Raw genomic sequence first — 60948 nt, forward strand, 5'->3', positions numbered from 1 at the left:
AACGTAATGAAGTTGCTTATTAATTCTTTTTTCTCCTCTAGAGTATTTAGAAAAAATTGTTGAAACCAACTTCCCACACAACAGCAAACAAAATTTTTTCACTGAAAGTTTCTCTCTTTCAAAATAAAACTGGTAGAGCAGCTCTACCTTATCTGAAATAAAAAAAAACTGCTTAGCAGAGGGTGCTTTTCATGAAGCAGTGAAACAAGGAGTGCTCAGCTCTTTCTCTATCAAGTCCCATGGCTACAAACCAGCTGTGATCCATGAAGCAACACTGACTTGCAGTGAGGATTTAGTCCCAAAGGGCACAAGAAGGCCCACCCCAAGGACACCCAGCAGGATATGCAGGAACATACCCCAGGGTTAGTCAATAGTACTGCTCCCATTCCAGCCTCACCCTCTACCTCCACGCTTGACATGGATTTTGAGGAGTCCTTTTTGGGGAGGTGTAGTTGGGGGGTGGCAGGAGGAGGAATGAACAAGTATCATCCTGTTCTACCAGCACCTTCTGTTACTCAGATGTTCCCATCATCATCTAAGGAGCAGAAACCAAAATCCCAGCCTATACTTCGTGCTTGAATCACAAGCATCACTCAAATGATTAGACAGAGAGAACTGCATCAGGGAATATCAGGATGGATCAGCTTCTTGCAGAATTCATCTCTTATTTAATTCATGTTATTCAGAGCTTGACACATTTTTACTCCTAATAAAGTAGTACTGCTGACATGCCACGCTTCATGAAACTCTTCTTCCATAATTACATGGTTGTGATAAATACAACAGGGAAAGAAGACCAACTGATTTTGTATCAGTAATTTGAAATGTATTCATAAGCAGTGCTGTAAAAAATAGATTCTGCAAGTTCCAGGGACTAAGTACATCATCTATACATAACAGTTCTTCAGCTAATAGGCTATTTTTGGACTATGCTGGTCCAAGTTACAACAGGCATAAAAGCCAGAAAAGGACAATCTATACTGAGATATGATTGATTAGAAATCTGCTTGACTCTGTCAAGTCAGAGTAGAATGACAGACAGCACGTGTGCCAGCAAAGCCACACACCAGAAAGCCTACCTCAGGTACCCCCCCATAAATAACAGCAAATCTAATCCCCCATTTCCATGGGGACAAACATGCACCTTTCCTTTCCCACTTTTATCTGCTGGTTTTCTTTACCAGGGCCATTCACTACACAAGGTCTATCTTAGGACCCCAATTTTCTCTTGACTGATCATGAACCATGAAGAAAAAATCTTGGGTCCTAGCCACTGACCATTTTTAAGTGCACAGTTAAAAACAGCGCTGGGAAATCACCATGAAATGTGGTTACAGCTGAGAACATTTACCTCCCCATTGCACAGGGGCATCTATCAGTAACAGGCTGAGATTCTGGCTGGAATTCCAGGCTGATGCTGAGCTCACCAGAGCTGAGTTCAGTGTATGCTTATGGTATAATGGCATTGTTGCCAGAAGACACTTGCATAATTTTAACTGTTGCTATGGCCTGTACACAATTAGTAAGAGACCATGAATTATCTTGGATTGAATATGAGCCAGAAGAACACAAGTGGGCTTCCGTTACAGCTCAAGTAACTTATCAATTCAAGAAGTAAACATTGCATAATTTTATCTATGGCTGTCTGTTTTTAAATGCACGATGCCCAGCATATTATGCTTTTCCTTCTTAAACTAGAAGCTTTCCATCTTCATTCCCATCGTAGTTTCCTTTTAGAACCTACAGACCACTTTCTATACAATGTATTGTTATCTCCAATATTTCGTGTATACAGACAGAGAAGTACTTATGTATAGAATATTACCAACACAGCCCCTTTGGAGTGACAGTCATTTTCCTATCCAAGAGTCAAAAGCAGTAAAAATGACAAGCTGTTATTTTTAACTACAATGCTAACTCCAATTTCTCAGCAGCCTCTATTCTATCTGAGTTAAGCTGGCACAGATTGGATCTTGAAAATGCAGCTAACATGCGTTTGCCGTGGAGCACTAACAGTGCAACAAGCTCTTTGGGCCTCCTTTACTTGCTGAATGTTCCACTGCCGGAATAGAAGGTAGACAATACAGAACATCGCTTTTTATCAGCATGTCAGACATTGTGTCAAACAGCAAAAAAACCTGAGGAGACAGTGGTTTTTCTCAGTTTCACAGCTACATAACTTTCAGTTGGACATCCCCAAAAGGATTCTGAGTTACAGAAACAAAATTTGCACAGGAGCACACAGCAGTATTAGCTCTGGAAGGACCACATACTTCTAGGAAATAAGAACTGTATCTGCTATTAGTGCAATGATAACATTAATAAGATGCAAGCCTAAGAATCATGCTAGAGAAAAAAAATAAACCAAACAGCTAGTAAAAACAATTAAACCTTCAACATTTACATTGATCAAGAACTTTGAATACTAACAACTTGATCATATTGCCTCAAGCCTTCAAGTCTTTTAAATGTGAACTAAGCATGTTTTTTCTTCAAATAACATCTTTTGCTGAAAAGGGAAATTAACACAAACATCATAGCTTTGCTTCTCTAAAACTGATTAGTTATTTAGTAAAACAAATTAGTTATTGCTCTCATTTGCATTTTCAGACACTCCCAGAACCCAGATACTGCTTTGCTAAGATACAAAAGCACAGTTGAGAAGAAATGTTTCTATTTTAGGGTTCAAATTCTACTTAACAGCATAATACTGGCTACTTAATTACAGGAAAAACAACTTCCATGTAATTGTTACCTTGAAACATTCTAAGTCCTTAATACCACATAATAGCAGAAATAATTAAATGCAATTATGTCAGTGATTGTTGCTGATAGATACAAATCACACATTAATTGCAATCATGACCAATCCCAAGTACCTCACCCTGGACACCATGGCCAAGTTTGTAATTAAAAGAGAAAATCCAGTTGCAGAAAGGCATCCCAGAGGCTGGATAGAACAACTCGAGGTCCTAGGAATTACAGAATGGTTTGGGTTGAAGGGACCTTTAAAGATCATCTAATTCCAAGCCCCTGTCATGTGCAGGGACATCTTTCACCAGATCAGGCTGCCCCAAATCCCACCCAACATAGCCTTAAACACTTCCAGAGATGGGGTATTGACAGCTTCTCTAGGCAACATATCTCATCACCTTCATAATGACAAGTTCCTTCTCATATCCCACCTAAAACTATCCTCATCAGTTTAAAACCATTGTTCCTCCTCCCCATTCCCACAGCCAGACTCTCTTTCTGCTCTGGAAGCACTGATATAACTCCTCAAGGAAGAATTCAATTTTCTGTACAAACAGCTTTTCTGAAAACTAATAAATTTCCCAATTGTTATTAATACAGACAGTACAGAAAAGCTTGCATACACATCATAACTCCTTGGAAGAAAAAGCCCAACCAGCCAAATGGTGCTGTGAGACCTTGAGGAGTGACCTCGAGGCTGCTGCAATGCTGTGAGCAATTGTGCTACTCAGGCTGTTCAAATTAGGCTCTTCTTGCTGTGACAGCAGTTCCCAGTGCATGCCTGACTGAGCTTTCAGAAGGGACATATTTGTTGTTACAGCGTGGACCCTTTGGAAACAACCAGGACTTCCAAATCCAAAATGCATCATTTTTTCACTATTCTGCACATTGCTGCTGGTGCTTGAAACCAGAGTGCAGCTGTACCTGTAATTTCCTATTAACTGACCTACACTGGTTTTATAGTAACTGCGCAATAGTAAGAAACATTTCTGGACCATAAATCAAGGACCACAGCTCAGAAGTTGACCAATTCAAAACAGAGAGAAAATAAGGCATATTTTAGTATTTCTGTCTGGGATCAGACAACAATTTCTCACATATGATAATTTAATATACTCCACAGAAAGCTCTTCTCTCTTTATTTCCCCAAACTAACCAGTAATAAAACGCAGTACACCACACACAGGGCGTACATTCTGTGATGCAATCACCTAGATCTGTCATGTTCCTCAGGCTACTCTTCCAAACAAGAGCTAACACCTGCCTCCCCTTGTACCAATACAAGTAATATCTGTATACGGAACAGTGACCTCTGTCACTATGAACTGAATTATAGTTGGAGACTGAGGTCCCCCAAAACTGAACATGCTAGACACCTGTGACCGTAGAAAAAGAATATAACACTTCTGCACAATTATTTCGCCATTCAGAAACCTGTTTTGGACGAACACAGAAGTAACTAAGCTGATCAATAAAACTAGTCTAGTATCAGATCAGAGACTCAGACCTGTCATACAGAAAACCAGGAGATGTATTTTGGTTTTTAACTGATAGATTATTCTCTGCTAATAATCGTAAAGTGTACAATAAATTACTCATTAAAATGAGATCTTACATCTCAGATGTAATAACATCTCTACTCAATTTCTAAGCGCTAACATCACTGGGAATGCAAACACCCCAAACTCACCAAGTACCAGAAAAAAAAATTCCAACATTAAACTAACAGAGTAGAAAGAGTTTAGTTTTGTCCCAATGAGTCACCTTTAAGGTAATCTTGCCCTTTTTCTTACCCTTACACATGACCTCCCAAAACCACCCCACCCAATTCCCCAAACCCCAAGGAAAAAGTTGACAAATCTATGCAGTTCATCAAACAGATAAAATGCCTTCCTACAGTACAGCCACCTGTCTGAAGCACTGCATCACTAAAACCCATCACTTTCCCCATGATCATAAAATTTGGCTGCAATTAAGCTAAACATATGGCTTCCCCTATGGAATAAAACTCCCTTTTAGGACTGGGCTGTCTTAGCTCTGCCGATAGCAGGGGTGCAGCAGCAGTGCCGCCAAGCATCTCTAGAGTCTCATGCCCGTTTCCCCAGGATGTGGAACTCCCTGGGCAGCCCAGAGGCCGGCCCTCGGCACACGGCTTGCCCGGGGCTAGCAGCGTGCCCTCAGTTGGTGCCGGCAGCTCAGGCGGATGCAGGAATTCCCCAGGCTGCAGTTTCCGTGCCCTGGAGCCCCGGATAACACTTGCTGCTCCGTACAGACAGCCGAGTCTATTACAAGCCCCATTTGCTCACGCATAAGAAATTAAGCTGGTTTTTTTCTCAGCCTCACCGGCTCTGCTGTACCTTTGGAATCAGCCTTGCCTTGTCTCTGACAGCAAGCGGAAGACAGCACCCAGATAGTGACAGGGAAAGCCAAGCTTCATGCCACAATATTCCGACACTTAGTTTTAAAAGCAACTTGTGGTCCTAGCAGGGGTCACCACCATTTTAACAACGGACCCCATTCACAGGAGATAAACCCAAATCTGATAGCTCTCCATGGATAGGGAAATGTAGGAGTTGATTGTCATCCCTGCTTAATTTCCTATTTAATTCTGCATCTCTTTCCCGCAAAGCGATGGCTAAAAGTGGTACTTGCCAACGGCTTGGGACTCTCAGTGCCATTAGCACCTCCTTGGCCACTGTGGGGCTTGTGTAGAGGGGACATATTCGTACTTCCCAACAGCAGCAGCAGACAAGGAAATAAATCGTATTGCACAAACAGTACTTTCTGTTTGCATGGGGAGAAGATACAAAGTGGAGGTACATTATTCAGAAGAATCCCATGTTTAAGTGAAGTGGAGCTTCTTCTACTAGATGTGACTGCCCTGCTCATCAGAACAGCACTTTTTATAAACATCTTTGCACGACCACATCAAAGAACAACAAGTTCATGATGCTATTGGTAGTTACAGTTCAAGCCAAGAGCACACTAAACTTTTCAGCTTAACTATATTGAAATCTAAGATAATGTAATTTACTTCATAGCAAAGCAGGACAACAGTAAGGCTCTGTGCCACTAACTTGGCCAATACCAAAACTTGTAACAACGTGTTTGGATCTAACATCACCTTTTTATTACCAATACCTACATTCCCATCTTTAAAGCACATATTGAGAGCATTATTTCAGATAACTCCCAGAACTAGACCTGAAAAGGAAAGTACAGTTTAAGAATGAAATGCATGAGATATGAGAACATCCCCTAGGGCTTTTACTGCTGTGTAGTGGACAACACCCATGAAAGTCCAGTTCATGAGCAGTTAAGTTCAGGTTATAACTTGGAAACCACAGTTTGATTTGCTTCCCTCCAACAGCTCTAAATCCTGGAGAGAAGGCTAACTGAGCTCATCAGAGGTTTGCATTAAAACCAATGGTGTCCTAAAAGCATTAATACCTACAGAGAGAGCTTTAGAAGCCTTGCTGAGGCAAACAGATAAGGCTTCTCTCCTTTTTTTTCCTGGAGGGAGGAACAGAGCTTTCCCAATGGTCAAGATGACCATCAAATGTCAGAAGTTGTGAACACTAAGTGTCTTTGGTCAAATTGTCTGAACAGGCGAGAAAGTCCAGCATCTTTTTATTCTGAGCTATATTTTGGTAATTTTTAAATACGATTTTTTAACCATTGGGACAACTCATCACATCTAGCTATATGCCCAGGTCGGTATTTTTACTTCCAACTTACTATCCCCCCAAGCCTTGTTACTCTTTTAAGAGGAATGTGAGCATATTACAAAACTTTTTCCTGAACATCTGTAATACTTGAATTACAAGGAGACATGATCATAAAGACCTCATATAAGAAATCAACCTGCTGGGGAGAAATAAATATTTTCTTATTTTTAAACTAACCTGTCAAATAATTTGAAATTCAACAGTCATTCTGTGACAAAAGTCATTTTACTGATTATCCTTTAGTGGATTCAGAGTATTTGAGACTAGAGTACTGAAATCTGTATCTATAGAGGGAGAGAAAACCTTAATATCAACATTCTTAGAAGCTTCTCCATACCACAAAGTTAACAACAATATTTAATGCAAGGCCAGAGACACAGAGCTGTGAAAAATCTGACAGCATAGGCCTAAAGAAACTAAAATCTTCAAGATGATTTAACACCTTTCCCTCTGATGATTTGCTGCTAAAACTGTGTCTAGATCAAATGTGCTTGTCGTCTTGTGGGCACTGTACATCAGTCAACTAAAACCAGGTAGGCTGCCACTAAATATCCTGAAAGAAGGGGAACTCAGTGTAATAAGGAAAATAGATTAAAAAGTCTCAGTACATTATGATCCCAGTTTTGCTGTCATAAACTCTCTTCATAAACACGATTTCCCCATTGCATAGCTAACAAGTCACCACTACCAAAGCAGCCAGTGGTTTAAGTTGCTTGAATCTCACCATCATTTACTTCAGTTTGCACTGGAGCCCTCCTGGCAAGCTCAGAAACAACGAGAAACTAGCAATTTCAAGTACTTGATCTCTGTTTTAATTGTTCATCCTCCCAACTAAGTGTGCCTTTCCAACTGAACAAATTTTGAGGAAGCCGCTAAATATCTTATCTGTATTGACATTCATTTGGAAATCTTCAGGGCTGCTACTTTACAGCCGTTCCACAGAAAAAAAAATATTAGATCAGCTGAATGACTTCCCACTAATCATTTCCTAAGGTCAAAAAAAGAAACAAGAAACCCCCTTTTTTATCATGATACCTGGATGACATAGTGCTATATAGTCTCTCCTTTGCAGAAGAGATTAAATCACCATCAGTTTGGGATCTGTGCAAGTATGAAGCACCCTCTGTAAACAACGTGCAAATAAAGCTCTTGGACTACCCAAGTTTGTAACACGTAACAGAAATCTACTACATAAGAAGCAATATGAGAAAGAAATCGTGAAGCCAGGCACCTAAGGCAGCACTACCACAATACTCCTCAGACAATCACTGCCCTAAGAAAAACTAAACAACAGTCTTCATTACCTACAAACAGCCTGACTAAAGAGCCCATTCTGGGGGGTTTCTGATCAGAGCAACAATCATATCTATTATTTCGTATTATTTTGCATTATTAATACATATTATTTCCTATGTTCATAAACATACTCAAGGTTGTAGTCTTTATGTAATAACCTGCCCTGTGCCAGGCACAAACACCAAAACACCAGAGACTGCTCTGTAGAGCCATAGCTAAGGTAAACTCAAGTTTCTCAGAGGCCTGCTTAGGAGAAGTAGCGCTGGGAAAATGGCAAGTGGCCTTTTAATGGCTCATAGGACTGGTTAATGAGTGACATTAAAACACATCTGATGTTTGGAAAACATTTAGCAGTGCTATTTCCTTCTGTCTAGTAAGGAATGCAGTGTTCAACAACATAGTGCAGTCAGAGACTAGACAAATAGTACAAAATCCTTTCAACTAAACTAAAAATATCCCATTGAGCAGAAAAATATAAAATAGTATAACAGAGAGGGGATTTTAGATTTTGATTGCACATTGGATTATTCAACTCTTCAATTCTTCATAGGCCTAAAGACTGCATACAATTAACAGCAGCAAGAAGAAGAAAGAATTCTCACAAGTTAAGGAAAAGCTTGCAGACAGGAGTTCCTTGGATTCCCCTGACATCAGCCCTCTTCACCCAAAAGAATTTCACTTTTGTCTGATAAGCATAATTAGAAGTGTTTTTCCATAAGTATACCAGATAACTGGGTGACAGATTCACAGAAGTGAGCCAACTCCACCAGACATTCCCAGCCCTAGTACCATTTTAGCTATGGTAGTGGTTGGGTCACAATGTCCTACACTAATGCATCAATTTAGCAGAGCTATGGCAGAGTGTCAGAGCTGAAACCTTCAAAGCATAACTGATTTGGTCCTGTGATGCTCCTGTTCATGAATCATTAACATCACAGGCTGAGGTTGGAAGGGAACTCCTGAAGTTACACTCTGGAGTAGTAGTACGCCTTTGGAGGGTACTTGCTGCTGTCCCAGGCTTGCTCTCAGAACTGGCAGTGACTTAGTGGATGCCATGCCTCTCTGGCCAACCTCTGCTGGTGCTTCATCACCCTCATTGCAAAAAACGTTTCCTGATGTTTGGAGGAAAACTCACCTGTTATATTTTGTACCCAGTGGCTCTGGTTCTGGCATCAGGCAGCAAAGGTGGCCAAGTTCTGTCTTCTCTGTACCCTCCCTCCAGCTATTTATCCACTGATGGATAAATGCCTGATGCCTTCTCTTCTGAGCTGAAGAAGCACAGTGCTCCCAGCCATTCCCTGCAGACAGGATGATGCTTTTCCTTGAACACCTTCCTGGCCCTTGGCTTCACACTCTCCAATATCTCCACATGTGTCCTGTGGAGCCCACATTATCCAATGCATGGTCCCACCAGTGCTTAACACCTTGGAAAAACTGCTACAAGGTCAGGAATAGCTCTGCACAGGAAGTGGGTAAAACTAATTCAACTTCTCTTAAAGCATGCCAGTACACAGAAGATTCCCCGATACTAAAGATGACCATTGTCTGACTTAGCTTTAACATTTTCAACCACATTTGTGACACAAATTTTAACTTAGAAAAAAAAAATCTATCCTTTACATTCTAGCTCAACAGAGAAAGCCCAAGATGTAATATTTTAGTGTCGAGTTGGTTTTCAATAAAATAGTTCCAAAAACACCCTGGAATCTTAGCTTTGGCCACCTTATATTTTAAACAAATAAAGGTCATCTAGCACTGAAAACATGAAGTTACTACATATTTAGAATAATCTCCTAAATTTGAAAGCTGACCTCCAAAAGGTCTATTCCATAAAGTTGACACAGCCTTTGATTGTCTGGGGATCTGTTCATGTCACACACTGACAAGAATAACTATGCAATACACGGATGAAGATACAATCTCTACTTTCAGCATTTGTCTCCTCAGGAACTTTTCTGAGTGACACGACTCCTTCTCAATCCTACTGAGGAAGACATCTGAAATTACTCATTATCTTTTATGCCTCAACAATGGCTGGGAAAAGTTTAGGGCAGAAACAAGTGGGTTTATGTTAAATTCCAAGGCAGTAAATTGAGACAGTAAAAGATAAGTAATCTGAATGAGTCACAAAAATTTGGCAAAGGAAGAAATTTGAACTTTATTTCCTGAGTTATGACCTGGAGTCTTTTGAACTTAAGCTACAAGCTTCTTGATTTTACCATTTGTATTCCAAAGGCAACATACACAGGAAGACATGGAGTCAGCAATTTGAATTATGCATAATAACATAGCTTCTACCAGAAATACATTAATGCTTTCCTAAGCTATGATTGTAGAGCAGAAGCCTGAAGTGCTGCTGCCCTAAGTCCTCACAACACTTTGGCACACAGACAAATGGCTTCCAGAGCATACCTGTGAATGCAGAGGTCCAGCCACAGGCACACACAGATGGCCCTTGCCCTGGTGCTGCTGGAGCTGGGCTATGAATCAAGCAGAGATGCTTATCAGTGCACTGACATCCCCACACCTGTCTGGGGCAGAACCAGCCCAGCCACTGTGGCCACGCTGGCCCTCACTGCCAAGGCAATTGCCAGCCTATGACACAACCCAGCAGTTCTGCCCAAAAGGAGGCACCTCAAGCGTGAAGATGAACAGAACTAAGTTTAGCACGCTTCTGCTCCCATACCATAAATAAAGGAAACTGAAATATTCGTCCAGAACTTCCTTGTGATACAGTGAGTTTCCCTGGCAGACTGGCTGACAGTTACTGAAAAGCCAGAGCAATGTCTATGGTACCCAGTGCCTGATGTCCTGGAACATGGATTGTACAGGCAATCTGAACACCCACAATGGTTCACAGGATCTTGTTGCTGTAGTATTCCTTACACAGTGTCACATATCAGCCCTTGCCTTCCCCTGCAGAGTCCGAGAGATTTAAAACAATGGATTATGGCAGGAAGGTGGCCTCTCTGCCAAACCAGAGTTAAGCTCACATTTAACCCTCCCTAAAGTCCTTGTGGGATGTCACAAAAAAGTCACCATCAATTTTAGGATTCTGTGTTTAAATTCTCATCCTAATTTCACTCACCACAAGGTTTCAAAACAAAGGGAGAAAAAGACTGAACAATTGTGTCTAGATTATCTTCTTAAATATATGCATATACTGATTCTTATACATATAATAATTTGTAATTGACAGAGAACTTATAAACAAGTTAAAACAGAAGCAGTAGCAAGATAGGTTGATCTGGAAGAACAATAAACTAAGTAAAAAGCAAGTGGCACAGAGATACCTTATCTTACAATAAAAGAATATCTTTATTACTACAGAGAATAATAAAAAGAGGAATTGCATAGGAATGGAAAAACCCCATGGCTAATGCTTCACACATTTCACAGCATTCCCCTTAAGGAGAATAAGAACAGATGAAGATATTTTTCTCATTTACACCAGGATATTATCAACAACTCTAACTGGAGAGATTCTGAGAAAGAAGGAAAACCACAAAACTTGCTAAGCTTTTCCTTAAAAAGAAAAGCTTTGCTTTTTCTTTAGTACATCTAAAAACATGTGAGAGCATCACATACTAAAGACAATGAACACAGACCTATGGCTTACCTGAAGAATTACATGGTGGAACTCTCCTGCACTAATAAATTCATTGCTCCTTACAGTAATTTTAGGAACAGAACTCTACAAAGTGCATTCCCCAAAAACCAAACCAACTTAATCTGCCCCAAATCCCTTGGTTGAATCTAATAAAATTTCCAAGTTAATTTTTGTGTTCTCCTTAATTGCCATGAACTCATAAGGCAGTGCCTCAGACAGCTAATGGGATCTTTGGATCAAGATGTGCAGATACATGTCCCAAAAGCTGTGCCAGTCAAGGATTTCCACAATAAATCGAGATCGTAATTCCATAGCTGTGGTGATCTAAGAGAGGTCAGGCTCATAGGGACAGGTAGCCTTGTTAGGCAAACCCCTGGGCACACAGTCACAGAAAACTCAGTGAGAAAGGTCACCTTGGTGAACTCAACTGAACAGACTGAAAAACAGCAGAATAAGATGACTGAGAAGGCAAAAATTTCTTGCCTAATGTGAAACTTAGTAATAGGGCCACTTGTGAGATCTGCCCTGTATGTAAAAACAAGTATTCATGTCCCATCAGCATTACAATAAAACTACAGATGCAGATGTTCTGGAAGCCGGAAAATGAAACCCTCTGCATACAATGACACATGCAAGACACCATCTATCTGATGTGGCTTTTGGGTACAAAGCCTGAGACTGCTTCAGGAGCCCACAACTCAGAAATGTTACTTTACTTACCAATTAACTTCTCATGGCACAAACACTTCTTTCTTGGTGCTCGCATATGTTTTCAGCGCATTACATGGCAGATAGCCCCAAGCTATTTCTGGAAATTCACCCATTTTTGAATAGAAATGTATAGATATATTATATGACTGTGCTTTGAAATATCAATATACACACTTTTTATGTCAGTCTGAACAAAACCACCACTAAAACCACATTTGGGAAGCCCTTTGCCAATAAACCCACTGTTTCAAAAGCTACCAGCTCACACGATCAGATTAGTGGACAGTCAAGACTTGTTAGCCCAGCTGCATTACAGTGGAACAAAAATCAGGGCCATGTGTCACATCTTCCCTTCCAAAGAGAGATGAGCAGCATTACGGAAAGAAAATAATTTGACAGCCATTACACAGAACAGTCCAAGAAAGGACAAGAAAACCCCAATACACTGTTGTCATCATACTGCAAAAGTCCCATACCTTCTTGGTGATTTCTCATGGGCATCTCCTTGCAGCACTGACTCCTTCACTGCACAGCCAACAACTCCATCTCTCCCCTCACCCAGCTAAACCACTCTTTGGTAGCACTCGTCTTCTTATTGGACACAGCTGTGGCCTGTTAAGGGCAGGCCTGTTTCTAATCTTTGGTGATTAGTACAGCTACAACTCCTCAGGTGTGAGACTACCTTCTGCACTGTTCTTTTACATTCTATCCCTCCACAATACACAAATACAAGTATGATTGGGAAATACATTTATTCATCAACTACAATACCATGGCACAGATGCCAGTGAGATACTGAAAATTCCATCACACAGATGAAATTCAACTCAGACTAAAGAAATGAAAAAAAATTGATTGACTTGCAGAGAGACATAACCAAGGACAGCAGCAGTGATTGCTTCACCTTACTGGCATAAAAGGCCTTAAAATTACTTGTTTTATTTAGTCTTCAACCTGGTCAGAATCAGCAAATAGATTGAGTGTTAGCTAGAACAAGTAATTCCACCTTACAAAGCAAGTTTTTCTGGTATCTTGGGTGGTTTTTGGGGTTTTTTTCCTTTGTTTTGGGTTTTCTTTGTTTAATTGGTGGTGGGTTTTTAAGTTTGGTTGTATTTTTTTTTGGGTGGTGTTTGGGTTTGTGGGTTGTTTTTTTTTTTTGTTTCTGTTTTTATTATTTGGGATTGGGGTGTTTTCTGTTTAGAGTTTCTGTGTGTGTGTGGTATACCAAGAACAGAATACCAGTACAATACCAGTAGAGGTCCTTGGTTTTCAGGGCTTACCTGCACTGCTCCAGGCCCCAAATGTTCTCAGACTTGACCAAGTAAATATAACCTGTATACAACAGGAAGTCCCAAGCACGAACCGTAGCTTCCCATCTCATGCAGTTGGTATCTAAATCAATACCTTCTCACACATAACTTGATACTGCATCATTCCATGACCCTTTCATTAATGTAAACTGAGTCCCACCATATCTTCCAACTTTTAGCATGCATTTCTTTCCAGTTGTGTCACTATTTACAAAACACTTTATATCTACCAGGATATTGCAATCTTGGAATAGGAGCTGGTAACTTTTATTATGGCAAGCTTCACATGCTTCAATTTCACTTACCTCAGCAACGTTCTAGGTGTGAAGCATTTCCACAATTTGCTCGTTGTTCTTGCTGTTCCAGTCTGTAGACTTTCTCCTCCTGTGTTTCCTTCTGGACATATACTGTCACAATATGGAGTAAAACAGGATGTAATTTATGTTGCTAATGCCATGCATTAAGTGGTGGTACTGCTATGTACTGCAGACACAAAAAAATACTTCTGTTTCACCTTCATTATCAGTCTATAGTCATTCGCTTTATAGTCAAAAGCTGGTCCCTCTTGTTTATTAAGTGTATCTTTGAAGGTAAGCTGTCTGTTTAAAAACCATCTCAGCTCTGTTGTAACCAGGAGCTTCATAGGGAAGCATAACTCTGCCAAGCAGCTTTTTTTCTTTCATTTCTGATGGTTGATTTTACCACAAATCTCATATCAATTGGTTGAAAACTAAATGAAGTTTGGCTGAAAATATTTCTAGAATCAAAAACATTAAAGGCATTATTTTCATCTTGGTAGTTATGTGTCATTTTCATGGGCCAAAAACCACAAGACTTCAAATCCCTTTCTATTTAAAGATGCTCAAATGCAGATTTTGCTCTCCAAATGCTCAAACAAGCAGGTTGTACCACCCTACAGGACAAGTCTTTTATGATGGATCTGTCAAGATGCCACCCTTACATATTCACATACTTACTGGGCATCAATAAACACTTTTTCCTTGATACTTTTAAGGAAATTCAAAGATGCCTCTGCTGCTCTATATTGGGACACTAAAAAGGGGCAGGTAGTGTTAATCTGGGAGGCAATAATAAATTTTCTAAGAGAGATTTTCCCATTATTAGTCACAAAGTGTTTAATCCAGGCAAGACAGCAAGGTGTGACACCATCTGCCCATCACTGTGGTTGTCAATGGTAATGAAACTTAGTTGTTCATGAACATTTTTTCTGTTTTCTAGAATGAAATATTAATCAGTTTACAGTGCATGTATTTGTGTTTTGTTCAGTGACCAGAACAAATAAGTTACTGGCACAATGATGTCCATCCTGTTAAACCCAGGCTGTCATATGGACACAACACAGCAACTACTGCCAGCCCTGTCACCAACACATGCAACTAATTCCACAAATTCTTTGATGAGTTGTCCTGACTTCTCAATGGACCCTTCACAATGTTGTATTCACTGACTTCTCACTCAGATTCTCCATGATTTACCATTCCTTCAGTTCCTTAATTTCCAGCTCCTAGTCACTTGCATACCTGTATCCCATGGCGTTGCTTGCTCTGCAATAGGTGGCAAAAGCTGTCTCTGTCTCTCTGCGGCTGCCTTCCTTGTCCTTGTTTCACATCCTGCTTAAGTGTGCACTCCTTGTTCCTTGAATGCCATCCTTCTTGCTGTGGAGAGGGCAATATCCTCCTTACTACCTGGCTGTTTCCAAAATAGGCGTAAACCCCTGGGGGAAAACCCCCAAACAGTTGGCAGAACAGCAGCTCTCCTCCACCTACCCCCTGTACAGACTCATCTCTGCCTCTAGAGCAGACCACAGTGCAGTACCACCTGTTTCTCTAATACAGCAACCATCTTTTATACTTATCATTGATCACTTCTTGGAGATAAATCCATTTGACTTAAGCTCCCGTCAAAAAAGTTTTTAAAAAGGCACCATAAAGGTGGGGGAGATGCAGCCAAATTTTTCCAAAAGTGAACTAGGCTGGAAGACAATCTGGAGAGATGTGCTTGAGCTTTATTTTTAGCTAAGGGAAAACAAGAGACAGATTTACCCCGGAAAGAAGCAACATAACCTATTCCTTAAGGAACTTGTACCACTAGATGGTGCTTTCAAGAGAACCAAACAAATCAAGTCAAAGCAGCAGACAAGGTCAACACACCAGAATTGAGAGAAAAAAAGCACAGCAAATCAAACTAAACACATAGCCTTCATAGTGTTCTAGGCCAGGCTGTGGTTCTCTGGCAGAGAAAGGGAGCCTTAACACACCCTGCCATCACAACAGGGACATGATGGGCAGTGACATGGCAATAAGTATTCCAAGCTCCCAACTGCTTCCAGCAGAGGATACCAGGGCATGGAGAGAAGAAAATAGACTCAAGCAGCCTCCGGGCAAGCAGATGTCCTTTTCAGAAAAGAGATGAATTACACTCAAAGTGACCTGAAGCCATCTCACTTACCACCTGTCACAGTCCCTCCAAGCATAAGACTGGATCACTGGGCTCAGTGGTCTGGGAAAAAAAAGGAAAAAAGTTGGTGTTTGTCCTTATGGATAGGCATGAATTGACAACTTTTCTGGTTATTTCCACCATTCAGAAGCCTGTTAAACAAACCATAAGAAAAGCTTGGCAAATGCCTTGTTAATCATGTTTTAAAACACATGTAACATTGCTGTACAGATACACAGCTCAGCCAGCTGGAAGCTTCAAGATGTTTTGTTTTGCCTCATGCTCCAATCAGGTAATGAATAGAACATGGCACAGAACAAATATATACATTTTAATTTCAATCTTTGCACTGTTTTATTGTTTGTTTAAGCCAGCCCAACTGAGACTCCTTGCACTATACGCCCCTGGTTGCATTCCATTGGAAACAAAGGCATATTTGAGGGAAGTACCTCTCACAAAGAGGTATTGATGAACCAGAAATCAGAGTCAGGACAAATAACCATTTTCCTATAAACAAAGCTCTATTGTTTCAGCTGTTCTTCTCCAACGGAATAAATATTTCATTATTCAAAGAAGTGGCTGAAAAAGAAGAACAACTCCTCCCCCTTCAACCAATAATCTTCCCCTCTACACTCCAGAAAAACCAAACTCCATGATATCCATGATGGCCCTCTTGCAATATTTGTACTCATTTTTTCACTCTTGACTTGCCCACAGACACATTGTGATGTTAAAAAGATAAAGTCTGAGCCAATTAAAGCAGTAATGTCTGCAGTCCCTTGCCCACCACAAATCCAGCTTGCTCTTTGCACCTGCACCACCTATATTTAACTCTTGGTTTTGCTATTACCAATGCCTTCATTTTCATTAATCCTCTTTTCTTTGGCTTTACTCCATCTGTCAAGCTGCCTCTCCTGCAATGAGTTCCTCCTCAAGTGTGTTCTCAGCCATCTCACAGATACAACATCAAAGGGACAAACCAATTCTGTCTTCCCTCCAGCCCTAGCAGATTTCAAGATCTAACCCCAATCAGGAACACTTCCTTTCTGTGAATCACTGTTTCTGATCCACACAAATCCCACAGCACCAGTTACAAAACAAGCCAAGATATCTGCAGGTGTGGAGGGATATCTCCCTATCTCTCACACAAAATCCCCACTCTGGCAAGACTGAAGGAATGCAGGTGAATAAATTCTCTAGTGTCCTATATCTCAAGAGAGCTGAGGGGAGAACTCATTACTGTCCTCAGCTGTCCAGTGGAATTGGGTAAAGGAACAGCAAAGCTTTTTGGGAAGTGCTCAGTGATAGCATGAAAGGCAGTGGACACAAAGGCCAAGAAGAGCTGCCTAGATACTTGAAAAAACCAACATAGTTGTCAAACACCAAAAGAGGATACCCAGATAGGCTGTGGAACCCTGATACTCCAATGTTCCAGACTGAACAGCGCAGGCCCTAAGCACCCAAAACTAATATGATCAATTCCTGCTGGGGTGGGATTAGACCTCCAGATGTAGCTTCCAACCTGGATTATTTTAGGATTCCCATGCTCAAAGATACCTGTATCTGCAGTAACTGTAGCCAGTAACCATCTCCAAAACCGTGCTCCCAAACTTCTACAAGGGCAACATGAAGCAGCAGACTTCTACAGAAGGAACATGAATTAAGGCTCCCAAATATTCAACTCCACATATGACAGTTCTGTAATGGATTTTAGGCATCGCTCCATTCACAGCACACAAAATCAAAAATCTAAGTCTTGGTTAACAATCACATGTAGAAAAATATCTAAACTCCCCCTCAACCACAACAGAAGGAGAAAATTACATTAACTGCAAACTGATCAAGATTTACCATGCCTTATCAATAAAAGAACCAACCTTCAAAACTGCTGGTAAAACAAGAGTGTAAGGGGACAGGTTAATCGTGAAATGGCAGATTTTTACTTCCCTAAACATACACTTGGATTAGCTGCAGTTCAGTCGCTACAGTTAGACTAATAGGATAATGGGACAAAGGGAAGTGCAATAGTTCACAGCTCCAATTGCCACACTCTTGCATATGTTTAACACACTCTTGATATGAAATAGGATCCAGATTGCCTTAGCATACCCTTCAATGCATTATTCAACATTCCTAGGAGGGCTTTAACATGGATGTACTCAGCAAGAGACAAGCTTCAATTAAATCACTGAGGGCTGAGTAAAGGACGAGGTCCTGCTGAAGGAAGATCATTGATACAGGAGACAAACAGAGGAGACACATCGAAGATCACTGATACAAGGAGACAAACACAGGAAACACATCGTTATGTGATGGTATCAGCCCCAGGCTGCCGGGAGATGGAAGAGCTCTGTACTGGGACACAGTGTCTGCTCTGCCCCACATGAGGAGCTGGGCCAACACATCTGTCCACAATTACATTTTTCCTAGCCAATTTTGGTGTACGTGGCACATCATAAGCACAGATGGGGTTACATAGATACCCACAGATACAAGACACAAGCTAGTTAGCTCCATTTTCACACAGCTATATGAGAAGGTAATAATGAGAAAACAAAGCAACGAAAATAAACAGTGGATTAACAGAAAGCAAATTTCCCTGCCAAGAGAAAAGAAAATATTGCTAGAAAATTAAAGCAGACAAAAGGTTTATTTGAAAAGGAGAGAACAGATTTTCAATGATAAAACATATTAGTTTCTTTTTTCTGCAGTTGTTTAAAACTGACTTCCTAGAGTCGGCATAATTAATGTTGCTGATATTCTGTACAAACTTGCTACTTGCTTAAACATATTTCCCTTGTTCTATTTAATACTGTTATTAGAATGCAGCCTTTAACATTACATTATTCAGAAATACGTCAAAATTGTTAAAAATGTGCTAAAGGTTCAAAAGTCAATACATAAACTCACAAAGAACTTGGACAAATATACATATGATGACTCATTTGAGACCTTTGACTTGAAAGAAACTAGTATGTCATCAGGGGTATGACATGGCACACCAATAGATTGCTAATATCTACATATATAATTAAAATTTCTTTTCAGCTTGTTGGAGCTCTAATTTGTTAAGGCTATTATTTTCCCTAGTTTTGGGAGGAATAGAAATGGGTTCCTGACATTGTTAGAAGTGCCTTTCCCATCCTTCTCTTGATATTTAGCCCATCTTCTAAATAAAAGGGAAGAAGAAAGGCTACACTGGGAACTAAATTAACAAGAGCAGTTTGGAGAGAAAATGACTTTCAATTTGTTCTCTCTTCCAAAGCCGATCGCCTGCCCTAAATGATTCATTCTGCACTTCAGGTCTCCAAGCTCTCTGTTTGCCTTAAGCACAAGGACAGCATGAAATAATTGAAACCAACAAAAAGGAAAAACTCGACATTGTAGGAAATGGCACTGGACATACTCCCTAAAAACAGATAAACCAGTAAGAAATGGTAAGGCCACAAAAGGGACAATGTAAAATGACCCAGGTATTTAGGTACTCTAAAAGGTGTAGCTATGAAAACAAGACAACTTCAGCTGCAAAAGGCTGTGGTTTCTTAGACTTTGATGGTGAAATTGCACAGAAGGGATACATTTCTTAGAGCTGAGCAGAAGGGACACCTAAGTAAAAAATGCTTCTGCAGCATTTAGAAAACAGCTTGTCAGAACACTTTTATTACTAGGGCTACTTAAAAAGCACAGAGGAGGGAAAACAATTTCTAAGGCAGACAGGAACACAAAGATCAAACTCTATTACTGTAAAGATCAAATAGAAAAACAGAAGTTCCTGGGAAGCCTGCTTCTCCACTTGAAGCACAAAAAGGTCCTCTGATATCAGATGCAGTGGTTTCAGTATGCCAGTGTCAGTATCATAACGCTTGCAAAATGAAACACAGACACAGAGGTGAGGAACTTCTTTGGAAGATCTGGCATGAGGATGTGGTGGTGACATCGGGAAACAACTTCTTGGCTTGTGGTAGGTACATACAGTGACTTTGGCATGCTTCCCCATCACCCCCAACAGCAGAGCTACAACAAGATGAACCAGCACTGCTGCTGAGGGCCCACAGCTGTGCCATAAGTTCCATATCCCAAGTTCCTGGCTTCCCAAAGCACTGCTGAGCTGAGACATGCTTGTGGCAGCTGCAATGCCATATTCTCTCCCCTCTCTCTGGACTCACATCAGGGGCCATACTTGATCCCCATAGCAGATTGCATTCACCAGACTTGGGTTGTTCTGCTTCTTAGCCACTGGTGGAAGTCACTGTCCCTGACCCCTCCCAGCTTTATAGCCAAGTGTATTTATATCAGTCACCTGGCACTGGAGCTTAAACTCAGGACCTCTACCCTGCTCCCAAACATCCCAAAAAGAAGGCTGGAGAGCCCTGTTCCAGTTCTTAATCTCCCACTTCTCCTAAATATCTGATCAGCAATTCAGGACTGAAAGGGACCTCCTGGGTTGGGACTATTAATCACATAGATCCCAGCCCTACAATGGCTTTCACAGACCCATCAAATTCATCTTAAAATCAGCAAAGATTTCTGACAAACAAACTGGTAGAACAGGTTAGGGTCATAATTAGTTTACCAAGTAGAACTTAGCACTACCTGAGGAGACAGAACACATACAATGAAGGAAGGACATGATGTCTTTTCAGCAGACATTTAATACTGTTAAACAAGTATTTTCAGACTGCTGCTCAGTGTCACCATTGACTAAAAAGGATCCAAAATACCAAGGCCAGTAGGGCTTGACAACAGGAGGAGGAAAGAGAAAAAAGAAAACAAAGAGAAAAGGAGCCAATTGCATAAGACACAAAGGAAATGCAGAACTTCATTTAAAGAGTTTCATAACTATCTTTAGTCAAGCTTTTACCATGCTACAGCCAATGCTATGAAGACTGTCTTACAATAATTTACGAAACAGAAAACCAAACATGCACACACCATGCCACACCCCTATCACCTGTGTCACTACAGGATTACCAAGCAGATCTCAGGTCATCTAACTATTTCCTTGAAGCCATTTTGAGGTGCTGCCCTCCCACTCTGTTGCTTACTGCCCAGATGGGCTAAGGAGAGCAAACAAGATGCACAGAGCTTTGGCATTTGGTGTTTTCTTAATAGGTGCAGCAAGAGGTCTTTTATCAATGAGAAATGGCTCAAGAGCCAAACACAATACACTACTGCTGGAGCAATACACTTGTTTGCTTTACTGCTCTTTTTATTCCTTTCAGTCAAACAGCAACACCTTTCAGTAGAGTATCCAGGCACTAATAATTATTTTACTTATTATATACAAACTAACCTTTTCTGCTTACACAGGAAAGATACACAAACCATAGCTCATTATCATGGATAATTGACATTAGAACCACAGATGCAAAACTAAGCAGTGCTTCCTGAAGCCACTCACAGGGAAGTGTAAAAACAGAACACAACCAAGCATCTTGTTGGATTGGCTCACTCTCTCTGCAGCCAGGTTTTGAACTCCGAACTTGTTCAAAAGTGTACATAATGTCACTGGAGTCTGAAAAAGCCTCTTGCAAAGGCTAGGTATAAGATTAGTACTAGATCCAAGCTACAGTATTTTAGCAACTTGTTTGCCTTGTGAAATAAGGCTATTGCAGTAGCCTTTTGTAATTACTACTTCCTGTCTAACGAACTAATTAGAACAAGCAACCCCCACCAGGTAACAGACTTAGAACACCTTTTGGTATTTTAAGCTGAAAAAAGACTATCATCAACACCTGTTTCATGTTGTTTTCCTCAAATTTAAAGAGATGAAGTCCTACTGCCTCTTTGAAGGATGATAAGGAAAGCTCATCATGGTGTTATTTGCCGAGATAAAAACCTGTAAAATAGCAAACTACATGTGCAAACATCTTTAACAGCAACTAAGAGAACACTGTTTTCACATGCAGGGTTTTTTACACACTTAATGACTAATTTTATGAAATTGAATTTAGAACAACTTTCACCAAAGCATGAACAGAAACTTTAATCTTTCTATTTCTCTATTCCTTTTTAAAAGCACACTGAGGAATATGTTACCACACAATTCAAGAAGTGACTAAGCAATTGGGGAGAAACAGGATTGAAACACAGGACTGAAATAGGGAGTGGCACAGGTTTTGAACTTCCTTCACTAAGCCAACATTAAGCATCAGAACAAAACCAAGGGAACAAAAAGTCACCAGAACAGTTGACATAAACAACTTTATTCAACTAAGAAGCACCCACACCATACCTAACAATTCCTGCCTACTTGCGTTTCAGGAGCAGCCTAGACCCTGAAAATGCTCCAGGATAAACACAGCCTAAGTTTCCAGAAGCAACTTGTGTAAAAACATTAACTCCACTTACTAGCAGGAAAGCCACTTAAAAAGTCTTTCAATTTTCTGGCTACATTTCCCTATTCAGAACTGTGCTTAAAGCAGTAAAAAACTCAGAAAAAAAACTTTATTGAGTGTTACTGCTCCCTAGACTACGTTTCTCAATACAAGAGACTCTCTGAGAATTAACAAGGTTCTTCCAGGCCACTATACAGCTCCTAAGAGTGGGAAAAGAAGACATCCTCAAGAAACAGCATAACCCCTTCTGCTAACCCACTCCCTTGTTACTCACTCACAATGCCCAGTTATTGCATTTGTACAGCAACAGGGTTAAAGACAACCAACAGAGCTGAAAGTGAACACACACCCACAAACTACTCACTCCATAACTAATGCTGCTCACCCAGCCTGCCTTTTTAACTTCTTGGGGGTAATCAAGGAAATCAAGGTCAGCTGCTTGTCATTAAAATCTTCCTCTCATCTCTTCAACCTGCTTTGGTGCTCACTGCAGTTACTCTCACCTGTTCTTGAATCACAGCTTCTAGTGAAAAGCTGCTGTGTAGTTGTCATCTCTATCCCCTTCATGGTTTTGCAGATCTTGACCAAATCCCCTCTCAGCTATTCCTTTTCCACACAGAAGAGTTCCACCTTCTTTAGTCTTTCCTCAAAAGAGAGCTGCTTGATCTGCTCAAATGCTTTAAGTGCTCCTCCCTGTGCCTTCTCTAACCACAGAACATCCCTTGCAACAAGGCACAGCAAAGTGGGATTTATGGTTTTAACATTTTTCTACATTAAAGTGTCCTGGCCCCATGGTCAACAAACCTGCTCAGAAACTTACTGCCAAGCAAGGAATAAATAAGACATGTAGTCTCACCTAAATTTGTCCATAAAGGATTCCTTCTTCCTTTGTTAAAATTTTTGCCCCAGGAAATGGAACGTTGTGCTTTGTAATTACACAGGCTGCACTGAAAGAACAACTGCAGGCACATCTCAGATTTCTCACCTAGGAGAAAAACTGTCTGCTGCTACCCAAATGATATCAGCCAAGTAGAAATTAGCATTTCACACCTTCACGAGCCACAAAGCCTGGGGTGATGGCTTTAGTTCTCTGTTGGGAGCCACCGTTTACAGCTGTAACACACAGTTAAGGGGCTCACCCTCAACCCTCTGCCAGAGGTAGAATTAACTCCTGTGTTAGTGCCACTTGTGGGAGACAATAACTTGTGTGCCTACTGCAAAGGCAGACTCATTTGTACATTTTTCTCGCTTTTGTGGGGATCTGTGAGCAGGTTCCAAAGACCTGACAGGCAGACCCAGAAGTGCTGCTTGTCTGGTAACACTGCAGTTAAATTGGCTACTATACATTTCAGATGATCAATTCCTTCTGGCATATTGGGAAGGCTAAAGAACTACAAACCCTATTTAAATAAATAAATAGGCTGCTTGTGGTTTTGGGTGCTTGTGACTGCATATCAACTAGGCAGCAAAGGCAGCCAACACTGCCTTGGGAGCTGAGTTACAAGGAAGGTGATAGTTGTACTTTTTTCTATAAAAACTCTGGAGGTGTGTGCGTGTGTAGACAAAACAATCAAGGCCGAGGACAAAACACTTCAAGAACTCCATGTGAATCATCGTGATCCAGCAATCTACTGGACGAATTCCTTCCTCTTTGGCCAGACCTGTGCAAATCAGTAGAAATGCACAAGGGACATAATCTTCAGTATATCTTACACATATTGTCCACTTCAATGAACTGGATTTGCAGATGTTATGAGAAAATCATTAGCTCTTGAACAGTTGAATTTTTGGTAAAACATTGTGTCTCACCTATTCTCATCTGCTCAAGACAGGAAACTGTGAAGGCAGAACAATGACAAAATCAAGCAGGTCTGATGTACTGACAGAAGAGTGGGTGGGGAATAATACAAAAGATTTTAGAAGTAACATTCACTCCTGAGTATTAAATAGCACTCAGTAATTAAATTCAAAATGCTACCAGCACTGTGAGACATCTTCAGTACAACATTCCATGAAGAAACCTTGAATTTTTTACCAAGGTCTGGTAAATAATTGTAATAGAATTCCCCAGGTACCTGCACCAATTGCCACTTTTAGAGGTTCGAGAAGCTTTAGTGATTTGTTCCATGTGTAAGAAACAGAAGAAAAAAAAAAAAAAGCTGTATAACAAATACAGAAGAAAACTACATGCCCCAAATAAATTGGAATAATTTGAATGAAAGTTGAGTTTCATTTTCTTTTGCAAGCCATCTTGACTAAAATGGAAATCAATGTAAAGCTTATGCTCATTTTTCTTATCATGCTGTTTCATTAACCTATCATTCCAATTTCACTAACTTTTATGTTTTGTCTGATGAAACTTAAACCTTCACTTTTAATAAAGAATTAACCTGATCTGTCAAATCAGGAAGACAATCTGACACTTCTTGTCCTTTAAAGCTCGTTGCAAAAACTCCAGTGAACGTGAAAGCGAAAAGAAACAGGGGAAGTTTGGACTTTGGAGTGTGTAAGAGGTGAGGGGTAAATCTTGTTGTTTCAAAGAACTTTACTGTCTGTCAGTTATGAGATAACAGCTTTATTATATTCTGACATATCATTATTAGATAACGAGCAAAAAACACGGGGAAAAAACCCAAATCCACATCCATCCAAACCACACACACATGAAACCAACTGGATAATCAGCACTTGTATTTAAAGACGGTCGGGGGAGCGAAATTGTGATAACAACGTTAAGTTGTTACTTAATTAGCTAAATAGTTGAACGTGGCTTGGAGCAACCTCGTCTGGCACAACGCATCTCTGCTCACGGTGGACGACTGGATCTGAAGGGCAGCCGCACTGGGGCTGATTGGTGGGGGCGGTCCCAGTCCTGCCCACCAGAGGCGGGCTCAGGGGAGCTGCCCTGTGCGGGGAGCTGCCCGCCGTCCCGGCAGCGGGGCAGTGCATGGGGCGGGAGGGCAGCCGAGCCTTTCCCCGGACGCGGGGGCGAGCGGCAGCGCCGGTGCATGCGGTGGGGCGGAGCGGGGGCAGCCCGGAGTGATGCGAAGTTGAGGGAGGACGGAGCGAGGGAGCTTCCTCTGCTCGCAGGGCAGCCCAGCCCCGCAGCAGGTGCAGCAGAGCCCGGGCGGAGGCACCGGCGGGCCCGGCGCTCTCGGCGCCGCAGCAGCGCCGCAGCCCGGGCCGGGCGGACCCGGCTGAAGGACAAGAGCCCCGAGCGGAGCTGCGCTCGTCGGCTCCTTACCAGAGGCAGCGACGCGGAGGAGCGGCCCTGAAGGGAGAGCGGTGAGGGGCCTCGGCGGTACCGAGGGGGCCCAGGGGTCCCGGCTGCGGCGCGGAGCGGAGGGTCCGGGGGCGGAGGTGGAGAGGGAATGTCGTTCCACCTCGCTGCTTGTCCTAGTCTACCTTCGCCCTCTTCCCTACCTGCAAGGGGAAGGGTGCCTGCGGTGGACGGTCTGATGTAGCGGGAGGAGGGAAAGCTGTTCAAGCGGATGGGGTAGATGAGAGTCGAGAGGCTGAGGGAAAGACCTATGGAAGGGGGATGAGGGCTGGAGGGCTGAGGAGAAAAGCCATGGAAGTCGGGGTGAGAAGTGAGGAGCTGAGGCGAAGAGCCGTGGCGTGGGGTGAGAGCTGAGAGAAGGAGCTGCAGGGCAGCCGCGTCGATGCGGTGCCTCCGAGCGAGGGGACGGTGTGACCTGAGGAGGGAGCTGAGGGGTGAGGGGGGAGCGCCATGTCCTGAGGGGCGCCAGAAGGACGCGTCTCTTCCCGCCCTTTTCGTGAGGGGCGCTCGGGCGGGGAGGCGAGAGGGGCCCGGGGGCGGCACGCAGCTACCTGTGTGGCGCGGCAGGCGGGCACTCATCAGCCGGGCTCTGGCGTGGTCCTCGTCCGGCGCCGCAGCGGCGAGTGCGGGGAAGCCCGGCAGGTGCTGCCGCTGCTCCTTGAGGGAGTTGGAGCGCCGTGAGGGAAGAGGGAGCCGGGGGGGGCTGAGGGGGCGCCCGCCCGCCCGAGGGTCCCTCAGCGGCCGCTCCGCAGCCCTGAGGGGAGGCGCGCGCGAGGGGCTCGGCGCGCGCGGGGCGCTGAGGGCGGGAGCGGGGCCGGGGGGGGACGCGGGCAGGCGCCGCTTTTCGGGCACCGAATTCTGGCCGGTCTCGGCGGGTCCCCGTTTACTCTTTGGTGTCGCCGTGAGGGGCTGTCGCCGACAGCGGCCCCGTGGTGGCGTCAGCGCGGGTAGCACCGCGGCGTGTGGGCGCAGAGCCCCCCCTCCGTCCCTTGTTGGGTTGCCACCCGGCTGCCGGCTTGGGGACGCGGTGTGAGGGCCATCGGGGACCTGGGATGGCTCTCAGAGCGCCTGGGATGCAGTGCCCTCCCTGGATATTCCCTCAGTTTCCATCCCAGCCGCCTCTGAAGGAACAGCGTTGCGTAATTGCTGCTGCGCCTCCCAGTTGGGCTCAAAAAGGAGGAAAACGGTGAAGCGTGAACTTTTCGGGCGACACATCGCTGAAGTTGCGGTATTTAAGCGGGTATCGAGTGGCATCTTATCCCTTATTCTCTAAATAACTTACTCGTTTGAGCCCTGGCTGTGGAACAACGGGGAATTTTTGGGAATTGCGCAGCCCTATTTGCGTGCTCCTCAGAGCTCCCTGGGGATGGACAGCAGGGAGCAACTCTAGTAGTAGGCATCCTTGAAGGTCTTCTCCTCCAAAGCAAACACCTTGAAATAAATGGTTTTTTATGTCATATTCGTGTTATGACCAAATTAGTTAGTTTTGGGAATAATTCACGTGATACTACTTATTTCCAGACTTTTATGCCAACATTTTCTTGGTTAGTGTTTCCAGTCTGAAGCTGCCTGCTTTTCCAAGCAATTATCACACAAGGTCACTTAGATTTTTAGCTGAGCTAGTTTTAAAGCACTGACACTACCTAGTGTGCAATTAACCTTTGCTTCACATTTCCTTGTTTTTGTTCGCTTGTTTCAGTCATTGATCCAGGCCGAACACTGGATACTGCAGTGGCTTTTCTTTTCCAAAAGACCAACCAGTTTGTGCTGGAGTCTTGTGCTCCGAGACAGCTTTCATGTTGTTGTGAAAATATTTCAGTTGAAGTACAGGGAAATAAGTATTTAGCACAAAATACGTTGTGACTTCTTTTTCCTTTTTTTTTTTTGTTTATTTCCTGTTAACAGAAGCTCTTTATAGAACCTGAGAAAATATTTGTTTGGTGATGTGTCTGTTAAATGTTGAGACTCAGAGGTGAGAATTATGTCAGTGTTTTATAAACAGTAGATTTTATTTTCTTAGGATGCTTCTAAACAGTTGGGTTGCTCTAAAGCAGGATTTGGGTGGAGAAACCCATGAGATTAACCAGGACTGGGGGAGAGGACATCTGAAATGATCCTGCATCCTCCTTCTGTGCAGGGTGATGTCACCTGAGCTCTGAGTCCTCTCCTTGCCCGTGTGAGTGACTTGCTGAGTAAGTGCTAATGGAGCAGTGGGCTGGTTTTGGGGGATGGAACCGGTGGCAATTGCAGCTGGGTGAGTGGCTGCTGTGCCTCGCTGACCTGGCTTTGTGTGTGGGGCCTTCCCTGCACCTGTTGAGGCATGCACAGAGGACATGATTTGCTGGAATACTCTTCCCACTACTTGAAGAGTGTTCTGAGCTAATTAAAAGAGTAACAGTGTCTGTCCTGACTTGGTTATTTTCTAATTGATGCTCTTGACCATGAGATACATTAGTTTTGACTTAAACTGCTGAGCGTTTGTTGCCCTTGCCTATCTTTCCTGCTGTTTTCCACTTTGCGCTCTTCAAAGTGCTTTTTGTCCACATTGCTCTTTCTGAAGGTTGCTCCCTTCAGAACAGTACAAGAATTTACCTTGGTTTGTTCCTTATTGGTCAAATCTCTTGTCTTTTACTCACCAGAGAAATCCCACTGCAGTATTAAAGCCTAGTGGGTTGTGTGTGGTGAGATCAAATTCATGCGATGATTAGCAAATGAAATAACTTTATTCCTCCAGCTCTAGACTTTCAACAAATATTTTTATTTCTGTTTGATTATTACAAAGTCGTATTTGTGAAGGGAACAGAAGTGTGTTTGAGAAATGCTGACACATGAGAAGCATTTGACATCATTCACCTCCTTTGTTGGTATTTCTAGTCCTCAGAAAAATTTCAGCATGGATTGACTTCTTATTGTTTCAGAAAGTATCTTTGGGCTGAAAACTGACTTTCTGATACAGCTCCAAGTGTTTGTGAATAGGTATTGTAGAGGGCTATTCTCCCTGTTTTCCAGGAAGTAAAATCCGCTGGAAGCATTTAATAGAGTTCTCTGTCCTTCCTCCAGGACAGCTTTGCTGGGAGGAAATTTCCAAGACTTGTGACATAAGGTTTCTTGAACCTTTTGATGAATTATTTTTGATCTTTTATGACACTTGGATGTATTTCTGTTAAAATGCTCAGGGTGTGAGATCGTGCTATTCTGTGCAAGAAATAAGCATTTAAATGGTTTGTAGCCCAAACTGTGCCTATAAACTGGTTTGTCATGCCCATAATTTTATTTGTATAAGGAAACAAGCATAACTTTCTTCTTTGCTCTGTGCTGTTCTTTGCTCCTATGAATGGATGGTTCAACTTCACAAAAAATAAGCAACTTAAGACTATTTTTCCTTCTTACTCAGTAACTACAGAGAGAGTTAATGGGAAGTCTTGAGTCAGCTTCTGATTCTGAGCTGGAAGTGAGCCTTGATGCCCTGCGGAAACAGCATGCTTTAAAAAAATGAAATATTAAAGCTGTGTCTTATACTTAGAAGGAGGTTAACAGTGTGAATGTAGAAGTTGGAGGACCTTTCAAGTTTCTTAATTCAAGACTAATATTCCATTAGAGAAATTATTTTCACCATCAGTCTGGAAAAAGTTGTTTGTTTGTTATAACTGAAGATGGAGTGCCTAAGTGTAACTAAAACTTCAAACATTAATTTTAGACGTCCAGGATTTTAGATTAAAATGCAGTTACATATTTTGTATTTGATTTGTTTTAGGTTTTTTCTGTGGCCCCATCTGATTTGAGAGTTATTTGACTTAAGTCAAATGAATAAGGTGCTTTAATGCCAGGAGTACCAATTAATGAAAAAGATATTTTTAAAAGTATTGAAAAAACTTTCAACAAAAATTAAGTACTATCTTTAAAAAAAAATCACAAAAAAGCTAGCAGAAAGCAAACAAAGCTAGCACTTCATGTAGTAGCTGCTTCAGATTTGTGAGTGCTAGGGATTTTTAAAATGAGATAGCTGTTAGAGATCATAGCTGCTGTTTGCATGGAACTAGATTTTTTCTTTTTGTATGTTTGCTTGGGAAGCCACTTGTGCCAATTGATCAAAATGCACACATCTGCTCAGCAGTAATTCTTTTTAACAGCATGATATCCTGAGGTGGACCTTGCAGCAGTATCCTTCTCTGGAGCGTTCTTGGTTGCTGCCCCTGGAGAGCTGGGTCTGGCATGGTCCAAAGTCACCACAGCTCAGCTCAAACATCAATGCACTGTGAATGCCAGCAAAGCTTTACTGAAGAGTTACACCCCTGATGAAGCCTTGCTGGTCCATGGAAGAAATTCTTTCTGGAAACTGAGCTTTGAGGGGTGTGTGGTGATGGGTGTGGTGATTGGTCCGTGGACACAAAACTGTATCACTTTAATGAAGCTTAAAATGTTTGTGTGAGCTTTGTCCACACACATTTTGCTTCCCAGCAGCACCAAGTGTAAAATTCCATGTGCATTATTTCAGTAACATGTCTGGATAGGCCAGTCGAGTGCTTGGGGCATCCGTGACTTGTGGAGCTAAAAGGAAATGGGAGCTGTTGGTGTCAGTCTTGTGAGGACTTGTGTGGAAACTTGCCCAAGGATGGTTGATGGTTATCTGAGGTTTTTTTTTTTCAGTTGAGAATCTTGAAAAACAGGTCTGAGTGTGTAAAATATAGAAGTGAAGCAGTCATATTTCTTTAACCGCTCCTAATGATAAGTCATTAATTACTGTACTTTGTGACAGTTTGGTAATTATTTTGCTTGTTTATCAATTAGCTTTATTTTTGTGGAAGTACACTTGAGGATGGGAGTATTCCAAATCATTTTGTCTCAGACTATACTTTCATTAGATAACTCTTGCCTTAAACTACTTACTAATGAAATAACTACAGATAGAGACTATAAAACCCCCTGTTTTAAACCCCCATCAGGTATTTACTGCTCTGTAGTGTTCATGTTGAGAAAGGTTTAGTTGCTTTCCAGAAGTGGAAGAATACCTGGGAAGTGCCATTTTGGTGGGAAGGAACAGACATGTGCATGTGTAGAACCACTTGGGGTGTACCTGGATGAGTTATTGTTCATTTGTTTTGATTTTACACCCAGGTTATTCTGGGAATTGTGGTCTTGGAGATGGGAACATCTTTGTCTTGACCCCTTGTAACCTTTGGATTTATTTTCTCTTTTCCCTAATGTTTGTGAGTTAACAGATTGTACTTAGTCTCAGACTGTCTTTGAAAATCTACAAACCCTGTCTTTACATTTTGAATTATACTCTAGACTTCCTTTCTTGAATTATACTCTAATCTTACTCAACTACTAGTGCTAGAAATTCACAGGAAGCTTATGTGTGTTTAAAAATTTTCATACAGCTACAAAAACATAAAAAGCCCCAACCCTTACTGGAGTGTATTTCGTACCTTCTAGAAGATTCCCAAGTTGATATCTGTCCCCTGTAGCTCTGGTAAGTGATGTGGTCTTGCTCTTAAAATCAGAACCTCAGGATTAAACTACACAGGAGAGCTGTTACACTACACTTTGATCCTTACTCTAGGCCCAGATTCTACCAGGAGATAGTTGAAAGCAGGCACTCAAAATACAAATCTGAAAGCAACAGACGACAACTGAATTTGAAGAAAACAGACCCATAAATTTCGAAACAGAAGCTATTAATTAACAGACTGAATAAGCTAAATGTTTTTGGCATGTGTGGTGTTGTTGCAGTTATTTTAATGGAGCTGAATAAGAGCAAAGCATGATGAAATGCAGTGTTCTTACTTTATTCCAGGTTGTATTTCCCCCTGCTGAAACAAACCTGTGATAGTTTCCTTTGTGATTGTGTTTGTGTGGCTTGTTAAAATGTGCTTATTTGCTATAGGATGAAGTCAGAAAAGGAACAAAGAAATTCATTGAGTGCTTCTGGGTGTCATGTGATGGCGTGACCAGGGAGAGCTTGTACCAAGCTGAAGCCAGCTGGAGTGAAAAGCAAAGCATCCCCCCAATAATTATTTAAGTTAAGTGAAAATCCCAGTAAAATGGGTTTCATTTTAAAACTAATGTTGTCTCAGGCCCTGGGGCTTGTTCATGAGCCAAAATTCATGCTTGGGTGATGGTAGCACATAACTACAGGCACCAAGGAATTAGGCTCACAGCAAAGTGCACTGCAATTTCTTCCAGCCCCTTCTTCAGAGGGTCATTACAGCAAGGCTGATCCAGTCATTAATTCAAATGTTGAAAATCAGAGTGAGGTTTTTTCTTTTTTTCCTTTTTCCATCTCTCTAGGACTTCATTCAGCTGCTCTTTCAGCCTGTCTTGATGCCAGTGTGAGAGCAAAGACACCATGGGCAGCTTTGACCCTTCAGTGGAGGCATCTTTGTCTCCATCAGCTCCTGTGGCACTTACGCCTTGTCCTCTCTGCAGGTAGACAGTTTCCTTGTATTTTCAGCACTTAGTCCTGTGGTGAGTTATTCTGTTCCTGGGCTCTTGAGGGCACAGTGGTCACACAGCAGGAACAGGAATGGTAAAAAATGTTTTCACCAGCACTGGTGTCCCCTGGAAATGTGGAATAACCTGTTGGCTCCTCTCTGTTGATAGCCCCAGCCCTGATGTCAAAGCAATATCTCTGGTTCTTTCTAGTGCAAAATGGCTGCAGGAGGTGGAGGAACTTAGGGTTTCAGGTCTGGGTGCTTGGAGGAATGGTCTCCAGGAGCTGAGGAGACTTTGTCAAGGGACTTGGATGTTGTTGCCAAAACCCAGTGTTGAGAGTGAGTTCCTGGTAGCTGTGAAGGAGGAGGTGTAATTTGTCAGGGAAGGTTCTCCTGTTGTTTTCATGAAGCAGACAAATCTCTCCACCAGGAGTGTGTGTGTCTCATCACAAACAGATGGCTCTGGGCTGTGTGCAGGCAGCAGGTGTCTTTGCAAGGTGCCAGGGCTGGGATAACCACGGGCAGCAAGGAGCAGGGCTGTGTCACGGAGAGCGCCAATGCGGAGAAATCCGAGCCGCTGGTACACCCGGTCAGGCTGCCCTGGTGGAAGACTCGCTGGTTTTGGAGCAGTGTGCGAGTGCTTGGTTTTGCTAATCCTCACTTTGTAAAGTGTTACAAATTATAGGGATCTTGAAATGCCCTGTTTGAGATGCCTGGTGCAAAACAGTACAAAAAGGACTGGCTGTCCTTGCTCTATTCGTTCTTATTTGGGTTATTAAAATGACTCCATGTGTTTTGATTTGTTTTGATTACCCTATCTGGTAGGTCTACAGAGGTTAATGTTTCACAGGTTTTAAAATCTTGATGAAACTCAATTCCATGGAGTTAGTTGGGCTGAACTTGGAAAATGGATGCTTGTACAAATACTGACCTTTTGTAAAGTTTATAATTCCTGTGTTGTTTGCTCAGTTTTAGTGCATGGAGTGTTAAGGAATGTAGGTCAGGTGGAGTGGAAGGTGCCTTGGCCCTGCTGGGACTTAGTTCACCTTATGAAAATATTTAATTAGAGTTGAATCCTTGACTCTCGGGGAAATCAGATTTTGGCTGATACAGTCACTACTGCAGCATTATGAGCCCAAAGCATGCAGGTTTATAGGGGACTTGATTAAAAGATGAAATTATTGCTCTTAATAGATTTGGAAATCCTGAGTAATTTAGAACCTAACCATTTTATAAAGATGATATTTGTAAGCATTTAATCCTTTTAGATATGATCAGTCTTTTCAGAAGTTTGGGGCAGTTTTCTGTAACCATGAAGAACCACAGAGCACTTCTTTCCAAAAGCCAGTGGTGAAGTGTTACCAGGAGTGTTATACTTTGGTCACTTGCTATAAAGTTATTTCAGTAGGACAGAATGCCTTGCATAGGAGTTCTGTTCCCATGTAACTTCTGACAGATCCATCTACTGGCATGCTTTTTGAAAATATGTTGTGTATAAACTGTAGAACCTTTATTTTGAAGAAGTGCCTCTTCTGCCATGCTGCCTGTGAAGTCAGGATTTCTAAAATCCTTTTTCTACTAAGGTTGAGTACAAAAGCTTAGATAAAACCCTTCAGTGTTTGATAAAACCTGTTGCACATACAGTAAGTGGTTACTAAAAGTGGTTTCATAAATTGCATATCCTTTTGACTCCCTCTTAATAGCTCCTTTGCTGTTTGCATAGCTGACACAGTAAGTCTGACAGAGGATTGTAATGCCTATAAATCTTCCTCTTTTGTCTGTGGATGAGATGTTCTTGTACTCATTGAAGTGCTTCAGCCATTGGATAGGAGCTGTTGTTTGGGACACTCTACAAAGCAAATGCAAAAACCTGCTCTTGTTGATACACATGTCTTACTAATTTCTTAATTTATTCATTTAGTCGAAAAAAGGAGCCTGTGGTTGGAAGCCAAATCACACCACTCATCTAAAACATTGCAACACAGAATAGCAATCACAGCATACACTGTGCCTCAGCAGTTAGTAACAGGATGTGTGATAAAGAAAATCGAAGGACATAAACCCAAGGGCTGTACAATGCCTGGTGCCAGAGTCTCTTCCCAGATGATTTCCTGATTTTTTGCTCCCAGACTCTGCACGTTTCTGCATTTCTGGTGCTTTTTTGCCGCTTCTTCAGCACGCAGGTCACCTAGTACCTAGTGCTTCCTAATCTTAAACTGCAATTCACTGCCTCAAGTCAGCTTGTGCAATGCTGACTGTAATGTTGTAATGCTTCTAAAGGGTTAGGGTATTTTGGATTGCCTGTGGAATATGTACAGCACAGCAAACAGTATTATGGGCTAAGAACATGTTTTACATTTCCCAGCCTAAAGGAATGGTTAGGAGGCAAGTTTTTGCTTGAAGATTATGGTCTTCCTTACTGTTGTCTGTTATGCCCCTAAATAAAATCTTCCTGTCTCCATGATAAAATTATATTCTGTGATGTGCTGTCAGACATAATTTGGTCAGTGCATTTCCTCACATAGGTACCATTTCTGGGTGCTCACCAAAAAATGCTGATGTGGAGTGCTATTAAATCTTGAAGTATTTGAGGGAAACATGAAAAATCAGACATGTTGAGGGATGTGTAAAAGGGAAGAGTTTTTCTTCTCTCTGGTCACTCCTTTGGTTTGGAATCAATGCAGTTCATGCATATTTGTGTGTATGTGTATTTGTACTTTGTCTTTATTATCAACTGCGTGTATTTGGCTGGCACAGCTAAGATTTGGGTTGAGTACATGCATTTTTAGCATAGAATCATCCTGTACTTAGTACTAGTGAAACCTTCGCTTTGTCTTGAAGTATTTTATTTGTCTTTCAGCATTATACCTAACTGCCGGTGCCTTCTGTTAGTCATTCCTGCCTATCTGGGGCTTGATAAAAGGCTTTGCTTACAGGGCCTTTGGTCAGGCAACCTGGGTTGTAGGGCTTGGCTCTGTGTTTGTGTAAGTGAGGTGTTCACAAGCCTCTGGAGGATGGGTATCATGTTTTACCAGTAAAACTGTTTTTAATAGCAGCTAAAGCAAACAGAACTGCACACAAAGTACACTCATGTCAATGGAGTTTGGAGTGGGCAGGGCTGGAGTGGCACTCAATTGGGTAATGTCAAGCAACAATCTGGGATCAGTGGTCATTTCTTTCCCTGTTTTAATGCTTCCTTTCTATTGAGAGCAGTAGTAAACTCTAATCAGCAGCTGCTTATGGGTTTTTTTTTTCCCAGAGGCAGTTTGTAGTGCTCTCTGTGTCCAGTTCTTCTGCAGCTTCCCTCAGCATTTCTCTTGCTATGCTTTCAACCATGTGTCTCCTCCTACAGCTACAGTGCATCTAATCTTGAGAGGAATGGACACCCTGTTTGTCTTTATCAGTGGTGAAGGCTGCAGCTGGGCATGGTGGGGTGGGATTGGCTCCTGAGGTGACACTGCCCTGCTCATGATTCCAGTTTTTTGAGCTCAGGTGGGATAACTAAGGCCAAATATGCCTCACTGGGGGAAGACCACCCTGGCATGGGTGGTTGCTGTATTTAACTGAAAACTGGTCAAGGTCCCTCTACGTATGTGAAAACTGCATCAGATCTGCAGCTTTTAGTGCAACTTAGTTGCTGATTAAATACACCTTTCTTTTGGAAAAAAGGTAAAATGAAAAAATGGTGTTTCTGCCTTTTTGTTCCAATTGGCTCAGACAGTAATGTCAAGTTTTAGGGAGTTTACAGCTCCAAGAGTTTGTGTTCTTCCTTCTAAAATAAGGAGTTTTGTGTAATGAGGTGTAGTAAAGGGAGGGGGACAATCCTGAGAGCCAGATGAGGGAATAAATCTGTATGTTAGCACCACAACTGTGGCAATTGCTGGTTTGCTGAATTACATGAAAATCTCACATTTCCCTGCTTTAAAAAAAAATAATATTCCTGGGATGCGCACATTAGCTTTCCATTTGGGCATAGTCATTTCATTGCTAATGAGCTCCCAGGTTTGGGCTTGCAGAGGTGGCAGCCTGTTCCTTTAACCTGTGCTGTCTCTGTGGAATGGTAATGAGTAATTTGAGCTCTTTGGGTAAGGTGAGTGATCAGCAGCTCAGAGATTGCTCCTTTGCTGTCAGAGGAGGCTGCTGTTTGGGATGAAGGGCACCTTTCCCAGCAGAGGTCCTGCTCAAACTGCCCAGGTAAACTCAGCAAACCTTAACAGATCTAAAGAAAGGCTGAATGGAAGGGAGGAACTCAAAAACGCAGATTGCATCGCTGAACTGAAGCTCTGTCAAACTTCCTTTGCTGCTTTTGAAGTCAGGAGTGTTCTTGGTTAGTGAATAAAAAGGACTTTTTATGTCCTTACGTATAAGAACTGTTTAATCTTTTGAGTAGTGATAAATGTGGGAGCAGTTTGCATTCAGGCTGTGCTGGATGGAGGTGAGTGTGAGAGCCTCTTCTGCTTCTGGATCTCTCTGCCATGGAGGAAAATGTGGATAATGATATTGCTGGCTTCAAAATAGCTATTTCTGAGTTTGAGAAAGAGCAGGTAGGCAGCCAGGAGTGTAAAGCAGGAGAAAGCCCTCAAACATGCCAAAAAGTTCTATTAGCAGTGATTAGCAGATTATTAAGGATTGGCAGCAAATCTAAATGTAATCTTGGGTACGTGTTCTAGGACTGTAATTGACTGCTACACCAATTATTACTTGGAATTCATCTAAGATAATTTAAGATTGATGTTTATATAAATGACATTAAGTCTTAATGTTTAAATTAGTATTCTACAAGTCAGCTAGCACTACGCTTATTTCCCATTCATTCAGTTCATTTCCACATTGCCCAGCCTTCAAGTATCAGAACTTTGTGAAGAAAGGGGGAGAAGATCCTCCCTCCTATTTTTTAATTCTGAAAGTCTGAATATAATTTTAATTATATTCTGTGTAGTCACACTTTGTGTTGTAGGTTCTGCTTGGTTCTTCTGGGTGAATGGAAAAATACTTCCTTAAAAAAAAAACAGTTGTGATTTAGAAGTGTTTTGGTCAGCTGAAAACTGCTCCAACAGTCTGACTGTCCAGGAGTGTGCTTGATTTTCTGTAACCCTTTAAAACTCACGCTTCATCTTTCATTTGAAAACCCTCACAGAGAGGTCATTAAACTTACTCCAACAGCTGCTCATAAAGTTAAAGGTATACCAAGAAGTTAAACATTAACTTTTTCTTGTTATGCTCCAATAGGAGAACCCTTTACAATGAGTAGTTGGTTTCACTATTGTAATGCCACTCTGCACTGGCCTTTCTCCATATCTTTGTTTTTGGGCCTTTTTGGCTGAAAAGAATGGCTTCAATTCAGTGATGGTTTTATGGATGTTGTTTGGTTGGGTGTTATGTTTTGGGCGTTTTTTTAAGTGTTAGCAAATTTGGATTTTCCTTTTCACCCTCTGTGATAAAAGGATGTTGCATGCCAGCTCAGATGCCAAAACAGTCACCTTTAATGGAGGCAAATCCTAAGAAGAAAGACTTAAGATAGAGGTACAAAATGGTTTTATATTGTCAACCATCTTAGAGAAATGCATCATTCTGTGTCTCTGGGCTTTTCTTTCCTCTTTTCTCTCAGGACACCTGATAGTTGCTTTCATGCTTCTGGTATGCAGAAACAGAAGGCAGTTGCATTGGACGTTGATCCTGTTTATTTCTTTTGGCCAGTTATTTGTTCTGGGAGTTGACAGCTGGATTGTGGCTGGGAGTTAGTAGGAACAATCCCTGAGCTCTGGTTGTTACTAGCTGGCTTCAGCTGAGCACCCCCTTGGCCTTGTCCTGACACTTGTAAAGTCTTCTGTGCCTGGGCACTGCCTGCTGCTTGGGGAGATGAGCTGAAGCAGAAATTCCCACTGGAACAGCCAAGTGTCCCAGGGCAATACCTGCTGGGCTGGGGGAGTTCACTGCTGAGGGCCCTTGGAGTGGGAGAGTGTCTGGGAGAGAGCCTGGAGCTGAGCTTGGGTGGTTGTGTGTTGATTCCCTGCTGATGGCACCAGGCACCCACCCATTCCCCAGTCCCAGTCTGCCAAATGGGAATTAGGCTGGTGATTAATTGGCTTACAGAATGCTGTTACCTATTGCCCTTGTTCCAGCAGAATTCAAACCTGAGCTCCCTACTTCCGTCTGGCCAGGGTATGAAATGATGAGGCTGCAGGTTCCTGCCAGTTCAATAGAAGGTCAATGCAATTTTCCCCAGTAAAAATGTCACTTAATTGGCATTGCTCTAATAGCATCATGTGTTTAATATTGCTATGGCTTGGCAGGTCCTGTACATATATTTTCCAGCTCCTGTGGAAGGTGCTTATGTTGAAAAGGGGAGTTGCATAATAGGTTTTTGAGAAGTGATTATTGTTTTAGCAGTTCTGAAGATATCACAAGGTAGAGACTGCCAGGGAAGTGTGTTGTGTCATCTCTTGACAGTGATACGCTGCAAGAGAAATAAAAAATAATGTTTGGTAAATGGTTTTAGTTATATTGCCAGGTTTTTTTGTTAGTATTTATAATACCTTCACAAGGAGTAGAAGGTGCCATGTGATTGCTGTTTAAAACTTGGCTGCCAGGTAAGTGTGGGAACAGGAAGCAGTGGGGAAACGCTGTCGACATCCTAGGGAAGGATAGCTGTAGTTCCCATGGCTTTTGGTGACACATGTGTCACCCCAAGCCATGGAAACTATGCCTTAGGGCTAAGGATTGTCTCTTCTGTGCCGTGCTCTAGGCCTCAGATCAGGAGATGGAAGTGGAGCTGGCCTGTGGCAGCGTGTTGGATCCTCAGGAGCCCGCAGGCTCCTGGAACCTTTGATTTCTGCTGCTGATAAAACATAACTGAGTTTCCCAGTCCTGCATCTCCATTCATGGTTTTGTAATATTGCTCTTGTTGACAGGAGCAGTAACTCAACACCGTGGGAACGCTTCTAGCATGGGGACATGGAATTAATATTGGGGTTTTTCTGAGCTTGATTAATCATTTTTCTTGGATGTTTCATTGGTGAACCGTGTTTGCTTACTTTTCCTAACACCTCTCTTGGCTAAGGAGCATTACCCTCCAGCAGGGTCCTGTTCAGGATAACTGAGCATGGGCCAGGGCAGTGAGTCTCCCTCTGTAGTTGGCCCTTTGAGACCACACCTCGAGTGCTGTGTCCAGTTCTGGGCCTCTCACCTCATGAACCATGTGGAGGTGCTGGAGCACATCCTGACAAGGCCAGTGAAGCTGGTGAAGGATCTGGAGAATAAGTCCTGTGAGGAGTAACTGAGGGAGTTGGGGGAAAAAGAAGCTCAGGTGAGATCTAACTGCTGCCTACAGCTACCTGAAAAGGATATCCTTCAGAAAACTCACTACAGAGTAATATAACTCAAAAAACCCTTATATTTTTTTATGTAATAAGCGTATAGGAATATAGTAATTTATAAATAGCTATATAAAAGATGAGATGCTCTATTTGTTAGCTGGTAACCCATATAACATTAACTAAGAGAAAGTCCTGAGCAATCTCAGCAGGGAGGGGGGTTGTAGGAGGGTTATTTGGCTATACCATAGGGAGATAAGAAGGACTGAGTAGCAGTGTTATCTGTTGTTTTTATTTATAAAGGACACTGCAACAGACTCAGGCTTCCACCTGGATTGGTTTGGCACGAGGGAAGAGCAGATTGTTTGGTTTGGCTTTTACTCATTGCTCTGTCCTAGGAGGGTGATGGTGACTGAGAAGTTTCTGACATGTCCTTGTTGTGCTTCTAAGGCACTTTGCTTTCCTCTGCTGCACACAGCATTTTAAATCACCCAGCCATGTGTGAACAGTATTTTCCCTTTCCCCAGCAGTGTGCTGCTGTCAGGAACAGTGCTTTCAGGATGGCAGTGGGGTTTTTCAGCATAGGTAGGGCTGGTGTTCAAGTGGGCATTGAAGTGCTGATTTAAGTAAGTTGAGAATCAAGTGCCTGTTCAAATGCTTCAGTGGAAGTTGCAGTGTTCATGTGTGCGGTACTAACTCCTGTTATTACACTTGTTCTTGTTTTGGAGGCTCTAAGTTGGTTCTTACTCAGTGGTAGCATCTTCCTACCTGATTTTTTGCTTTCCACTCCTACGTATCTGATCATCATTGATATTAAAGAAAAACATGGCATGAATTTGCATGTCCTTTTAGGAGGAAAAAAGTCCTCTATTTTCTCTGTCCTGTTAGCTTATGTGAAAACAAAACCCCAGAAAATGTTATGCTAAAATCAGAGTAAAGTTGCAGCTTGAAGGAGGACAACTCGAAGCCTGTGGGTAACTATCAGAGGAGGACTCATAACCATGCAAACTGAAGGGTGGTGTGCTTAAGCAGCAAAGTGCAGTCCTGTTGTCTGTGATGTAATGCTCTTATTTCTCCTTGCAGCTATGAAGCCGTACGCTCCAGCCTTCATTCTCCTGTGGAGTGCTGTTGGGATAGCGAGGGCTGCCAAAATCGTTGTTGTGCCGCCAATTATGTTTGAAAGCCATCTTTATATTTTCAAGACTCTGGCCTCAGCCTTGCATGACCAAGGTCACCAGACAGTGTTTCTCCTCTCTGAGGGCAGAGAGATTCCTCCATCTAATCACTACAGACTGCAGCGCTACCCAGGGATCTTTAACAGCAGCACCTCGGATGATTTCCTCCAGTCCAAGATGAGGAGTATCTTCTCGGGGAGGCTGACCGCCCTCGAGCTCTTCGATATCCTGGACCACTACTCCAAGAACTGCGACATGATCGTCGGCAACCGCAACCTCATGCGTGCCCTCAAACAGGAGAACTTTGACCTGCTCCTGGTAGATCCCAACGAGATGTGTGGATTTGTTATAGCCCATCTTTTGGGGGTTAAGTACGCCGTGTTTTCCACTGGCCTCTGGTATCCAGCAGAAGTGGGTGCTCCAGCTCCTCTGTCCTACGTTCCAGAATTTAACTCGCTGCTCACGGATCACATGAACCTATTCGAGAGGATTAAAAATACTGTTGTTTATCTTATTTCAAGATTTGGAGTCAGTTTTTTGGTTCTGCCAAAATATGAAAGGATAATGCAGAAACACAAGGTTCTTCCAGAGCGGTCCATGTATGACTTGGTCCATGGATCCAGCCTGTGGATGCTTTGTACTGATGTAGCGCTGGAGTTTCCGAGACCTACGCTACCCAACGTTGTTTATGTGGGAGGAATTCTAACGAAGCCGGCCAGCCCTCTGCCAGAAGTAAGGTTTGCTGAGTTTTACAGTAATTCCTGTGCTTTCTGCTTGACCTCATGCCAGTGATTTTTCAGGTGGGGCCTGTTCTTGTTGCTCGGTGAAATATTCTGTGGAAGTCACTTCATGTGGTGGTGAGGGGAACTGTTGGTCCCAAATTCAAGAAAATTAATCATTTTTGGATGCAGGAAGTATTTAGCTTTTGAGTGAGGTGTTTAGTGCTGCACTAGAGGTGAGAAACAGTGCACTCTGCCTTGGAAATCACATCAGTAGCTTTTAACCAGACCTGGTTTAAAATGAACCTGAGGGAGAATGTTTGAATACTGTTTATGCTTAAAGAAGGCTGCTGATAGTTTATGCTAGGTAACTTCATGGTATGGGTGTTTTTATGGTATTTGTTTTTGTGCCTCCCTTAGGGTTTGATAATGACTCTTAAGACTAGGAGTACATGAGCCTGGAAAGACTGTACCAAGTGAGAAATGGAGCTAAGAGTTGGCCAAAATAGCACTAAGGCTGCACTCAGATATAAATTTTTACTGTGCACGTGCACAACATCAGGCTCAGAACTTCAGACTGAAACCGTGATAGTGACTGGACTAGCTCCAGGAATCCTGGCTGCACAGATTAATTATTAAGTTTGATTAGTTCAGTGAACTGTGATATGTTATACCTAAGAATGCCTCTGTTGAGCAATACAGTGGTGAGTGACGGGCAGAACAATCTCACAGAGAACAATGTCATTTGCACTTTGCTTTATGTGTGCATAAGCAAATAGATCTTGAATTGGAGGGGATTTTTAATGGATGCTTTTGGCTGGATGATACAAAGGGCTAGGTAGACCTGCAGTGCTCAACAATTTGCTTCTTAAAATGGCTGTTTCAGCCTTTGGTTATTGTATGAAAAGTCCTATTGTCTGTTCTCCAGGGTGTCATCAGAGATGACCATAGCAGTGCTGCTTCTAAGTGGCTGTTTCCACATGTGCATCAGTGTGTTTGTGTTAAGGAAGGGTCAGGTATCCTGAGAAAGCAGACTGAAGGTACCCTTGTGCTGTCTAAAAGTTCATCCCTTTTTTCCCTCCAGGAAAACTCTGCTGGCTGGATTGAGTTTTTCCTTTGTTTTCCAGACTAATATTTCCTTTTCCTGTAAGAGAAAAAGGGTATTTGCATATTCAATTTGGGCAATGAGGTTAATGCTGTCTGTTTTGTGTCTTTTGATGTTCAGCGTAACAGGAGTGACAGTGACCTTAAAACAGACCTGTAGTGTCTGTTTCAAGTAAATGGTGGGAAATATTGGTTACTGAGGGGGAAAGAAACTGCCTATAATTATTAGTGAGCTGAGACATTATTTACTTTTTCAATTTGATCAGGCAATTCTTTCTTAGTGTTTGAAGCATGAGTTTTCATTGAAAGTGAGAGAGGGACCGAGTGAGCACATTGCTTTTTTGTCCTGTCATTTGTCCATGCCTAAGCTGTTACACATCCCCCTGTGGTGTGTATTGTAGGTAAATTACTGGGCAATCAGTTTGTGTTTGCTGAGCAATTGGATGCAATTCCTAAGCGTCCCTCTGTCCTGGCAGATGAGAGCCGCGAGTGCGGGTAGCGTGTGCTGCGGCTGCTCTCTGCTCTTGCTGCATCTCCAAGGCAGCAGCCTTGGCTAATTTATTTTCTGCAGCTTCTAGTTTGGTGCATTAAGGTGAGCCAGAAGCAGAGTTCATGTTTCTGTACTGGAATTGGTGATGCTTCAGCAGCTCTCTCAAGTCATTTTCTTGCCCATGGACGATGATTAGAAAAGGGGAGCATGTAGCAGGACACATGTGCCCACTAAAGCTGTTATTAAAAGTATTTCAGGTGTCTTGAATTCACCAAAACTGCCTGTAAGTAGCTAACTTTGTCTGCTAGAGAAGTATTGGGAAAAAATCAGGGGTGTTCTTTCAAGTTCAAAATACCAGCTGAGACTACCTGGGCACCTCAGTAGTGGCACCCCTGTGTTGTCAATAGTTCATTCCTTTTTTTTTTCTCCCTCACCAAAAATAACCAAGTAGTTTGTTTAATCATAATGGAATGCCAACATGTAAGTTAAAAGTTCTAGCTTTCTGTTCATAAGCAGCATGTTAAAAATAAGAGGCAGGTGGTAACAAGCAGTCAATGAGGAGATAAAGGTCAAGATCATTTAAGGTGTTACATGGCAGCCATTCTTTCATTCCAGGGGATGTGGTAGCTCTGTTTTGTGGCTGCTCAGATTCTGCATATGTTCCCTGAACTTCTTGAAAGAAAAGCTGGAAAAGCACAGATTTAAAGGTAGCATGTAGCAGTGGTTGCTGAATATTCATGTTGTGTAGCAGTGTGAGGGGAAACAAACCTGATCCAGCTTTGCTGGTCATCTGTGTTAATACTGTATTTTTATATATACGTGTGTGTATCTGTAAAAATACATAACCTGACCCAGCTTTGCTGTCCCATCTGCATTAATATTTCGATCCTGGGGCACATGGTCCCTTCTGCTCCTGCAGTTAGCTTGTGTCAAGCACGATTTCTAGTTGCTGCTGAGCTCTGTAGCAATTACGTGGCAGCCTCCGGCTGTGGCATACGAACTGCGAGCGTGCCTTTGGGTTGCAGCTTGCCCGGATGCCTGGGGAAGGCTCCGATCCTGCTTGCTTCTCTCCCTCCCGGGCAGTGAGTGCCCCGGTGTCGGGCTGCGCTTGGCGCAGTGTCCCTCGGGAAGTCGCAGTGCCAAGGAGGGGGAGCCAGCGGCGAGAGCAGCGGCTCTTTTGGAGGTCACCGCTCTGCCCGGCTGCCTGCGGCGCCTTGGGCTTCCTCCTTGGCAGGGCAGCCGGTAGCTGAAGTGCCTGGGCATGGCACATCGCCCTTTGGGATCCCTGCTGCGGGGGGATGAAGCCGAGCATATCCTGTCACTCTCCTCTGCCGTGCTGGGAGGGCCGATGGTGGCTTTGCAAAGCTCTGCACAGGCGAGAGTGTGTGAGAGCCAGTGTGACATTTTCACGGGTTAAACTGGGCTTGGATGGTGCTTCTTGCACTAAGTGTGCTGTGCTGCTCAGTAAAAGATGAGGAGATGGTTAAGCTGACTTATCCCACATGCCTGTGAAATTTTATTTTGCTTGTGGGTGGTGGGTCCAGAGTCCAGGATTTGTGTGCATATCTCATCAAACCATATGCTGAATAATTTAGAGGACGGTGTGAACAGAACTAGCCTCAAAGGATGAAAAGCTAGAAACAGACTGGCTATCAAGTCCTTAAGGTCATCAGTGCCTTAAACTATTGAGGGTATGGTGTGCAGCATTTTGCAGATAACTGTCATTGGCCATTAGGAAAATCACAGGCTCCTCTGCCTCTTCCTCACTACACTTCTCCAGGGGGACCTGAATGAAGCTGGCTTTTTAAAGGGATGCTGTTTTGGGAAACTTCTTCTCTGGCATTTCTACCTTGTGACCAGGTTGGTGCATACCAGGCATTAATCAGCCTGATAAGTCCCCGAATCAGGGCAGGAAGCTGAGGGTTGCTCCAAGCAGCTGCCTTGGGAAGTACTCAGTCCATGAGGAAACTGAATTTATGCTGCAGAGGAGGGTGCTCTCATTTTGGAGTAATAACTTGTCCTTACAGCTGCAGCTGTCAACAGATAATTACAGGAACTTCCTCACTCCTCTGTGGACGTCTCTTATCTGAGCTCGTTATTATACAGATCAAAGTCTATGCAGCAAATAGGTGCCTTGAAATATCTTCACTAAAAAGTATTTTGGTTTTTTTGCTTTGTTTTCTTGGTTTTTTTCCCTCTCTGAGCCTTGCTGACAGCTGTATGTTTACTAGGTGTGTTAGCTGATACTGATATGTATCTTGAAGAAGAGGTGGGAGAATCAAGCGATGTTGTATTCCTGAAACCTGGCTTTTCTCCTTCATTCAGATTCAAGGACATATCTATAAGCCCTTGCAGACTGTAGCAGTGGATTGTTGTGCATGGCATAGCACCATCACTTTAGTATTATTTTTAAAGTCCAGGGAATGGTTCTTACAGACCTGTTTGGACAGTAAATTCCTGGTGATGTAAAGCAATTCCAGAGCTGTTCTGAAATGCATGTGGTTGTCAGCTGGGGAGGCAAAAAGTCTTTTAAAGATGGTGGAGATGATGCAGCACTGTGTGAATTCTGTACTGAACTGTATGATCATGTCTTTTGGCTCTGAAATTTTAGGTTTTAGATAAAGCTTCTTCCCCGCAGAATTTGATGTTTTGATCCACAAGAAAGAGTTGTAGCCACAGTCCTAAAACTGTAGTGTCCAGTCTCAGCTGCTCCAGCAGAACTGGGTTGGTGAACCATGTCTAGTCTGCTGTACCTGCTGCATTTTAAACTTAGGAAGAAATGTGACTCAGCATCTGTTTAGTGCAAGACACAGGGAAAAGGACACAAGGCTGATTTCGGAGCTTGGTTGTGTCTCCAGTTAAATTTGTGAGGAAGGCAGGTTCTCCAGGTGCATGTGCCAGGCGTAAAGCTGGCATCCCATGAGCTGAGCAAGGAGCACCAAACTTTCAGTGAGCCTGTGCTGCCCATCAAAAAGCAAGTTTACTTGGTTCATGGATGACAGTCCAGGCTGGTTATTTGTTGAGTTCAAGCAGCTGTTTCTATTGGGAATGGAAAATAGAAGTTCCAGACCTTAGATGTTGGATAGGTCAGATGATGAAAGCTGAAAGCTAAAACCAAGAGAAGTGGCTTTGTTTTTTTTCATTCGTACAAAAAAAACCCCTAGCAACCCAACACTTCATTAAGCTACTCCTGTAAGTAGGCTTTGTGGTTTTAAATATTCTAGTTTATCATGTTCATATTGGAACACACAAACTAACAAGATTTATTCATTTTGGGAACACACAGTGGTTTAACTGAGTGTCTCTTGGAAATTTTGAGGAATGACCTCCATTGAGGACAAATAACAAGCCAGTGTTTTTCCCATATTTCTCCCATTTATAACATAAAACAGAAGATAGGAATTTAATTTAAAGGGTGTTCTTTTTTCCTGGGGTATTTGTAATATCCTTGAGTTTGGGTACCATATTCCTATAATTTGGGAAGTTGGCATGTGCTCAAAACTTGACATTTACAAATAGCAAACCTAATTATTAATATTACTGACTTGAAAAAAAAATCATTAATCAAGACAGCTTTTCAGATGTCCTAGTTGCTTAAAGGTGAAGTGGATAATTTTTTTATGGCTAATACCTTGCTTTGGAGGATGAGGTGTCTCAGCTTTGTGAGGAGATGTCTTCCTGAGCCTTCCCAAGGGGAATTCTGCAGGCAGCGTGTTCTGCTGCTTAGCCTGAGCAAGGGGAGTCTGGCTGGAAGATGTGGGTTTTACACAGGCTCAGAAGCCAGCTGACCTTAGCATTTCCAAAGAAATTGTGGTGACTGATGGCTTTTTTATACAAATACAATATAAATATATATATGGGTATTGTGTACATATGTATATGTATGCATATTTATATGTACACACTTTACATGTATTTATAAAGCTGTTTAAAAAAAAAGAGAAGGGAGGAGGTCAACCCCAGGAAGAAAGAAAAGCTGTTGTATCTGAAGAGGAAAATGAAGAAGAAATTGCAATTATTAGATTAAAGGATTTAAAGCTCCAGTTTAGAGTTCTTATGTCCTACTATCCACAGAGCACAGGTGTCATACTAGAACAATGACCGACAAAATTTCTCAGTTAAATGAGATTATCATGTGGATTTATGGGTGGGCTGTATGTCAGTATCTGTAGTACAGAGGTCTGTATTTATAATTTAGCTTCTTGTCAATTTTCTTCTTTACTGAATTTGTACCAATTTAATTTGACTTTGTTCTGTATGCAGAATAAGTAAAAACAGTCTCCATACTTGGTACTGTTTTTTCTTAAAGCCTGTATAGTTTTTTCCTCCATATGGAGCAGCTCAGAGGGTTGCTAAGACCTTGGTTTGCATTTCCATTTGATAATCAAGTTTTCCATTCCTGCTTAGGAAGGTGGTTTTGGGGGTGTTTTTAACAGAATGCTGCCTGTGGGGTAATGCCAGCAAGGTTTTCAGTTGGAACCCTGGGTGTGAGGATCCCTCTGCAGTGATTTTAATAACCTCTCCTGAAGGGCAAGCTCCTTGTTTTCCACTCCTCCCATTCATTTGAAAGGCAAGGTTGCTTTCCCAGGGTGCTTGCCAGAGCTCTGGTGAGTAATGGATTTTTGCACCAGGGAAGTCCTTGTGCGGCACTTTCCTGGTTGACCTCTAGCTCTGGGTAGAGCCTGTTCCCAGAGCTTCCCTGGATATGCTTGCAGCTCCAGAGGGGGCTCAGGTAAAGCAGCAAAGGCTTGGGGGACTGCATTTCCTCACTCTGGTTTGGAGTGTGAATTACATTCCTCCTCAAAGTTAAATGGATTTAAGCTTGCTGTCCTTCTTGGATGCTAAATGAGGAAAGGCAGTAAATGTCCAGGATAAGAAAATAGAACATTTTAGGCACTGGAGAATTTGGTAGGATTTTAAAGACTTTTTAAAATTTAATTCTATACCTCATATGTTTTGGAGAAGGGAGATACACGGTGTATATATAAAACCACCAAATAATTAGTTTAAAAATATGACAGTAAAATGTCTGTTTCATCAGGGCTCAATCTGTGTCTAATACTGGAAATGCTAACAGCAATGTCAGATTAGTATGTGGTGACCGTACTTAGCAATGCTTGGGCTTCTGATAGGAAACAGTTCAGATCTTTGGAGTTTGTTTCCCAACAGGTAGCAAGTTTCTTTCTTCTTAGCCAGCAAGAAAACAGAGTTTTAGTCTAATGCCACAATTTGGGTACGCTTCTTTAATGGGCGCAAGGTATTGTGTCTGGAGTTAGCTCACTCTGTGCCAGTATGAATTACAGAATATGAGAAAATTGTGTGAATTTTGTGTGAAAACTGCATGCAGTTTTTGTATGGTAGAACTCATTAATAAAGCCCAGGGAAGAGAAGGATTAACTTGTCATTAATGCAGAGGGACATGGGGGCTTGGGAGGATCCTGTCCTTGTTGGGAGCTGCGTGTCTGCTCTTAATTGAACTAAAAACTTAATTAAGATGGGTGATAGGGAAAGGAGTGAGTCCTGATAAAATGGGAGAATCACTTTTGCCTGGTGGCCCTGGTTTTTAAAAGGCAGGAGTTCAGGCAGTGGAAAATCACCTTGGGAGTGTGAGCAAGGCGCCGGGTGGTGTGGAGCCAGCAGAAGCAGCTGGGTGTGCGGAGTCAGGGAGGCTGACTCCATCCTCTGCCTCGTGCCCTCTGTGTGCACTGGCCTCTTCTGTGTCCTTTGCTGCTCCGAGCAAATAGAAACTCCTATTTTTGGTTCTAGACTGACTTAAAAATTCATGGCAAGCAAATACAAGCAGCTTACTGGGCCTGGAGTGATAGTTTCTTGGAGTTTGCTGTGGAATTATAGGGGCTTATAACTTTCAGGTTACATGATATGATTCCATTTGTTTTGTGATAGTAAAGGTTGTATAAGGGCACTTGTACGACCTTAGACCACCTGTTCTGATATGTTGTGTTAGTAAAATCTGGAAAAAATGTATTAATGCAGAATTGAACTATGTCACATGAGAGAAGTACTATTCAGAGGACAGCAGAAAAGTTTGGGCGCTCAAAAAAAAATGGTTTTTATACCTTTCTGTTAATTTATCAGTGAGTATCTCCTTCCTAAAGATGGCTTAATGTGGCTTCTTAATTTAAAATAGATCTGGTTTTGTCTGCTCTAAGCAGCATTTTGTAGGAGAAGTTGCATAGGATGCCTGTGCTCTGCCTTGGGGAAAGGGTGGTTTGCAACCATATCTGAAGAACAGGCGTTTGTGCTATTGCACATTTGAATGGAGCAGCTGAACAGGGGAAGCTTCGGATATTACACCCGGTTATGTTTGTGTTTGTGCACTTTGTTTATCTGAAACAAAGCTCAGTATTAGGCACCACTGGTTACTGCCAGCTGGGCCCTCGCTCCCTGCTCACAGCTGTGTGTTCAGCACCGCGGCCTGCAGAGAATGGCTAATTAGACAACCAGGCAGAACAAAGCCCACACAGTGGGGCTGGCACAATAGCATTCCTGTCTCACACTGGTCAAAAGATGGATTTTATGTCTTTATTCCTCCCCCTTCGCTCCTATAGTACAGCACGGATCAATAAGTGCTTCTTGTCCCTATGCAAGCACAGAGTCCTGTACTATTTCTCCTAAAGGACATGGATTTGCACAGAACTTGCATGGAAACAAGCAGAGACCTGGCAGGGTTGGGCACAGTGCTCTGAGTAGAGGCCCTTTAAGTTTTTATGCTTTAGTATGCAGTTTTTCTTAGTTTTTAAAATAACTTAGGGGAAAATGGTAATTAATATAGGTATTGGGTGATATTTGCATTATTTATTACTTTTTAAACTGTTCAAGTGAAAATTTGAATTGGTTATAATATGTGTATTAGGTGGTCCTTTATTATGAATGTGTGTAAAGCTGTAACTGGATGAAAAGCAAAATTGAGCTGGAAATATAGTTTACAGTGCAATTCAGAATGTGGGTGGGCTGTATTAGGCTTGCCAGGCCTACACTTTCAACGGACATGATGTACCCAGCTTTGGGAGTGCCTGTTCTGATTGTTCATTATACATTTCTATTGGCAGTTTTGCTGTCAAGTTGATCCAGATTTGGGGGTTATAATTCCTTCAGGTTTGATTGCTGGTTTGGGAGGGAAGAGCCTGACCCCTGTTTCTAAGTCACTGCTGGGTTTGTCAAGTTGGCAGTGTAGCCTCAGCGAGGCAATGTTGTCTCTTGACTGTGCTAGGACTTAGAAGGAAAAACCCTTGCCTCGGTTTTAAGAAAACCTGAAAATTGCTTATATTTCTGTGTGAGGGAGAGGGTTAGGTGTTCTCTTCCAGTCACTGAAAAAAAGAGCCATTTAAAGAAGTGCATGTCCTGATGATGTATATCTTAAGTTTACATTAACTTCTCACTTCTGTGCTCAGTTGAAGTTTGAATCAGAGTTGGAGGAAGGCTCAAAGCAGCTCATCATGTAACAAACCCCCTCCCCCGACTTTTTTCTCCAAAATGGTCATTTCCTTTCCTTGTGTTAAAAGAAAACCATCTTGAGTTTATAGGAAACCTGGAAATTCTTTAAAGTGGGCAGAAGGAGGCGAGTGTGCTGCAAGGCAGGAGCTGTGAAGTGCTGCCCGAACAGGGAATGCTGATTCTAATGAGGGTGGCTCTAATGACTCATCCTGACTCAGTGCCTTTTCATACAGAGAGTAATTAGATCGCCGGGCAGAATGTGCTGGAGGTCAAAAGTGTAAATGGATTTAAGGGGAAGAAAGGGGTGAGTTCATGGGCATGAACTTGGGTGTCTCTGAGGGCTTTTTTGTGGGTTCATCGAGGCTGCTGTGGGGGATGTCAGGGCTAATATGGCCCTGGAGACTGGAAAGGTAGGAAGGTGACTGAAGGCTGCTGAAATTGTAGACAGAAAAAACTGTTCTGTGGCATGAGTGAGTGCTTTTCCAGTGCTCAGGTTCTGTGAGCATTGCTCCCAGCTTCTCTTTGGTGATCATTAGGAGTGTACATGCAAGAATGAAGTGACATTCACAGCCATAGTAACAGTGCTGCTGAAGTATTCAGTCCCTTTCAGAGATGTGCCAAGAGCACAGCCTGCTCTTTATCTGCTGTGGGTATCACAGCTACACCTTGTATACTGCACAAAGAACAGGCAAAATACAAGAAAATACTGCGGCTTTGTGCCATGGCCTGGCTGATTGTACCAGGACGCTCAGATATGTCTTAAAACTGAAGGCCTGGCAATGCCACTGGCTTGGATTCAGTTTCACTTGATCCTCTGTGTAGAAATTCCATGCTGAAAAGCTGTCACAGAGATAATTACAGTAAGTTTAAGGACCTGGGAATAATGGACTCATGCAGATCACAAACTCAGGGAGCTCTTAAGAGGATGCAGTGTTAGTTCCCTCTTTTCCACAGCCTAATTTTTACCCAGCTCCCTACATTTGTAGTGATCCCCTTAAATCAGGGCTGTGTTATGCCAGGAATGACACAAATGTTTGTGGGAACAACCCTCATCCTGACAAGTCTGCAGCTGATTTTCTGCAGCAGTGATGTCCATCACGCCTCTGGGGAAGCAGATTGGGAAGGGGCTGCAGGTCAGAGGGCAGGTAAGCAATTCCTCTTGCTAACAGCACCATGGAAAACACAGATAAAATCTGGGGTAGGAAAGAACTTTGCAGTTGATGTCAAAACGCACCAAGCTGAGATCAAACTCTCTGGGTCTTCCTGAGGTTGGCACTGGGCATTTTTGACCCTGAGGAATAAATTTCATTCTTTCTAATTTAGCATTCTAAAGGAAGCTCCAAGGACAGCATTAGGTTCCTCTCCTTCAGCTTTGGCCAGGCATCATCCAGCTCTGGTCTGGATATTAAGGTTCTGTTGATAGAAACTATTTTATTTTCAGTATTCCAGCTTGTTTTTTTTTAATGTAATCCCATTTTATATGACAAACAAATCCCATGCTTTCGGCCTGATGGTAGGATCTTGTCTTGCCAAGACCAGTCTTGTCAAGATTTTAAATTCACCTTTGTCCATGTGGTGTTCCACTGAAGCACTGGGATTACCTTCAAAGGGAAGGATTACAGAGGCTTGGCTATGAAACCACCATAATAACACAGAGCAGATTGCTTTCCTGTTGCACAGCAAAATGCAAAAGTCTGTAGGTGACAAAATTCCTTTTTAAAAGATTTTTGTTCTTCTACATAAAATTATAAGTACTTAGCAGCTATTTTTTATTATACATGGGGATTTTTTTGAATGCTATTTTGGAAATTCCATCACAGGGAAATATTTATACTTCCTCTATGCTTCTGTAATGAAGTGTAATTGTTACTGTGTGAATACATGGGATCTGTGAAGTCTCCCAGAGTTTCTCATAAAGCACAGAGGAGCAGTGGCATTGGGAGCCACTTCTCAGAACAGGCTCCTCTCCAGCAGCAGGAATCAAGTGTCTGGCCAAGGAGAGGTAGTCACAGGTAGGACCTTCTGATGCCAGGACAGTCCAGGATTCTTTTCCATTGTTTTCCAGGGATCAAATTGAGGCTGAGTAGACGGCCCCATGGATTTTCCTCTATAAAAGCACAAGTGACACCTGCTATTTTTTGTGTTTCCTCGCCCACTCCACACCAGTTTCCAGGCACCTGGCATTTCTGGGTTCATCCTATCAGGCCCTGTGTAAGCAGTCCATGTCCAGTTTATTTAGACTTTCCCTCTGCTCTGAGGGACCTGGCATTGCCAAAGGTCAAACCAATGAAGGCTCAAGTGCAGAAAGCAGGAAGCACTTGGAGCTTTTTGACACCAGGTCCTTTGTCCCATTCACCTTTGGCTTTGGCTGGGTGAGTGCCCTGTGAAGGCCAGGACCTGTGAATATTGAGCTTTTCAGGATGGTTTGTCCTAGAGCCCACAAAAAGTTCTTTTCTCTTTAGCTCTAAACAGCTGATGGGAAAGACTTCAAGATGTAACTAGCTGAAGCACTACAGTGACTGTAATATAATGACATTTGCAGTGTGCCTTAGGTCCTGAAGTAAGATTCAAGGACGAGCTTTAAATAAATCACAAAACCACTTGGAAACTTTGGTGTCAGAAGTTCAGGCCCTAATAAATGATTCAGCTTTGAGGCAGGTCAGAGCCACTTGCCCTCCTTTGCCTTTTCCCTCTCCCTCCACATGAATAAAAAAAAGGAAAAGAGTGCACTGGAGAAGGACAAGCTCTGGATTATAAAGAAAATGGAATTTTTTGTGCTTTAGAGCAGAGAGCAGTGCACAGCCCCCGGTGCAGTGCGCTGGATTTTGTGCTGGGATACGACAGCACGGCGTTACTCCATTACTGTCTGCCCTCCTATTTATTACCAGGACAAGAGGCACATTGTGAGCAAGGCTCTTCATTTTCTCTTTGCTCATTTCCTCTTGCTGCACTGATGTTGAGCAGGCTTGTGCTTAAACTTGATGAGACCAGAATTAAACCATATCCTGAGATATTCTTCTTCCGACTGATATGCGTTAGGAAAAACCCAGAATTTAAATCTATGCTTTAAAAAGTAAAAGATATGTTTTCTTTACTCCTTGTGCAGTAGGAACTGACAGTGTCTTTAGAAGCTCTGGCTTCTTTCAAGTTGTGTTTATTCTTTTTATATAAATGAAAGCAAAACGAGGCTTTTGAAGCACTTTCCCATTGCTGAAGGCTGGAAATGACACAGCTGAGTCCTGGGCTTGATTCACACTTCTCCTGTGCAGGGCTTCCAAGCTCGTACTATGAGATGGATCTATTTATGCCTTGCTGAGTTAAAATGCAGCCTGGTAACTTGTGAATGTGTGTCAACTGCTCATTTAAGGAGGGATAAATTGTCTGAAGCCGCTGGTGGTTAATAGTGCAGCTAAAACAAACATGGAAGGGTTTTGCTTTTCGTGGCCTCTGCTCTGGATTCTGAATCTCGAGCCATTGTTCCTGGTGACTTCTAGGATGTTTGGGATTTGTGAACCTTGGCTTCTGAAGCATCAAATGCACCACCAACTGCTCATTCACAGCCACGTTTCCTTACTGTTCCTGTGCTTTGCCTGCAGTGCTCAGTGTGAACTTTATTTTCCACAGGATCTGCAGGCGTGGGTGGGCGGCGCTCACGAGAACGGCTTTGTCCTCGTCTCCTTCGGCGCTGGAGTCAAGTATCTGTCAGAAGACATCGCCAATAAGTTGGCACACGCCCTGGCAAGGCTGCCCCAGAGGGTCATCTGGAGGTAAAGGCACTGTTGGAGCAACTTAGGGTGGTTTGGAGAGTGCGTGTTTCCTGCTGGAGTTGAGGCTGCCTGGGTGGCGCAGGCCATGTGACACTCCTGAAAAACATGAAAGTACTGCAATATCCTGGTAACAAGGGGAAGCAGTTACTGTCATGGCAGAATAAGGCGTGGTTACACTCCTAGGCTGAGTTTCTGTCCTTGGAAGGATTAGGGACAGTGAAAACAAGCGAAGATTATAATGTTTAGGACATACTGTCTCTATTTTTGATGAAGGAACTACCCCAGGGCTCAAGAATGAATCCTGATGATGAAAAGCCTCCATTTTCTTTCTTTTTCCCCTTTTCTCTCACTCTTTTAGGCCCTTTTCCTCTTTCATGTGTAAACACAGCCTTTCATTATTGATTTTCCCACTTGCTTGTTCTCTGTGAGAAATTGAAGGAAGAGAAATTTTCAGAAGTCAGAGTCAGTAAGAAGCGTTCTTAGTTCTAAAAACATCTTGAGTGGTGCTCACAACTCCCTGTAAAAATCCAAAAACTGTTTAGTCAGCTCTGCTTGGTGTCAAGCATCGCTGATATAATTTGGTGGAATTCATGTGAACTGTTTCTTTTTTTTTCAAATATTCAGTGTCTTACACTTCGTGTAGGTGTCTCACAACCCTGCCACACTCTTGGAGTTGTATTCATAGTTTTGGTGGCCTGCTCTCCACAATATTTTAAGGAATGTCCTTGCTGCTGTCTGTAGTTCAAGGATCAAATCCCACTAATGAGCAGGAAAAATGGAATTTTTTCAGGCTCTGGCACAGAATCTGTGGTAGTGAAGGTAACATCAGTTTTTGTTTGGAGTAGAGCCATTGTTTTATTATGAATCCCACAACACTGCTTGGCTTCTAATTAATAATCCCAATTTATCTTACTACTGTTCTTCTGTCCTTTTACTATGTTTTCCCTGGAATATGCTTCTTTAGGAAGCATCCCTGTTTGTAGTAAATAAATCTGGAGGATTTTTCATAAGGACGGCTTTTTTTAATGCCAACCCAACAATTTCATTTAAAGCCTTCTATTAAAATTTAGGTGTTTATAGATCAGTCAAATGTAACTTGGAGTTTTTGGGGATTTGGGGTTTGGTTTTGTTCCTTAGATCATGGACCTGTGTGTTGGACAGAAAAGTAGTGAGTACTACTTGGCAGTCTTAATGTCATGATGTGTCAAATCAAGGGATTTTTGTAATTTTTTATGCCCTTCTAGTTAGGGAGGACAAACCAGTAACATAATTAATTGCTTTTATATAACATAGCATAAATAATTTAGAGTTTTTTCAACGTACAGAAGTACAAGCCAGTTGCCAAGATGTGTTGTGGATTCTTTGTTCAGTAACCAGAGTTCCAACAATGTATGTTTTACTTCATTGGGAAAGTGTAGCTGGTTCTTTCTGAAGTTGCAGTTCTAGTCCTCTCTAATGAACAAAACAAGCCCATCCTTTAGTAGTTACTTGGGAGGGTTTGATAACTATTTCCATTTCATGTTGCTGGTTTAGGTTTTCAGGAAACAAACCAAGGAATTTAGGCAACAATACCAAGCTGATCGAATGGTTGCCACAAAATGACCTCCTTGGTGAGTATCTGTTTCCATTATTTATTGCTTATTCTCTCTTGAGTTCAGTTTGTTCTTCCAAAAATACTCTACTGAATTAGCAGTTATTATAAAGCCAGGATAATTTCTGTCATGGCAGTCATGGAGCAAGAATATGAAATTAGCATCTGAAGAGAGAACTGAACACCTCTCTGTTAATTGTCTTTCTCTGATACAAATTACATGCTTTCCCTAAGTTCAAGCACTGTTCAAGGAGGAGTCATGAAACTGAGCATCAGAGTAAGTTTCAGGAGTCTGTGAATACTGTTTTATCAAGACAAGAAAGCTCTACCAGAACCTGGGTATGTGATGCAAGCTGATAACCTTTATGTTGAACTGAGGTGCTTCAGGTTCTCAGGGGGAAATGAAACTTGGTATTTTATTTTTCTTTGTCTTCCCTGTCAAAGGGTGCCTGAGCCCCTTGCAGATCTGAGAGGCCACTGAATATTTGACTGCTTCTGGGAGACTGGGATGTCTGTGTGTTCCCAAAGCAGCTCTGATGGGAGCTGATGAGTGCATTAAGCATCAGTGTGTCTATGAGCTGGAGAAGGTAGTGAGTAGACAGATGTTCCTAGAGCAGGTAGATTTGTTTTGGTTACAGGGTTGCTCTGAGGCAGCCAGGCTGCTTTTTCCATTACACGAGGCTGTTGCTGTGATTGTCAGGTCTTGCTAAGCTCAAGTAAGGCATGTGAAACTTTAGGCAGAGTGTGACTTCAGTTGTCCTGTCATTAAAAAAAAATTATATTCCATAAAAAAGTGTGCTCCCCCTTGTTCAAGTGTACTGCTGGACCTGCTGGAGTCACCACCTGCAGCTCCTCAGGAGCAGGCAATGCATATGAATTACTCCATTAATCATTTTACACTACTCATACACATGAGAATTTTCTTTCTTTACTTTGGCTGTTCTCTCTCTCAGTGTGTAAGGAAATGATTTAATGCATGAGGAATTTCAGCAGAGTGGGTTTAGGTAGAACTTCAGAACAAGCTGCAGTAATTTTAACCTGCCTGAGTTGCAGTTATAGAAGCATGGTGATCAATTTGTTGTACCCAGGTGCTTCAACAACAGGAGATAGAAGTGCATTTGTAACCTTCGTGGCTCTTGTGGTTCCAGGTCACTCTAACATCAAAGCTTTCCTCAGTCACGGAGGCTTGAACAGCATTTTTGAGACCATGTACCACGGGGTGCCGGTGGTGGGCATCCCCCTCTTCGGTGACCATTACGACACCATGACCCGTGTGCAGGCCAAAGGGATGGGAATTCTGCTCAACTGGAAGACCATGACTGAGAGTGAGCTCTATGAAGCCCTAGTAAAAGTTATTAATGACCCCAGGTATGGAATGAGCCATTGTTTGTGTGTGAATGGATTGGAAACTGTTGTGCAGTGGAAAAAAACTGCCTTTTATTATTTGTGTGTACAGTTGAGGCAAGTCTGGGTGTCTGTCCTATTTCCCAGGATTACCCAACAGCTGAAGTTTCTGTGTGGGTGCTGGGCTAGTTGCTCAGCACCAAAACTCAATTGTCTTGGTTGCTCTTTGTAGCAGTTGCCATGTGGAGGGCACAGAGGTTATGGAAACAAACCTGTCCCAACTTATTCCGTGTTGCAGACCAAGGTCCCTTTGTGTCTGTTTTGATTACTCCACACGAGCAGTTGGGCTGTGGTGCTGCCTGGAGCAAGATACATGTACATGGTTTGGGTTTTAGCTAAAATTGGGAGATATTCAGGAAGAGTGACTCTAAGTTCTGTGATTTTATTATTAAAAAAATTATACTTAGTGTTATTTTCATGTTCTGGCTCATAATACCATTCATATCCAGATAAAAATGAGTGAGGGGTTATCTGGCAGTATATTGTATTGGGCTAACCCTAATTTTGGAGCGTGGTGCTATTGATGCTTCTTGCTTTGATGGCAGCTGAGTCTTTCTGGGAAAGGAGATTGCTGTCAGGAGCAAGCAGCAGAGAGGGGGAATGTTGATAGCGACCTCGATAACATCAGTTGCATCACCTTCCCCTTGTGCAATTATCCTTGGTGTGAAGGCAAGTCCTGTGTAAATAAGCTGCAGACAGGAGAGGAAGAAATTGGCAAGATCAGCTGCCAAGGGTGAAAAACCAAAAGTTTTGGGCGAAACTCCGGACCCGGGTGGAAATGGTTTATTGCAAAATCAACCCCAGGTTTCTCTCTGTTGTGCATTTCTCTGGTGATTCAGTAGCACAATGAGATGACAGCTTTTGATGACAGCTTTTCCTTTCTTCCTTGTTTGCTTCCCTCCCCCCAGCTACCGGCAGCGGGCGCGGCGGCTCTCGGAGATCCACAAGGACCAGCCTGGCCACCCGGTGAACCGGACTGTGTACTGGATCAACTACATCCTGCGCCACAACGGAGCCCAGCACCTGCGTGCTGCTGTTTACAGCATCTCCCTCTTTCAGTATTTCTTACTGGATATTGCCTTGGTCCTACTAGTGGGTGCTGCCTTACTTTACTATGTTTTGGCCAGGATGGCAAAGTTAATCTGCAAGCAGAGCAAACATCTCTGGTCCAATGAGAAACATAGCGCTGTTAATGGACACTACCAGAACGGGATCCCCAATGGCAAGTATAGAAGGAATGGCCACATTAAGCATGAAAAAAAGGTGAAATGAGCCAACAGCCCCCTGTAAAGTAGTAATGAATCAGATCAGTAATCGAATTTTATCGCTGTAACTTAGTCTAACAACTACTTAAAACCTCAATAAGCAGTTCTAACACTCCCCTTCAGTATGTAATATTATGTGACAAAATTCTACGGAACTAAGAGAAGTCTTTAAAAAACAAAACAAAAAAAAAGGCAAGCACAACCTAAAATGGAAAATATTTTCTTCTTAATACTGATATGCAGAGAGGTTATTTTGGCACTGAAGTTTTTAGAAGCCTTAATTCTCTAAAGTTCTACACAATGACCGTATTTATGAATTTTCAGCTTTTAAAAGCTCAGTGTGTGTGTCCCAAACGAGGAGAGGTTTCTTTTTATTTGCAGAGGTGTTCTCCTTTTATTTTTTTATTATTTTAACGTCTCCATCCTTTTAGCTGAGAGAACTCTCTAGTGCTAGTTGTGTTTCCTTTGTGGAAGGTTCAACCTGTTGTGTAAGAATGCTGTTTAAAACACAGGTGATTTCCCCCAGTCTTTATGCGAGAAATAGCAAGTTGTGGACTGAGAAAACAAACGTTAAAAAAAAGGAATAATCTTAAAGAGCACTGAAGAAAAATGGCAAAAATATGTACTCGTTTTACTGATAAAGCTGCATGACTCTTCTGCTTGCTACCAGTACTTTGGAGAAAAGGGTCCTGAGTAAGTCTGCAGTGTGTCCTAACTTTAACTGAGACAAAATGTTGTCGCCTTTCTCTGCATACAGAATTTATGCCACAAAAATATTAGGGAGTCTTATTTCAGTACCAAATACAGCTGTGTGGGAAGTAGATTCGCATAATTAAGAAAAATAAGTGAAACAACAGCAACAAAAAAGAAAACAAAAAACTTATAAAAATCTAGCTCTGTGCTTAGTGCAGAAGGTTTTGTGATGGCCCAGAGCTGTGCAAGACTCGAACCACTCCTTGGGGTTTGTTTAAAGGGAATGACCCCCACACAGCAGTCCCCCAGAGTTGAATGTCTTTGCTGTTAATTCTCATTAAGTTCTTTCTGAATCGCAATGTTGTAGATGTTCTCTTTCAACAGTTGTCTCTGGAGAAACAGAAACATTACCTTCTATTAGTCTGGGCCACGCAATCCATGTTCCACCTAGTTGCCAATAGGAATTCCGCACCGCGGGCTGTGTCCGGCCGTCCTGCCTGGGGCTGGTGGCATGTGTGGGGTGAGGCCTGGTCACCTGGCTGTGGAGGTGGCCCCGTGTCCCCCTGCCCCCAGCAGCCCCCTTCAATCATTGTCGCCGACACGGGACCCCGCGCTCCCGGGGCAGGAATGCCGGGCGCGGGATCTTTGCTGCCCTGCTGAACCAAAGTTGGCAACTCTGAGTTTTATTTCTGTGTCATTCTGTTTACTTGGAATTTGCACTACACACGTTGTGAGTGTACGCTTTATTTATTTGTAGTTTGAGGTCCCGTGGCTGAGAGGGAAAGGAGGGAAGTCCAGAGGTTTTGCCTTGTGTCGCTCACTAACATGGGAGGAGTTGGGATGATGACGGGATGCTGAGCTCATCTTCATACACAGTGATGCAAAATTTCATCACCATTCCATCAGGAGCCTCGGTCCTACAGCAATAAATAACAGTGCAGACTTGTTTCTAATACGCAGGGCAGCTCCTCGTGCTGCTCTCTGAATACTTGAACACAAAAATGGTATTATAAATATAAGCCTCTTAGCTAGACCTTTTTACAATCTTGCAGCCCGTGGCAACTACAGGAGCACACAGAGGCGATGAATGGTTGGATGGTGAGAAGACTTCGAGTGTATGAATGACTTGGTTTAAAATGTGGGGGTTTTTTGGCATTAAAGAAGGTACAAAAGCACTGACCGGATGATTAAGCATAATTTAATCTCCACTGTGATAAAACTTAAGCAATAAACATGGATTTAATAGAGAAATTCTGTTGTTGGAAGTATATTTTTGTTCAGCTGGATGCTGGTTGTCTCCAAGTACCCACTGTGTGTGTGTGTACTTAAAAGTGGATGCTTACTGGGGTACACACAACTTTTCAGTGTTTATTGTGGTGCATGATATATATTTGAAATCAAAAATATTGCTGGTTTTTGTGAGAGTAGGTCCATTTCCTGTAGGAGCTTTGAATTGAAAGAGAAAATGGTTAATTACGTTTCTTAAAAGCAATTCAAATTTTTTGAGGTTGGCGGACATAGCTGGCACAGTGGTTTCTGTTTGGTTGTTTTCCTGTACTTGGTAAACTCTTCACTTGAAAAGCAGAGCTGAAAGGTTTTTCACAGTGATGTTAGCTGAGGTGATGGATTGGTTTCTTGAGTAGTCTCTGTAGGTACAAACATGCTGCAATCCTTTTGCAGGAAGAGGCAGTTGCTGGGTTCATTGTATTGCCAAATTCCTCATGAGCCTGATCCACCTCATGTCTAGAAATACCTGTTGTGTTTCAACTTCCTTCTAAGTTCAGGCACAAGCTGTTGCTGTGGTTATTTCAATCCCCTCTTTGCCACAGCAAGCAAATTGTTCCTGTGTTTCAGAGACAGAATGGAGCAGTGATTGCTGTTGGTGCCCAGCCAGTGTTGAAATCAGCCAGATGGCTGAAGGAATGTTAAAGGAAGGGTGTAAAAATACATGTGTATCTCCAGAGTGCATCACAGTGTCAGGACTGAGGTTTTAGTTGCCCCTCTGATCAATATTAGTTATCAGGCATTGAACAGAGAAGACACTTAAAGGAAAC

General features: G+C 42.5%; 1 protein-coding gene across 3 annotated transcripts; it reads left to right on the top strand.

Moving 5' to 3' along the window:
- Positions 1-24939: 24939 nt before the first annotated feature.
- UGT8 (UDP glycosyltransferase 8) lies at positions 24940-60145 on the top strand. 3 transcript variants are annotated; one of them, XM_030946967.1, is made up of 6 exons: positions 24940-25489; positions 40315-41138; positions 53799-53941; positions 55475-55551; positions 56681-56900; positions 57845-60145. In XM_030946967.1, exons 2-6 carry the CDS (start codon positions 40317-40319, stop codon positions 58206-58208), a joined length of 1626 nt encoding a protein of 541 aa, XP_030802827.1. In that variant the 5' UTR covers positions 24940-25489; positions 40315-40316; the 3' UTR covers positions 58209-60145. The 3 variants fall into 3 exon arrangements, with proteins under 3 accessions (XP_030802827.1, XP_030802829.1, XP_030802828.1); XM_030946969.1 differs by lacking the exon at positions 24940-25489 and adding an exon at positions 26023-26126; XM_030946968.1 differs by lacking the exon at positions 24940-25489 and adding an exon at positions 36062-36112.
- Positions 60146-60948: the final 803 nt, after the last annotated feature.

This window comes from Camarhynchus parvulus, chromosome 4 (assembly GCF_901933205.1).
Source record: "Camarhynchus parvulus chromosome 4, STF_HiC, whole genome shotgun sequence".
NCBI lineage: Eukaryota > Metazoa > Chordata > Aves > Passeriformes > Thraupidae > Camarhynchus > Camarhynchus parvulus.

What these genes read in the sequence shown, in the direction of transcription:
- UGT8 (XM_030946967.1), top strand. Translation starts at nt 40,317, where the DNA reads ATGAAGCCGTACGCTCCAGCCTTCATTCTCCTGTGGAGTGCTGTTGGG. An exon ending in CGGCCAGCCCTCTGCCAGAA is followed by an intron (nt 41,139 to 53,798) that starts GTAAGGTTTGCT and finishes TATTTTCCACAG; the next exon opens with GATCTGCAGGCGTGGGTGGG. An exon ending in AAAGTTATTAATGACCCCAG is followed by an intron (nt 56,901 to 57,844) that starts GTATGGAATGAG and finishes CCCTCCCCCCAG; the next exon opens with CTACCGGCAGCGGGCGCGGC.